A 72,089-nucleotide genomic window follows, 5' to 3' on the forward strand; every position below is an offset into this window, starting at 1 on the left:
TTTCTTGCTAAAGTGTTACAGTCCTACTTTCACATAAGATGGCTATCACCAAGCAGAAAGCAAGATGCAGGTAGTGTAAAACTAAAGACATGTGACTTTCAATGAAATAAAAAGAGAAGTCTACAATTAAAAGTTCCACCAAGACAGGGGAGTGGGCTCCCACAGTTAGGTAGCCCAGAGTAAGAGAAAGAATACCACACTATGAATTTTAAAACTTGGATAAATAAGGGGTCTTACTCTACCTCTCTATATGACCTCAGCCAAATCTCTTCCCTCCTCTGACCCTCAGTTTACCCTTCTGTAGCAAAGGGCTGATATCAAATGTTTCTAAGCACATTTCAGCCCTGACAGCCTGAGCTGTTAGAAAAAAAAAGGAAGCCCAGAAATGACTGGGTGAGACAGAGTCCTCCCTGGGACATCTGGAAAAGCCCAAGGAAGACAGCAGAGCTAGTCTGTGGAGACAAACCATCTGGAGCCAGCAGGGGCCTGAATCTTATCATCTGATTGTGGTTGCCAGGCCACCAATTCCCATCCTGAGGTCTGAGCTCACCCATCCCCGAGATCACTCCTAAGACCAAAGCTGAACTCAGAAGTATCAACAATATTCTGGACTTGCATTATTCTATTACCTGAGATGAGAAGGCTGCTACCCAGCAGGTCAAGCTGTTTATCCAGAGTCAAACAGCCTGACCTTGAATTCAGATAGAACTTAAAGAAAACATCTTCACTAAATGGCAGAGTTCGCAATGGACTTTAAACTCAACTCTCATCCAGTGCTTCTTTGGTTCAATTAGATGGGCTCCAATTCCTCTAGGACAGTAATTCTTAACCAGGGCTGACTTTGTCCCCACAGGGCAATGTCTGAAGGCATTTTCAGTTGTCACAATAGGAGTGGAGGGAGTTCTACTGGCATCTAATGGGTAGAAACCAGGGATGATACTATGCATCCTACAATGCACATATCAAGTCCCCACAACAAAGAATTATCTGGTCCAAAATGTCAGTGGTGTCAAGTGTGGAAAATCCTGCTCTAAAGCATACCAAAAGCTCATCTTTTTTTTCAAGTTACCTCAACAGAGAGTCTTGTTAATAAATTCTTTAACATCCCAGCTAAGAATGAATCATAGGTCCTATAGCTCCTGGTTCTTGAACCTCCCCATCTGACATTCAGATCACACAAAAGGAACACAGCTTTCTTGTCAGGTGCAAAGACGTTTTGGTTTGGTTTTGTTTTCTATTTTTCTTTTTCAACTTTTATTTTAGAATCAGAGGGTACATGTGCAGGTTTGTTACAAAGGTATATTGCATGATACTAAGGGTTTTTTTGTTTTTTTTAAATCTTATTTTTGGAAGTCACTTTTTTTAATTTATTTTTTATTTTTTATTATATGTTAAGTTCTAGGGTACGTGTGCACAATGTGCAGGTTTGTTACACATGTATACATGTGCCATGTTGATGTACTGCACCCATTAACTCGTCATTTACATTAGGCATATCTCCTAATGCTATCCCTCCCACCTCCCCCCACTCCACAACAGGCCCCAGTGTGTGATGTTCCCCTTCCTGTGTCCAAGTGCTCTCATTGTTCAATTCCCACCTATGAGTGAGAACATGTGGTGTTTGGTTTTCTGTTCTTGCGGTAGTTTGCTGAGAATGATGGTTTCCAGCTGCATCCATGTCCCCACAAAGGACATGAACTTATCCTTTTTTATGGCTGCATAGTATTCCATGGTGTATATGTGCCACATTTTCTTAATCCAGTCTGTCATTGATGGACATTTGGGTTGGTTCCAAGTCTTTGCTATTGTGAGTAGTGCCGCAATAAACATACGTGTGCATGTGTCTTTATAGCAGCATGATTTATAATCCTTTGGGCATATATCCAGTAACGGGATGGCTGGGTCAAATGGTATTTCTAGTTCTAGATCCTTGAGGAATTGCCACACTGTCTTCCACAGTGTCTTCCACAGTCCCACCAACAGTGTAAAAGTGTTCCTATTTCTCCACATCCTCTCCAGCACACTGTTGTTTCCTGACTTTTTAATGATCGCCATTCTAACTGGTATGAGATGATATCTCATTGTGGTTTTGATTTGCATTTCTCTGGTGGCTAGTGATGTCGAGCATTTTTTCATGTGTCTGTTGGCTGCATAAATGTCTTCTTTTGAGAAGTGTTTGTTCATATCCTTTGCCCACTTTTTGATGGGGTTGTTTTTCTCTTGTAAATTTGTTTGAGTTCTTTGTAAGTTCTGGATATTAACCCTTTGTCAGATGAGTAGATTGCAAAAATTTTTTCCCATTCTGTAGGTTGCCTGTTCATTCTGATGGTAGTTTCTTTTGCTGTGCAGAAGCTCTTTAGTTTAATTAGATCCCATTTGTCAATTTTGGCTTTTACTACCATTGCCTTTGGTGTTTTAGACATGAAGTCCTTGCCCATGCCTATGTCCTGAATGGCATTGCCTAGGTTTTCTTCTAGGGTTTTTATGGCTTTAGGTCTAACATTTAAGTCTCTAATCCATCTTGAATTAATTTTTGTATAAGGTATAAGGAAGGGATCCAGTTTCAGCTTTCTACTTATGGCTAGCCAGTTTTCCCAGCACCATTTATTAAATAGGGAATCTTTCCCCATTTCTTGTTTTCATCAGGTTTGTCAAAGATCAGATGGTTCTAGATGTGTGGTATTATTTTTGAGGGCTCTGTTCTGTTCCATTGGTCTATATCTCTGTTTCGGTACCAGTACCATGCTGTTTTGGTTACTGTAGCCTTGTAGTACAGTTTGAAGTCAGGTAGCATGATGCCTCCAGCTTTGTTCTTTTGGCTTAGGATTGTCTTGGCAATGCAGGCTCTTTTTTTGTTCCATATGAACTTTAAAGTAGTTTTTTCCAATTCTGTGAAGAAAGTCATTGGTAGATTAATGGGGATAGCATAGTGTTGGAAGTTCTGGCCAGGGCAATCAGGCATGAGAAAGAAATAAAGGGTATTCAATTAGGAAAAGAGGAAGTCAAATTGTCCCTGTTTGCAGATGACATGATTGTATATTTAGAAAACCCCATCGTCTCAGCCCAAAATCTCCTTAAGCTGATAAGCAACTTCAGCAAAGTCTCAGAATAAAAATCAATGTGCAAAAGTCACTAGCATTCTTATACACCAATAACAGACAAACAGAGAGCCAAATCATGAGTGAACTCCCATTCACAATTGCTTCAAAGAGAGTAAAATACCCAGAAATCCAACTTACAAGAGATGTGAAGGACCTCTTCAAGGAGAACTACAAACCACTGCTCAATGAAATAAAAGAGGACACAAACAAATGGAAGAACATTCCATGCTCATGGATAGGAAGAATCAATATCGTGAAAATGGCCATACTGCCCAAGGTAATTTATAGATTCGATGCTAAGGTTTGAGGTATAACTAAATCCATCACCCAGGAAGTGAGCATAGTGCCTAATAAGTGGTTATTCAGCCCCTGCTTCCCTTCTCTCTCCCCTTTAGCAGTCCCCAGTGTCTATTGTTCTCATCTTTCTGTTCCTGTGTACAAGTTTAGCTCCCACTTGTAAGTGAGAACATGTGATGTTTGATTTTCTGTTTCTCCATTAGTTTTTTTTTTAATTTCTCTTAATGTCAGAGATAAGGTTGCCTTGAGTCACACTTCCACAAATAGGATAATTTACCTGTTGAATTTCTAGAGATTTCAAAATGGGATGAGGGGTTGCTGAGCCAGTTTCAAAACTGGTCACAACTGCTTGTTTGTCAGAGTCCATAGCTTCCTGCCTTGATTTCTTCCCACCTCCTTATGCTACTCTTTAAGTCATGCAACACCACCTATCATCCATTTGTGCTACCAACAATGATCATAGCAATGCCTATTCTGGGGTCTGGGGATTGTAGAAAAAGACATACTTGCTTCTCTCAAAAAAAAAAAAATCTCAGTCTGGTGGGGGATACAGACACATCAATGGATGGTTATTGGCACACAAGAGTAACTACCTTAGTGGGGAAGCCCTAAGTAGATACAGTCACACGCCACATAAGGACATTTTGGTCAATGACAGACCACATGTATGATGGTGGTCCCATAATATTATAATGGAGCTGAAAAATTTCTATCACCTAGTGACATCATAGCCATCATAACGTTGTAGCACAATGCATTACTTACATGTTTATGATGATGCTGGTGTAAACAAACCTACTGTGCTGCTAGTCATATAGCACATGCAATTATGTGCAGTACATCATACTTGATAATGATAAGAAATGACTATGTTATTAGATTATGTATTTACTATACTATACTTTTTATCATTATTCTTCACATGTACTCCCTCTTCTGAATTTAAGTTAACTGCAAAACAGCCTCAGGAAGTTTTCCAGAAGAAAGCATTAGTATCATAGGAGATGACAGCTCCATGCATGGTATTGTCTCCATAGACTTTCCAATGGGACAGCACGTGGAAGTGAAAAAACAGTGATATTGATAATTCTGACGCTGTGTAGACCTAGGCTGATGTGTGTATTTGTGTCTTTATTTTTAACAAAAATGTTTAAAAAATAAGAAATTTTTTAAATATTTTAAAATAGATAAAAGCTTATAGAATAAAGATATAAACAAATAAAATATTTTCATACAACTGTACAATGTGTGTTTCAAGCTAGGTGTTACAAAAGAGTCAAAAATTTAAAAACTAAAGTTAATAAGTTATAATATAATATAATGACTGAGTTAAAAAGTTAAAGTTCATAAAGTTAAAAAGTTACTGTTCACTAAGGTTATTATTGAAGAAAGAAAATGTTTATGTCAATTTAGTGTAGCCTAAATGTAGAGTGTTTATAAAGTACAGGAGTGTACAGTAATGTCCTAGGCCTTCACATTCACTCACCACTCACACATTGACTCACTCGGAGCAACTTCCATTTCTGCAAACTCCATTCATAGTAAGTGCCCTATACAGCTTTTCCATTTTTTAAATCTTTTATACCACATTTTTACTGGACATTTTCTATGTTTAGATAGATAAAACTTCCCACTGTGTTCTAAGTATTCAGTACAGTAGCATGCTGTACAGGGATACAGCCTAGGAGCAGTAGGCTCTACAGTATAGCCTGGGTGTGCCGTAGCTGTGCCATCTGGGTTTGTGTTAAGTACACTCTATGATGTTCACACAACAACAAAATTGCCTAATAACACATTTCTCAGAATGTATTTCTGTCATTAAGGACGCATGACTGTACTTGACCCATGGTGAGGGATCAGAGAAGGCTCCCAAGGGGAAGTGAACTCTAAGCTGAAGCTTAAAAGAGTCATCTAAGCCAAAGCAAAAGTAGCAGAGAAGAGCTCTAGGCTGGACAAAAGTATATTCCGATGGCTAAAGAGAAGAGAGAGCATGGTGCCTTTGAGAAACTGTGAATGGTCCCCTAGGACTGAAACAGAAAATTAAGGGGAGAGAGGCTGAAGAGGAGAGTGAAGAGAAGACAAACCAGAATGAGAGGGATTTTACGTGCCAGGTAAGGAGATAAGCTTTATCTCGGGACAAGGAGGCAGAGACCTGGTCAGATTTCCAGAGGAGAAGGATTGTTCTGGCGGCACGGTTAGTATAGATGGTGAGGGCACTGCCAGGATAGATGGTGAGGGCAAGACGGGAGGCAGGGAGACTAGTTGGAAGGCACTTTCAGCAGTCCAGGTGAGGAGTATGGCAGCCTGGCCCAGGGAAAAGGCCGCAGGGATGAGACACGCAGACAAATGCCAGTGGGGCTGACGGCTAAGTATGGTGGACAGTGCCTGGCTATGGAAGTGAGGTGTTGGGAGAAGTCAAGTATGACTCCCAGAGTCCTGCCTTGGGACCACTCTGGTGGTCACTGAGAAAGCCACAGGGGAGTTGCACATTGGGGGCAATGTGCCTATTTCAGTTCTGGTTATATTGAGTATGAACTTTCCAGCAGCCCACTGTCTATGCTGGTACAGGGCTCGGAAGAAAGGCCTCAACACCCAAGGGATAGTGGTACCAAGATGGGGGTGATACACTGTGTCATGAGGTCTTCATCTACCCCAGGAGAGCTGACACCAAATGTGGGATGGTGGGGAAGGAACAAAAGCAACGTTCACAGAGCTCTCCATTGTTGTCAAGCATATAGTTTAGCTGGAGAAGAGCCTGATATGTCCGGTGTCCTACACCTTATTCTATCCTCCAACAGTCTGCATGGCTGGTATTACCCCCAATTTAACAATGGCCGAAATGGGGGTCAGCGTGGAGACAGTGATAAGCTCATCAGCATTGAGTTGAGATTCCAAGTCAGGTCCACATGGTCCCGAATCCTGTGCTTTTACTACATCAAACATTTTGCCTTGGTCTTCAAAAGACCACCCCTGTATTTCAAAATTTTCAGAATGGTGAAGCTCACAGGCTCTGAAGTCAGGAAAACACAGATACGAATCCCAGCTTTGTGATTTATCAGCAGCTCATCACCCTCATTTGCAAAGCAAAAGATAATTACTGACTTCACAAGGATGTCATGAGGATTGATTAAGATTAGGACATGGAAATCGCTTAGCACAGTAGCTGGAATAAAGAAGTACTCCGTAAAGGTGTTCAGCATTGCTATGTTTAAGTACTCTTAAATCATGGTTTTCAACCAAGGCCATTTGGCCCTCAGGGAATATTTGGCAATCTCTTGCCAAATTTGTGGTTGTCACAACTCAGGAGAAGGTTGCTACTGACTTCTAGTAGGCAGAGGCAGGGATGCTGCTAAATGTCCTACAGTGCACAGATCAACAAAGAATTACTTGGTCTGAAATGCCAGTCGTGCCAAGATTAGATGAGAGGCACATATTTTTTTCCCCTTTATTGACACAGGGCCTCACTGTGTTGCCTGACATGGTCTCAAACTGCTGGCCTCAAGCAATCCTCCTGCCTCAGCCTCCCAAGTAGCTGGGATTACAGGCACATGCCACTGTACCCAGAGATAGATTAGGAATGATCTAATCTAATTTATTCATTTTACAGAGGAGAAAATGGAAACCCAGAAAGGAAAAGTGGCTTGTGTCTCAAGGAACGTTTGGATGGAGAGGAAGAAGACCCTGAAAATTGCAAGCTGGCTGTCTGGAACCTTATCAGTAAGGATGTTTCTGAATCCTTCTTGCTCTTTGTTCAGGGAGAGTTGCTGGGGCAACTATTTTCTAACCACTTTCAAGGGGGAAGAGGCCAGTCAGCGGTGCCCTGGGTGAGGGCATCCTGGCCCAATCCTCCTGGTGGTCATACCCCAATCCAGCCACGTCTGACCCAATGAAGGGCAGTAATCAGGAATGTGAATTGCAGAATGTACCCAGGACTTTATGAGCATCATGTCACTTTTTCTTCATAAGTAGTTCTGTCATCCTGTTGTAGTCCATGAGGACTCTGAGGCCTAAGGAGGCTCCATGGTTTGCCTGGGGTTACACAACAGACGGACACGTGGAAACCAATGTGCTCCAGAGTTCACATTCACTCCCACCTCTTGAGACTGTCCAGTGAGACCCCAACCTGGGCCTCCAAAACCCTCATTTCCTCTACGCTTATAGGACCTGAGCAGGCTTCATCTGAACACAGGGTTTCAGTCACTAAGGTCCCACTTAGCCATGATCATCAAAACGCACATTTCACTGGAATAGCCCACTCCCCGGCTACACAAAAACCATGCATCTGGGTGGATTCTCAGCCCTCTTGTTTTTCTGGAGACCAGAGACAGGGGTGTGAACAGCCTGAAGTCACATAGCAAGTACATGATGAGTCTCCTGACTCCTTGTCTGTTTCGTATTTGGAAACAGAAAAACAAAACTAAAAATACCAACTCTGAATTATGCCTTTTCAAGAGTGGAGAGGGGGCTGACCTTCTGACAGTTTCCTTCTGATACAAAGACATTTGCATGAAGTGATTCCCCAAAAGATCTTGGAGAAAATACCTTAGTTTCTCATCTCCTCCCTTGCTCAGCTAAAGCAAATGAGACTCTGGATTGTTAAAATAGCAACTTAAAATGGGTAAGTAAAACTACAGAATGCAAAAAGCAAAGCTGTTTGAAGATCCCAACCCCAAAATGTTTCAATTCTGTACATCTTTAAGCCAGAACTCAAAGCTCCACTTTCCTTTTTAAAAAAGGAAAGAGGCACACAGCGGTTCCCTGATTTCTCTTTCACAGCAGCCGTTTTTACTTCGTTCATTAGTTTATAGCTTATCTTATCCCAAAGGTGTTTTGACAGTAGTGGGGAGCAGGCAGGAGAAGAATCAAAGTAATGGGCAAATGTCAGATAATAAGAAAAGCCAGGAAACATTAGTAAACAGCAAGGAACAGTTGTTATAATGAGCTGCCTAGTAGCCAAATCAATGAGGAAAATCAATCCATTAGCAGGCTTACACTGCCCATATGAGAAATAATACATATCTGATGATCAGAAGAAAAATTTTCTTTGACATGATGCGAAAAAATAAAACTTTATTGTTTAATACACTGAGTGAGATTTGGGGGTTTGTCTATTGCAGCAACTAGCATTAATTACCCTGACAAATCCCCACTGCTTTACCTCCCCCAACCTCCCACAGATACTCAGTGTCTGTTGAATGAAGAAATGAGCACCAACTCCGCACCAGGCTCTCTGGTTTCCAGGTGACATCCTATAATCTTCCTATTAGGTTGGGATGTTGTGCCTTTTATTCCCTAGACAAAGGAATAAATGCCTTGGTCATGTAGATATTTTAGACTGGATAATTCATTGTCATGGGGGGACTGTCCCCTGCATTGTAGAATGTTTCATGGCAATTCTGCCTTCAGCCCACTAGCTGTCAATATCACCACCGCCTTTGGTTGTAACAACCAAAAATGCCCTCTGCTATTAACAAAAGTTCCTACAGCCAAAAGTACCCCCAGTTGAGAGTCACTGCCCTAGGCCTATGATTTGTAAGTACATTTTCTACATCATTCTCTGCCAACAACCCCTATACCCCACTACACACACTACAAATCCAAGATACAAAGATGGAACAGGATGGGACAGTCACAGGAAACACACCTGCTGGAAAGAATGGGACACACACAGGAGTCACAGGTTCAGAGCTGCTCTGAAATCCTGCTGGGCAGATGTTCTGAAGGCTCCAGCTCTGAGTGAGGGGCTGTGAATCTTCTGTCAGGGAAGCTCAGCCTTGTCCATTGTTCTCATGACCACTGGATCCACTCTTTGGTTGGGGGCTGGGGGAGGGTTCTCCTTCCCACAACACTCCTTGGAGTTTAAATAGTTTCCTTAATCCACTTTCTGTTCATGGGAGGCTGGCATCCCAGGGATTGCTTTAACTCTCAAAGATTGTGCAGCCCAGACTTGAGGCTTCTTTGGTGTTGCATTTCACTCAATAACTTAAGAGGCTTCTGATGTCTTTGCCAGTGAACACAGGCAAAGTTCTTTTTAAGATATACTTCCTAAATCTGCCTTTTCCTTTTCTTTTTCATCACCTTGTTTCTCTCTCTCTTCACCTAATAGCAGCTACCTTGAGGCTACATGGAAAAATCAATGACAAGACCACACTTCTAATTTGATCTTTGACCTGAGTCATTTCCCACACAGGAGATTTTACTGGGCCTTTGCCACGTAAATCCTTTTTAAATTCCATCTCATATTGTGTGGAACCTAGAAATAGTCTGCTGTTTCAACTCCAAGGTCCCATCTTTCTGGGCTCTATTATTCTGAATTTCTGCTTGCAACTCACCTAACAATTTCTTGAGCTCATGTAATACTCCTAATACCTTGCCAAATAGAGCTATGCTACCATCACCCTATTTTCCTACTTGTTACCCTGAAGTGATGAGTTCAATGAGCACTCTTTGCCCTTCTAGTCATCACAGGTGACAACTTTCCAAAACCTTGCCCCTGCGTAACCTGATCTCCATCTTTCCAGTCTACGGTTCAGTTTCCAATCACCTGTCTCTTGACCACTAAGCTAAAATCATTTCTATTATCCATTTTCTATTATCCTTTTTTAATGAAGCACCCTCACTACCAGTACATTTCTACCAGTATCAATTTCTGCATTAGACTAATTGGCACTAGCTGCTAAAACAGACAAATCCTGAAAATTTCAGTGAATTAATAAAATAAATAAAATAAAATAAATGTTTATTACTCACTCATTCAAAATCCAATGAAAGTAGGGAAGACCTTTCTCGTCTTGGAGCTACAGAGGAGAAAATTGCTTCTAGAACTTAAGCAATAAAGGACGAGATTGTTTAAAAGGCTTTGAGGGATAAAGGCCCACTTAACCTGGGTAAAGAGATCAGATTAAAGGTGTGCTTCCTCTCTCTTCATGACCTTGGCAAACTCAGTGGACAGGTATTGCATATGGTGTAGCTCTAAGACAGAGGAGGACCATTCATGAGTATGGTCACCTGGTGTCCCATGAGCATCACCTCCCTCCAAGTGGCTTGTTCTGTACTGCCTCCCAAATATCAAGAGAAACATCAAGAAGCTTGGAAGCCTCCATGAACAGGGGAGTAGCTTCTATAGAGAGCTAGAAACTGTGGGATGGGAGAAGCCAATTGTAGTAGACTATTATTGTTCACAAATATTTGCTATCCCTTCCTAAGAACAAATTTCCCTTCCCCACCTCATTGGCATAGGCTATGGCCAATGCCACATAAGTGAAGGTGATATGTTTCGCTTCTGGTAGAAACTTTCAGAAACAGGATATGAAGACTCGTGTTCTCTTTTTCTTCAATCACCATGCTCAGCAATGTTTTAGATAGAGTCTACTTGATCAACCTGAGTCCTGGGGTGAATATGGGTTGGAGCAGAGTAAAGTTGTTTTAGCCTGTGTTGAATACATAGTGTGAGCAGGAAATTAACCTTTGCTTCTAAGAGCTCCTGAGATCTTGGATTTGTTTGTTACTACAGCATAACCTAGCTTGTTCTGACTAATAACACCAGTGAAGGAAATGCAGGAGATTGACCCAAAGAAGAAAGAACATAGTCGGGAACAAGGTTGTTGTCATCAACAACCTGAAGAGCCAAGAGAAAAATCAACACTAGATTTGCTCATGTGTCACTCCCAAACTGTGGAAATCACAGGGACATAGCTCAGTTTAAGGAATGATGATCTGGAAGAGTAATGAGCAACTGGTGATTGGAGTTAATTGCAGAGGAGCAAGCAGCAGTCTGAGATAAGAGAATGGGAGATGGCTCCAAGGCCTCTCTCTTCCAGTGCTAAGATGCTGTCATTACATGAAAAATCTGTATTAAAGGTAGCCTTTGGCCCAGAAGTTTCCATATGTCAGTGAGTACTATGGTCTGAAGGTCTGTGCACCCCATCAAAGAAAAAAAAAGATATCTTGAGGCTTAATCCCAAATGCAATAGTATTAAAGGGTGGGGAGAGGTGATTAGGTCATGAGGGCAGAACCTTTGGGATTAGTGTTTTTATAAAAGAGGCCTGAGGGAGTTGGTTTTTCCCTTCCTCCGTGTAAGGATGCAGCAAGAAGGCACCATATTTGAAACAGAGAGCGAGCCTTCACCAGACACTGAATCTGTTGGTGCCTTGATCTTGGACTTCCCAGCCTCCAGAACTAAGACCAATAAATTTCTATTATTTATAAATTACCCAGTTTATGGTATTTTGCTATAGCAACCATAACAGACTAAGACAGTGAGAAAGGCACAGAGACTTAGGACCATGCAGTATCTCAGCTAAGCCGAAGAACCCATCCTCCTGGGGAGGCCCCAAGGCCCAGGATGCAGTACTTCTCAGGAAGTTTCACTGTGTTTTCTCCATTAAACACAGCTATGCATTGGGCATTTGTGTCATTGGCCTGCTTCCTCTTTCTGTCTCTGTCCTTTTCTCCCTGTCCCTGATTCTCTCTGTCCTGGTTTCCTTTTGTCCCTGGACCTCCGGCCTGTTATCCTCCTCTGTGTCTCTGGGTTACTGTATTTGTATTTCTTTTGCCTTTGTGTATTCCTGCCTCCATCTCGGTCTGTCTTTCTGTTTCTGTGCGCCTTTTCAACTCTTTCCCAACCCTCCCTCTCTCTCTCCCTTATACAAGTTGCCTCCAACAATAAATCACTCAAACACTTTTTTATGAAAAATGTACCCCTAGGAAATTGGTCCTTGAGCTTTTCTCTCTCACCATAGCTAGTACTAAAACCATTTACTTGTTCAACTGCATCTTCAGTTTCTGACTTGTTGTCTTTTTATTTTTTTAATCACTTTCTTTTCATCGCTCTAATGAAATTTCTCCCCTAACCAGGCAGGCATTACTCATCTCCCCCCCAGTGACTGAAACCTTGTGCTCAACCTCTCCACTCTAAATTCTAAAATTGTTGTCTCTGGCCCTGCTTCCAGAGCAGCACTTTTCCTTCCATTGACCCTGAGCTCTGTGTCCAGTTCCAGAAACATTCCCCAGCAAGGCCATGCCAAGGGTGTGAGCTTCCTCGGAAATGAAGGAAGAGAATGTTCCTGAACACAGATGCCTGAATAGGGTACTTTATCCACTCCAGCCCTAAGGACCCTGCTAGCCCTCTTCTAAAGCCATATCTCCTGCTTTTTGCCCACATTCGCCCTTGGGCCTATCTCATGGCTCCTGCTCAAAACCCAGTAGGCGTCTTCTCTCTGACCCCTACTGCCCATACCTTCCAGAAAGAACAGAGCACAGTCCTAGCAACTAGGAACCTGGGCTCAGCTTCAGCACCAGCCCTGCCACTCGTGTCACCCTTCTGAGTCTGTTTCAAAATTGAAGTAATAGTGCCTACCTGTCAAGGTTGTATGAGAATCAGCAAAGGTCATATACAAAAAGGTCCTGATATAGAACTGGAATAAAGGTGGTGATGCTGAAACATTTATTCCCGTTCTACCACAGCACCATCATGGCCCCACGCCCCTCCTCATCTTCAGGGCTGACCTGTAGCTAGGAGGCACAGGAGTGGCAATGCTGACTGTTTACAGCCACAATCTACTCTGGTGGGTCAGCAGGGATGCAGTTCTAGTTATTACTTTGAATATCCCCATACCACCATCACCACCAATCCCAAAACTCCCTCATCTCCACGTTCACTTTCCCTATCATCTCCATCCATAAAATACACTCAAAGCCCAAGCAAAACCACCCCTTCCTCACTCTAAATTCCCCTTGGAACCCTCCTAACCAGTGATCATCTGTCCACACCGTGAATTTCACTCACCAGGCATCAGCTACAAAGTGTAATGTACAGTGTCCCCTCAAAACACTTATTTAGAACCTACACTGTACCCTGGACTTGAGAGACTTGGCAATGAAAAAGACATAGTCTCTATCCTTGAGATGCTCACAGGCTAGTGGGTGGCAGCCACAGGTAAATAAATCATGACAATGCACTGTGATAAGAATAGTCATGGAGATGTGGGCTGCAGACACATTCAAAAGAGGGAGCTCTAACTTTGCCTGGGGCTGCCACTGTAAATGCAGTCTATAGCTAATGCCTTTGCTCCTTAATAGCAAGATCCACTCAACACAGCTCAGCACTAAAAGCTAGTACCGTCCTCGTGAGAAGTATGGCTACAACCATGGAAAAATAATAACAATTTCCAACTTCAGATCTAGGTTGCATCTGTATCTCCAGGTTCTGAAAGAGTCTGGGCCACAGAGTCGGTATCCAAGGAATGAGAGATGGTCCACACTCTCAGCCAGGCCTCACAATTTAGCAGCATTCTTAGTTAAAACTGAATAATAATCTCAAGGCCAGAGAAGGAAGTAAGGGTCCAATGAAATAGTCTGGTTGGCCAAGACTCTTTGGGCTCCACCTGGCTGGCTCAGAATTGCAGACGCTCTGTCACTACCAGGTGCATCTCTCTACCTCGGCGCTGGCTGTTCTCTATTCCTGAATCTCTACCAATCCTCTCTCCACATGGACACCACTCTCTCAACCAGAGCTTGTCACCTACCCAGAGACAGGTCTACTCCTACATTCTAACTGGAACCAAATGGCCATGAAATACAAAGTCGTAACTCCAGGCTCTTTCAAGGAAGTGCTTTTTAGCTTTAAGAGTGGGGCCAGGGACCGGGCGCGGTGGCTCACGCCTGTAATCCCAGCACTTTGGGAGGCCGAGGCGGGCGGATCACAAGGTCAGGAGATCGAGACCATCTTGGCTAACACGGTGAAACCCTGTCTCTGCTAAAAATACAAAAAATTAGCCGGGCGCGTTGGCAGGCGCCTGTAGTCCCAGCTACTCGGGAGGCTGAGACAGGAGAATAGTGTGAACCCGGGATACAGAGCTTGCAGTGAGCCGAGATCGTGCCACTGCACTCCAGCCTGGTTGATGAGCAAGACTCCATCTCAAAAAAAAAAAAAAAAAAAAAACAAGAGCGGGGCCAGGTTCTGCAAGATCTCATGTGTCCGGCAACATCACCTGCCTGGACCAGCGCCAAGAACGAAGAAAAATAATTTAAAAATATTTCTCTGTGAAGCCAAAATAGACACTGTGAAATCTGTGCACTAAAGTTTGTTAGGACTGCAAACAGTATCCACTGACTCCCATTTCTTTTCTATTTTTGGATCTCAGATACACAAAATTGGAATCATCATCATTCTCAAATTATGTCACATTGTCATCAAGGTTCATACCTAGACTTATTTTTATTAAGTCAGTTAGTTAATTAGTTGCAATGCTATAAGTACCTAATAACTCATGACATAAAATGAAAGTTAGGACCTGGATGGGGCATCAGATGACCCCATAAGAAACCCCTTGCCAACCCACCCTCTGATCCCCCTGCTTAGGGTATCCATCACCCAGATTCCTGTATTCATCAGTGCTTTGCTCTCCATTTCAATGAGTGGTATGTACATACGTCCATATGTGTGTGTGTGTGTGTACCACAAATGCACACTTCTTATTTTTAACTTTACGTAAGTTTTGTTGTAGATAATCTTTGGAAATTTACATCTTCAATTAATATTGTTGTGTTAAGATTCATCCTCATTGAAGCATGTTGCTGTTGATCCTTTATCTGGATGGCTGAACAATGCCCTATTGTGTGGCTCACCACAGTTTATTTGCTGCCTCCCTGATGATAGGTATCTGGTGTGCATCCAGGTTTGTGCCACTGTGATGATGGTGCTACATTAAGCTCCTTGCTCCTCATACGTATCTCCTGTTGGACATATGTGAGGGCTTCTTTCAGGTATATGCCTATAAGTGAAATAGTTGGCTTTCACCCTCTTGAGAATTTTGATTAATCCAAAGGGAAGCTAGATTTAAGCAAAGCAGGAAGAAAGAAAATGATTAAGAAGAAAGGAAAAGAAGAAAGATTTCTGAAAGCCTGATTTTCAGGGCAAATTCCACATAGGAATAACATTGCTCTTTGTGATTCAATAAGTGCAGAAGACTCAATTGTCTTCTATTTCTTTAGTTTTCTAAAGTTAAAATGTTACTTTTATAATCATAAAAAATAAACTGCTTTAAAGTTTAAACTATATTTTAGAAAGGTTTCTATTCAAAATGGTTGCACTTTTTCTGTGGCCACTTAGAAGACAGTGAGTTAGCCACTGAAATTTTCCATTTCATCAAATAGCTCTTTTCCCAAGAGAACCAGAGAGGGGAGGTCTTGCCAACCATCAATGCCAGTACAGGAAAGTAGGGCTATGCCCAAATAAGCACCCTTGCAGAAAGGCTGTGGATATTGCTCAAGTCCAAAAAATATCTAGAAGTAATTGCTGAAAAATGAGCTTTTTTTATTAACTCGAGCAACAGAGAAAACTCTGTTTTCAGAGAAACAGAGAAAATATCTGCTGACCCAACCCAGCCGCCCTTGCTAATCCCTCATTTGCACATCATGAGGAAATTGTTATGGCACATTCTGAAAAATATATTACTTAGCAAACAAGGATGTAAGCAAGGATGTGCAGAAATGGGTGGAAGGAACAACCAACAAGCAAAGAGAAGACACAGGGAAGCACGAGACCCTGAAAACGTTCATGGTAGAAGCATCCTTAGCAATCAAAAAGCTCCCTCTCCCCATTTAACACATGGAGAGAAGAAGGCCTGAAAAGTAGAAAAAATTTAGAGTCATCTTGTTTAAACAAGAGTAGAAGCTGTAAAAGACATCAACTCCAATCACTTTTCCAATAATCAAATTTCCTCTAAAATTTTCTCAGTAAGTGGCCATCCAGGTCCTGTCCTTACCCTTGAAATGGAGAGCTCCCACCTCTGGAAACAACATGATTTATCTTTGGACATTATTGACAAAGTCTTTAAATTGAGCTAAAGTGTGCCTTTCAGTAACTTCTACTTATTGCCTAGTTCAACCCCCTGAATGCTATACAGAATGGTAACAATAATAACAGCAACAATAATAATAATAATACCAATCCATAAACAAAATCCAAAAATCTCTAAAAACTGAAAGCATTTGGCAGCAAAAGCTGACCTGAGAGGGCATGTGTTGTTGGGAATCATTACCTGTCTCATTCAGTATGAGCATGTTGGGCTGCAAAATTATTTCTGTAGTTGATTACTAGGTGTTGTTTCAGACCCCATCAAAAGTGTTATGAAATATAAGGTATGTGTAATGGATTATTCAGGAGAACCATATATAACTATTACTATTGCAGGTCAAAAATGACCAGATATATGCAATTTCAGACGGTTCAACTGAATGCTTTTTGAAACCTGGCTCCAAGGACTTGAGATACAGGATTTGAGGGCCTGCAACCATATGGAGAACCTCCGCTTTGAGTATTAACTGTGTGGTAGGTGCTGTGTCAAGCATGACTCTCAAATTAGTATCTCCACGCCAGCCTCTGCCTGGAAGCCCCACATAACCATCCATCTACCTATTAATTGCCTCCACTTGGTCATCTAAAAGTCCCCTTAGACTTTGTTTATCTCAATCTCCGCTCTCAAGCATCTAGCCATAACCTGCCCTGCCTCCATTAAAGACGTCTTTACACACTCCATGCTCAAACCAAAAACCGTCGACTCAGACTTTTCTCTTCTCTTTCTCTCTCACTCCACATCTAGCATAATATGAAATTATGTCTGCTCGAGTTTAAAACATTAATCTATCCAGGATCCACTATTTCTTGTGACCCTCAGAGTCATCACCTCATCCAGGCCACCATCCTGCCTCTCCTGGATGATTGCAGTGGTCTCCAAATGGGTCTCCCAGACTCCACACTTCCTGCTTCAGACTGTTCTCAACACAGCAGACAGGATGATCTTTTCAAAGTAAAATGAGAGCCTGCCACCTCTCCGCCCGTCACCTTCCAAAGAACCCCTACTCCACTCACCACCACCCCTCTTCCCGTCAAACTCAGTGAAGAAGAAGCCAAGTCCTACCCGGACCCAGGAGGATATACACGGTGAGCCTCCTCCATCACTCTGACCTTGTGCCCCGCCCCCGCCACTCACCCTCACCCACTGCCCCAGCTGACCTGGCCACCTTGCTGCTCCATAAATACACCATGTACACTGGCTTCAACGCCAGGCTGTCTTCCTCCTGACACATCCATGGCCTCCCCCACCCTATTCAAGTCTTCACTCAAATATCTCCTCTCAATGAGGTCTATTCTGACAACTCTATTTTAAATTGCAATGAAGATCATTTTCTATCTTTTTTCTTTTTTTTCTAAAACACTTAAGGCTATCTAATATACTATAAATTAACTTATTTGTTTTAATTACTGGTTATCTCCCCCACCAGAATATAAGCTTCATGAAAGCAGGGGGTTTTGTCTGTTCTCTTCACTGCTTTATCTACAGTACCTAGAACAGTATCTTGTACATACTCAAGTGCAGTAACTCATCATTTATCTGTCAGTGATTTACCTTTTGCCTTTGAATCCAATGAGATTCAAGAAGGAAACAAGAAGTACCTCGTGGCAGCCAAAATAGATCTCTGTGTTATCAAAGAGGATATACAGATGGCGAATCAGTATGTGAAAAGATGTTTAACATGATTAGCCATTAGGGGAATGCAAATTAAAACCACAGTGAGATATGACCACACCCTTATCAGAATGGCTAAAGCAAAATATAGTAAAGGCACCAAATGCTGGAGGGAGGATACAGAGAGGATGCCGGATCTTTCACACATTACTTGTGGTAAGTAAAATGATACAACCACTCTGGTTGTAGGTAACTGCCATACAGTTACCTACAAAATTAATTGTAGGTAATTGCCATATTTAAGCAACTGCTTAAATTTTATAGGTAACTGCCATGGTATGTTTTTATCATGGCAGTTAATTTTACCATGGCAAATCAAACATGTGTTTACCATACAGCCAACAATTTCACTTTGGGCATTTATACCAGAAAAAGTGAAAACATGTTCACACAAAATAATCTGTACACAAATATTTGCAACAGCATTATTCATAATAACTCAAAACTGGAAATAACCCAAATGTCCTTCATTGGGTGAATGGTTAAACAAACTGCTGTGTATCCATACCATAGAATGCTACTCAGTCATCAAAAGAAAGGTTAAGTTACAATAGCAAAGATTTAGGTTAATCTCAAAGATATTTCTTAATAGATTTGTTCAACCCAGAATGAGTAACCATGGGACATGAAAATCATCCTTCACTAGAATTCTTTGAAAATACATTAGATGCTTATTTTAGTAGGTGGTAATGAGTCTATTGCATAACAATTAGGAGCAATAGTCATGGGGAAGGGATATGACTTAATACCTGCTCTCCCAGACCTGATGGGGAGACAGAAGAAATGGTCAAACATGGTCTAGTAGGACGTATTCAATGATAGGGAAGAAAGGGAAGCAATAGGAACATAGAATATGAGCATCTTACCCAATCTTGGAGGCAGGCAGATACAAGAATGGTTTCTCCACACAGTTAAGGAACAGAAGCATAGAAAAGAAAGGTTAAGTTACAAGAACAGAGATTTAGGTTAGTCTCAAAGACTTTTTTTTTTGTTTGTTTTTTTCTTTCAAAGACATTTTTTAATAGATTTGTTAAACCAAGAATGAGTAGCCATGGGACATGAAAATCATCCTTTGCTAGAATTAGCATAGGAGCATAGTGATATGAAGGAAGAGGACTGGACACTTGCATTTTGCAACAGTACAGCTAGTCAATAGTGTATCCAGGGAACTGCAGCTTGGGAAAGTAGTAAAAGTTGAGGCTGGACACTGGGGAGGGGTGGCAGTGAGCAGGGACCAAGCCATGAAAGGCCTTTCCAAGTAGCCTGAAGAGTCCAGGCTGTGATATAACCAGAAGTAGCAACAGGATGGAGGCTCTAGTCAAACTGGTTTCTACCATACATCACAGGCCATTCCTTAAACTTTCCTATTTCTAGAACCTATCTTTTCCCAGGGTCCTCTACTCTCCTCTGAGATCAACCCTCCCTGAGCTCTAAGGCCGAGTTCCAACACCACCTCTTTCTCCAGGAAGCCCCCTCAACCCTCTCACTGCAGGGTATTACTCCCTCCTGATTAAGAGGGTGCAGGTATTTATGAACATACATGATCCAGCAGCACCTACAGTGAAGTGTGATGGTGAAGAAGCCAGCAGCCAGCCTGCCTAAGTCCCCATCCTGGCTCTACCACTTGCCCTCTATGCTTTATTTCCTTATGTGTAAAATGAGAATGATAGCTTTATTGTCACAAAAGTTATCTCAGGATCAAATAATTTTATGGATATATTTAACTCAGAGCAGTGATTGGCACAAAGTAAGCACTTAATAAATATAACCTTTTATTACATGTTGTGGCCCCCACACCCAACTGCAGGCAAAGCACTTCACATGATTAATTAACTTTAGACTAATCAGGGAGTAGCAGTTAATGTTCTACTCTCACAGACAGTCACCTCCATCTGTGACCTCGTACTCTGATTAAACAACGGTCAGTTCAGGCTGGAAATACACTTTCCTTTCATAGGCAGTCATGTGCTAGAGGTTACAACTCCAAGGAGTGATTTGGAACTAGGTCATCTTCCTAGCTCCTCTGTCTTCATCCTTGGATGACCTAGGACAAGTGCCTTCACCTTTTAGAACTTTGCTATACCCATCTGTACACTGAGAATGAGTTTCTAGGAGGTTCAAAATGACAGAGGGCTAGGCAGCACTTTGCAAAGAGCTGATGCAAATGTGATTTCCATTTCCCAGCCTGCAAACCACACACCTCCCATCCCTCACTTTCACTTCCAGAAGCACACTCCCCAGACTGGCACAGCTGGTAAGCCTTCAGTGCAGGGAACAGGTATATTTTAATTTGCCCCACCCACTGACTTGATGAATTCTTTCTCTTCTCCTTCAGGGACTTTCCTAACTTCCTTCTGTAAACGAAGGAAGGAGCACATGATCATACTGTATATAAACATGCTTGGGAAAGCTTTCTTCTTCTCCTTCTTCTTTTTTTTTTTCCTTAAACCAAACTTGGTTTCTGTTGTAGGCGGTACATTCTCTAGCAGGGTAGGGCCACAGTGTGCTCTTGAAGAGGGGAGGGGAAAGGCAAAGGGAAGGAGGAGACTGAGTGATGAAGTCATCCACTGTGAGAGCTGGTCTTCTATTTAATGGGGGCTCTCTCTGCCCAAGAGTCAGAGGTGCCTCCAGGAGCAGCAAGAGCATGGCCGAGGATCTGGGACTGAGCTTTGGGGAGACAGCCAGTGTGGAAATGCTGCCAGAGCACGGCAGCTGCAGGCCCAAGGCCAGGAGCAGCAGCGCATGCTGGGCTCTCACCTGCTGCCTGGTGTTGCTCCCCTTCCTTGCAGGACTCACCACCTACCTGCTTGTCAGCCAGCTCCGGGCCCAAGGAGAGGCCTGTGTGCAGCTCCAGGTAAGCCACATGCCACTCTGACCTTGGGGGAGATCAGTGGACTCTCTGCAGGGAGCGGCCACTATTTCAGCTCTGGACAGAGGACAGAGTTTCTTGGTGTATCACATTTCTTGTTTCTACATGCAGGGGAAATGTAGAGTGGGAGGGGTGGAGAGGTTCAATCTGGTGTTTGTTCTCAGTATTTCTAGGGAATGAATAGTTCCTTCTTTTAATATGGGAATAACCTTAAGCCTCATATTTTTTAGATAATTATAATCATAATATACTGGTATTTTGGGAACATTCTTTTTATTTAAGAAAAAAACTTTTAAAATTACATAACTAACACATGTTCATTGAAAAAAAGTTAGAAAATACAGATAAGGAGAGGAAGAAAGTTATCATTACCCGTAATTCTTATAACTGACCACTGTTAACAGTTTGGGATATATAATTCTGTACAGAATTCTATGTAAGATGTAAAATGGAATTTTTTAATGAGATAGATTATTCTGAGTCTCCTAATATATTACGATTTTATTTATATGCTAATGAATTCACAACAGCATGATGCTATAGATACACATTCCTATATGTGGATGCTATAATTTCTTATCCACTCTTTTTCTTGGGTTTAGAACTTTTTCTCTTTTTAGAGCTTAAGAAAGAACCTCCTTCCTTATTATCTATCTCTAAGGTCTTGCTGGGGCCTGGGAGAAGCCTAGTCAGAAAAAGAATATACGGTCTAGGGAGAACAACGGTAGGGGCAGGGATAGGTGTCAAGAAGAAAGCATAATTCTTGGCTAGGAACATCAAAGATGTACCTCAAAACCTAAGGAATGTGTCTTTCCATTAATATCCTTTTTAAAAATGCTCCTTCATAATCTATGATGGCTGATTTCATTTCACTTCAAAGTATTAAATTGCAAAGGGAAAAAAATTGGGTTTTCAATGGGTGTAACTGGAAACCTCGTCTCTAAGCAATCCTGGCCAGCTCCAAAGCATAGACACCATGAGTAAGCCATGGAAAATCTGTAATTCTCGCTGCCCCATCAGGGTCAACAAACAGACTGATTCAGGCAGCAGCGTTCATAGCCAGATGCCATTGCTTGTAAAATGTAGAAATACGCAGACAACCCGGAAATGCTGTTTATGATAAAGGAGAACCGCAGGTCATGGGAGGTCAGACTTTGACCCCTTGACCACCAAGGGGCCAGTTTCTGCTAGAAGTCAAGCCGCAGCACCCAGTTGGTGCTCTGGGACTCTGTCCCTCTTTAGCCAGGAGGAGACAGTTGTCCTCGAATGAGACACTGAGTGGCCTCCAGAAACCTGCACTGGGGTCTGAAGGAAGCCCAGAGGCATGACAGGTTCCCATCGCCACCAAGATGATGTCTGAGAGCCCTTGGTCAGCAGAAGGCAAGGAATACTTTTGTCTATCTAGAAAACCAGCAAGCAGAACATCACAGTCCAAGGAGGATCCATGACTTGCCCAGCCAGAAGGTGAGATGAAGACATGCGCTGTTACGAGACAGGAAGCTCAGTGAAGAAAGGCATGGGGTCTTTTTTACTCACTGCTACCTTGCCAAATCTATCACTGTGCCTGTCCAATTGCAGATGCTCAAGAAATGAATAAGGCTGACACCATCCATTCCATTATCATTAAACTCATCTTCCTGGAGAGCAGATGTGTGGAGATGATTGCAGCTCTGGGTTGCCCAGGCTCTGTAACTTCTTAGTGTGTCAGAAGAAAAGGAGAGGGAAATGGTGGTGAGGCTGGGCTCATGTAGCAATCAGGGTCCTGAAAAGAAACAGCTGGCTCACTCAAGAAAGTGTGTTTATAGAAGAATATTTAAAGAGTTTGAAGGGGTTTAAAGAAGGACCTCTTTGCTGAGATGCAGACAGATTGAAGGGAACTGAAAGGGCTGGAGCCTCCAGGACTAGCAACAGTGGGAAACCAGTGACCATGCCTTGGTGCGAAGGGCACATGGAGGGAGAAGTGTTAGAGAAACCCAGAGAGAACTAAAGCCTAACAGAAGGCCTGCCTGGAAGACCTAAGGGCTCTGGAGAGAAAGGCAGTCACTGCCAAAACAGCAGGGAGAGCGCAGAAGGAAGGAGGGAATGCTGACTACTCCCCCATCCCCCACCCTGCCTCCAATCCAATCCCATTGACCAGGCTCAGCAGGAAGCCAGGGCTCAAAGGTCCAGGGGCAGCTGAGCCAGGAGTCAGCTTCACAGGACAGAGCAGAGCCCGGGAAGGGCCGAGAGGGGATCTGGAGGGACTGATGGAGAAGAAATGGCTCAGAGGAGATGGGAAAAGACTGGATTCAAGGAGGGAAAACCAGGGCACCAAGGAGAGCTTGGGTAAACATACAGTGAAATATGGCTCACTTCCGGCTATGAAAATAGGCATGTGGCTTCATTTCTTTGAGTCTTTTTCCTTTTCTCCAAAGGGGGTATTAATATCAATACTCTGACAACACCAATAAGGCATGTGCAGGAGGAGCATTGTGTATGTTGGAAATGTGGGGAGAGCTACATGCACATGGCAGCTGTGACATGATCATCACTCTACCCCAGGCACCAGGCAACTACTGAGAAAATATGATGTTGGCCTCAGGAAGTAGGTTATTTCAACAGAGAGGCACTATGGAATTCCAGATGTTCTCCTGGCCCAGCCACAGGGATAGGGGTGGTTCAGGAAAAGCTTTCTGGAGGAGGGAAGGAAGGCACCTGGGCTAGATGCTGTGGCTGAGGTCCAGATCACAGACCCCATTATGGATAAAAACCAGTCAGATGATCGCAGGTCTTTGGAGATAACAAGGCCTTTGAAGGTCAGCTAGCCTAAAGCGCCTAATTTTGCAGATAGGGACACTGAGGCCCAGGGGACTGAAGAGATTTGCCCAAGTCCGTACCTCTAGTCGGTGACAGAGCCATGATTTGAAACTGGACCATCTGACCTCCTTCCCTATGCATTCAGGCAGCCATGTTTGTGCTGTTCCAAGTGCCAGGTGGCCACACCATGGATCAAAGGAAGAAGGGGATCAGTAAAACCATGGAGAAAACTATTGCTACAACTATACCAGTTACTGAGCCTCACCCCTCTCCCAGTGAGGAACTTCACATGGCAAATCTTATGTCACCCATAGAGTCACCCATCTAGAACTCCTGGCCCAGCAGAGAGTAAGGCTACCTGTGTTTTTCCAAAGAGAGAATTAAGAATCAGAGAGCTAGCACAGCATGCATATGTTACAGAAATACAATTAAAAACAAAATCTGGCCGGGCACAGTGGCTCACGCCTGTAATCCCAGCACTTTGGGAGGCCGAGGCAGGTGGATCACGAGGTCAGGAGATCGAGACCATCCTGGCTAACATGGTGAAACCCTGTCTCTACTAAAAATACAAAAATTAGCCGGGCATGGTGGCAGGTGCCTGTAGTCCCAGCTACTCGGGAGGCTGAGACAGGAGAATCACTTGAACCCGGGAAGTGGAGGTTGCAGTGAGCTGAGAGCGTGCCAGTGCACTCCAGCCTGGGTGACAGAGCAAGACTCCATCTCAAAAACAAAAACAAAGTATTCTCCCAACCTAGAAATCCTATCCACAAAGGTAGTGGAGAAAGAAAACAGTTTTATTGTTGAATAAGCATTAAACCAGAATGTGATGCACATCACAGGCAATCTACCAAGAGATGGCGAAGACAGATATCTTACCCTCTTATGCAGTCAAGCAAATACAACCCATTACACACAAGTTAACTGAAAGAAAAAAAAAAGTGCATAACAGTGTATATAATATGGTACACTCATTTTATGAAAATATTTACTGATATGAACATGTTTGTAAATATATATTATATCTCAGGAAGAGCACAAAAGAAATTGGTAATTCTGCCAGCATCCAGGTAGAAAACTGGGCGGCTTGTCAACAAGGGAAGGAGGGAGTCTTTTATAAACCTAGCCTCTTTCATACAAAATGTGTACGCTACCTATACAAAAAAGTATAGAAATAATAAAACCTGTTAGGACCTTTAGATTTCTGCAGAATATTAGGCAAATGTATCTTGGAAGAGTTGAGGGTTGAAAGTTAAAACCCAGTTTGAATTCTGGCCTAGACACTTCTTAACCATGTTACTTTTAACCCTTTGGGGCCTCGGCTTCTTTATGTGTGAAATGGAGATAATTACAAATAAAGTATTTGCAGTGTCTGTCATGGAGTGAGGGATTAGTAAATGTTAACAGTTATTTTTATCATGATCAGGGAATTTCCCTGCTCAGGGAAATTACATCATAGAAGACAACTTCTTCACCTGCCCTGGAATTTGCCGTTGCCTGGCCAGAGAGTAGGTGTTGATGCTAGAGGGATTCTTGGTCCATGTTTATGAGCTGTCTCTGTGTTTCATTCCCCACCCAGGTCTTGCCTCCCAACCCCCACTAATTTCTCAATCCATTCTTTACCTGGCTGCACTTGACAGCCCTGTAGGCTGGGTATTCTTTGGGCCCTACAGTATCTTCCACTGCCCTCAGATTGGGTCCACAGGCCCTACTCTGGCCCAGGTCCCCTGAGACCAGGCTTCCATCCTCTCTGGACACAGTTCTGGCACATGGAGTCTGTGCAGGCAAAGCAGAATGCACCAAGGTGATTCAGCCCAAGCCCAGCAGTGGCACTCAGTACCGCACAATGAATCCTCAAGGATGCTACAGGAGGCATTCCTGCCCAGCGTTTAACCACTGCCCAACCTGTCCTTCCCTTTTCAGTCCTACTTCTAGCATCATCTGCACACTCTCCCCACATTCTCCTTGGTTTCCTCCAACCTCCACTTCCACACCTTCCTGAAAATCTCTACAATGCTCATGACTTTTATTCCCCGAACCATTCTTCCCCCTTGAGGCCTCCTGGTCTCCAATCAGACCAATAGGGTCCTATAGTGATGGCTTGGGCTTCAGAGCCACACAGACTTGAGGAAAAGCCATGGCTCCACCACATCACAGCTGCAACCTCTTAATAACTTATTATATAGCAGAAACCATGCTAAATTTTTTCATATTAAAGGTTTTGAGACAAGTACATGAGATCACACCTATAAAGCATCTAGCATAGTATCTGGTAGGTAAACATGTGCAATACTTGTTTGCTGTCAATACTACATGCATCATCTCAGTTAACAATGGAAATCGCACAATGAGGAAACTACTATTATTATCCACATTTTAGAGATGATGAAGCTGAGGTTTAGAAAGGCTAAACAATGTGCCCGGTGACACAGTTAAAGAATGTGACACTAAGATTTAAATCCACTCTATATATTTATCCTAATCACTATGTTGTCTGCCTCTGGGAATAAGTCCAACCAAGTATTCACCTCCTGGGATAGGCAGGAGGGTTTAACTATGAAAAGCACCTACCCCATAGTAAGTGCTCAATAAATGCCAGTCCTCTTCCTCCCCTGGGGGCACCTATCTGTACCTGGCACATAGAAAGCACTAAGTGTTTTCTGGATGGAGGGAGGGTTGGAAGGGCAGGCAACGTACTAAATCTCCCTGGGCCATAGACTCACTGTCTATAAAATGAGGAGATTAATACACTTTCTATATAGCACTAGGGTGAGAATTCTGCAAAATGTCCAGAAAGCTGCTGTCATAGAGTAGGTGCTCAGCAGACGTGATTCCCTCCCCATCCCCACTCCACCTGGGATGAGCCCTCTTATCTCACTCAAGTTGTTTCCTCTTTCGGAAGGATGTTGGATCGTGATAATCTCTTTCAGTCTTGTCTAGAGAAAACAAACAGATATTTGAGATAAAAGTACTTTATAAATTGCAGACCTCTTATTGCTCGATGAAGATTCCACTGCTGTAACCTCAGGAAGCATCAGCATACCTGGAAGATATTCACTCCAAAGATCAGGTTGTGGGCAAAAGGAAGGGAAAGCAGAGGCAGTGAAGGTGCACTGAGGAAGCGCAGAGGCAGGAAGGGCGAGCAAGCCTGGCTGTGAATCTCGGACATCCGGGCAGCTTGCAGCTGGTAACGGCAGAATCCATTCCATGTAAACATATTGCAGGTGGTAATGGCAGACATATTGAATATTGAATGTGAACATATTGCAGCTGGTAATGGCAGAATCCATTTAAAGTGAACATATTGCTGAGTGCCGGGGCGGCTTGGAGAGCTCCTGCATCCCCACCCAATGGAGCACACACTGCAGACCACACACTGGCTACAAGAGGTCATCTCCCAGCCTGACCCCTCCTTGTAGCTGACAGCAGCAACAAGCGCGGGATGTGAAGTGGGTCGGGCGTAAATTCCATTCCCTCAACACATTTGCGTTCTGAAAGGGCAGAAGTTCAAAAGCCTGAGGAAGCCTATGGAATGTCTGTCCTTGGTGAAAAGCAGATGCCTCCCAGAGCTCCTAAAGCATCCAAATCTACTCCTTGTGATAAAGCGATACAAGGGTGACTTCTTGTACAACTGAAGTCGTAAGACCAAAAGGAGGATGTGCAGAACCAACAATACAGCCTACAATTATACGCTGAGCCCAAAGAAAGAAGGAAAATGAACCTTATGTATGTGGCCTTTCTGAGCCATCACAATAGACCTGAGAGGAAAGAATTCTTGTCTGCTTTTATTGATGAGGAAACAGTTCCATTGAGGTCAAGTGACATGCCAAAATCAGACCACCAGGAAATCATGGAGCTGGGATTTCCAAATTTGCTCAGCTGTACACACCAGCATCGTTGCTTTGCACTGTGCTGAATGTTGCAAAAAGCCCTATCCAGGGCACCTTGGAGGATGATGAAATGAAAGGACCTCAGAACAAAACATTTCCGGGTTGGCATTATCTTTGTGCAAGTATAAACAGGGAGAAGCAAAAGGAAGAGACAAAGAGGCAAACTTCTGCATATTTCTCCTGGAAGGGCTGGGAGGATGTTTTGGGTCATAAAACATTTATGCCTTTGCAATTACAGCATTTACGACAGCAAGAGATGAATATCTCTCCCTGTTTGTGAATGGAGATAGAGAGTGACTATAGTACCTGAGAGGAAAGGCTACATGGATCATTAGTTAAAATACACTTAGGGGATTTTTCTGGGGAAATGCCAGGAAATCTCAAAGACTATCTTGCTTCAGGCTTGTTCATCTATTGTACATTCAGCTAATGTTTATGAAGCTCCTAATATGTGCCAGGGTCTGTACGTGTTCTAAAGGTTCAGATCCCAAGCCCTCCATGCACTCTTTGACCTTGGACAGTTCCTTGACCTCTTTTCATGCCATTCTAAGCCACGAAAAGGTGATGCTGACTCCTCCTTTAAAAGTAACTGGAGTATTAGATGAGGCAGACACATAAACGCCCAATACAGGACCTGGCACCTGGGAAGCATTCAACTAAACTTCAATCTCCTCTTTCTGCTTTCTTCTAGTCAATTTAAACAGTTAAAGTAATTCCAAAAATACCTATAGTAACAGACCATGGTTAGTTGGAGTCAGGGATTACCAGTGATTACCAGGGATTACAAAAAAAAAAAAAGCAAATGAGAGGAAAAGTTCCCTGACCTACAAGAACTAAGGAGGGTAAACGAAGGGAAGTACCAACTGTTTTTTGCTGGGCCTAACATATGCTGGTGGGAGCAAGCATCCCGTCTCCCTCTGAGATGCATGCCCATGGGCATACACATTTGCTCTTTCTGACTCTAGCTCCTGGCTAAGCCTTGCCACTTACAACAAATCTTTCTAGAGCCACAGCTATGCTCCACACAGAGCATGATGAAGACCTTTAGAGGCCCTAGTATTAAACGACAAACATTTTTAATAGGAACAAAAAGTTGTCTTTCCTAGATTTTTGGACTGTAAAACTCTGGCTTAAGTCACTGCATCCTCCCCCTCTCTCTGACTCTCTTTGTCTGCCTCTGTCTTCCTGATGCCTGACAATCTGTGCATTTTGCCAGTTGGATAATCTGGCAAAAGTGCCAGGCACTGTCTGAGGCACTAGGAATACAGGTCCCCACATGCAGGCAGATTGAATTTTCAGAGTGAGAAAAGTCCTAAGCACACAAATAAATAATAAAATTGGATCCTGGATCTCAGCCAGTGGTTTGAGAATATATGTATAGAGGAATAATCTCAGTATCAGACACTATGTCAATTCAATTGGAGGCTAATGTTGCCGTGACCAGCACCTCTCAGGAGCCAACATCTCTTTGGTGCCCCCAGAATAATGAGAAGTGATGGAGATGAGTCAGGGCTGGAACACAGAAGACATTGCATTGGCCTGGTGTTCCCAGGAACCAGCCTGAGAGCAGGCATTGGGACAACTGTAGTGCATAAACCTTTTCCCAAATAAGCTATTATTCCATCCTCTCAAATTTCTTCCTCATTCATTACTACTTCCTTTCACAATAATTTTCCTCCTGTGATAGACAGAGTTGTTACTAAGAGAAGCAGCAGTGGAAGGTTTAGATGTTGTTCTTGGAGAAAGAGTTTCAAATGACGTCCTTCTTGTGGACTCTTGGAATGTTGTAGTCTTCAACATCTGCCAACAGGCTCAGTCACCACCTCCAGATGTTTAGTGACACACTGGACCATACTTATCTATCCATATATGAAAATAAAATGTGTGCCCAAGTTATAGAAGTCCAGCAGAGCAAACAGGGAAATGTGTCCACAGCTCAGATACATGCTAATGACAATGGGATTCTGAGTCAAGAAGGAATGTTGTAAACTCTTAGCTGAGTGTCATCTTAGCCAAAGACAAGCAGGGTGTTCAAAATTTCTCAGCAGAGAATTAAATAAATCAAAAGAAGGCCAACCAGGACAGGTACCTTTCCTACACCAGCGGATGCAATCAAGGTCTCTCTGATTCTCTTTGAGAACTCCACCTTCAGTTTTCTGCCTTGTCAAAGGATCAATTCCTTCAGCTCTGTCAATATCAAGGAAGACAATAGGCTACAGAATAAGTTCATTTCTGGGCTGCTTCTCCACTCCCTCAAGACCATCCAAGTTATTGATTCTGGATAAGTGATCACAGCAATTGGGTTTAGGTTTTCAAAGACTGCTGTACTCATGACCCTGTGCTAAATGCACATAATGTGTTCACTTCCCAGCAGAAAGTCTTGATGTTTTCCAACTACCCCCATGTCCTGTTGAGCCTCCTTACACGTCGTATCCATACATATGACACCACATCACAGATGCAGGGTATTGAGGTATTTGCTATTGTGCAAGCTGTTGGCCTTGTCTGGAATGGTCATTACCTCTTTTATCATCTGGCTAATACCTGCAAGACCTGTAAGATTCTGTTCAGGGGCAATTTCTTCTGATTCTCCCATTTCTGGGCCAGGTCTCTGTGTCCCAGAGTCTTTATTGAATGAATACTCATTCAATAAAGTAACTACACTTACTCTGTTTCTTCAGATACCTTGAATCAATTCACACTGGTTGCCTCTCATGGCTTGGAACACAGGAGGCTTAGAGAGAAGTAAATAATGGATAGCAATACTGGGATGATAAGTTAGGACTTTGAATGCCAAGACAAAATGAGATCAGACTGGGTCTGAAGGGCCATGAGGAGTCATTGAAGGTTTATGAGCAGCATAGTATCTAGACAAAGTGATGCTTTAGAAAAAGCCCTCTGAAGGCCGGCCAGGAAATAGATCAAGGAAAAGGAGAAAACAGAAGTACAAAGACCCTGCCAGGGCTGATGAAAGAATCCAGAAGAGCAGCATGCCAAGGCCTGGAATTGAAACCCCATGAGAAACACTGCAAAATAGAAGTGACAGCCCTTAGTTTTGTGGAAGAAGATAAAAAGAAAATTCCAGGTCTGGTAATTGAGAGAAAGAAGTAATGGTGGCTTTAACAGAATTGAGAAGTGGATGGAAAGGGGCTGGAGAGACTATAAAGTCAGTTAGTCATTCAAAGACAAGATTTCTGCCCTCAGGGGGCTTCTAGTAGAGGTTAGGTAGCATGACCTGGGAGTGAACAAAGGCTGCATGTCCCGGCTCTAACAAGATCACTGATGTCGCAGACCTGCTCATAGACCTAGGTTCAGCAATGACACAATTAAATCCACATGATTACACAGGCAGATGGCAAGACATCCAAACACATGATGCCACGCCACAGACACATACACAGATGCTAAAACACGTCAATGTAGTCTCCCCACTGATGGAGTTGTATTCTCTCACACTCACACAGACACACAATTCCTCATTCATGAGACAATCCTCCCTCAGTATCCACGGGGATTGATTTCAAGACCCCAATGGATACCAAAATCTACAGATGCTCAAGTCCTTGATATAAAATGCATAGTATTTGCACATAACCTAGTCACATTCTCCTATGTACTTTAAATCATCTGTAGACTAATTATGATACCGAATACAGTGTAAATGCTATATAAATGGTTGCTATGCTATATTGTTTGTTACTTGCATTATTTTTCATGGCTGTAATTTTTTTCAAATATTTTTGATCCACAGTTGGTTGAATCTGCAGATATGGAAATCATAGAACCTGACTATACACTCACAATACACACATTTTGAGATGTAAAATAGATCAAGTGTCCATATAATAACAGAATCATTCTATTAGTGGAGATTGTCTAGCAACAAGAACCAAATCAGAAGATTGGGTTGAGTCAAAATCATATTAGAGAAGGCTTTTTTTAATATTATAAATTTTGCTTTATTTTTATTTTTATTGATACATAATATTTTATATATGTGTGGGGTCCATGTGATTTTTTTTTACATACGTAAAATGTGTAATGATCAAGTCAGGGTATTGAGGGGTATCCGTCACTTTGAGTATTTATCATTTCTATGTGTTGGGAACATTTCAAGTTCTCTCTTGTAGCTACTTTGAAATGTACAGTGTAATATATAGTTGCTAACTATTGTCACCATACTCTGCTATCAAACATTAGAACTTAAACTTTCTATCAAACTGTACATTCATACTCATTGTCTAACCTCACTTCATCCCGGTCTTCTCCCACTCACCCACCCTTCCCAGCCCCTAGTGTCTGTCATTCTACTCTTTACCCCCATGAGACCAACTCTTTTAGCTCCCACATATCAATGAGAACATGCAAAGTGTGTCTTTCTATGTCTGGTTTATTTCACTTAACATAATGACCTCCAGTTCTATCCATGTTGCTGCAAATAAGATGATTTCATTTTTTATGCCAAATGGTATTCCATTGTTTATATGTACCACATTTTCTTTATCCTTCCATCTATATCTTGATAGAGATGTGGATCAGATTGATTCCATATCTCTACTATTGTGAATAGTCCTTCAATAAGCATGTGAGTGCAAGTATCCCTTTGATATATTCATTCCTTTTCTTTTGAATACATACCCGTAGTGAGATTGCTAGATTGTATGGTAGTTCTATTTTTAGTTTTTTTGAGAAATTCCATACTATTTTCCACAGTGGCTGTACTAACTAATTTATATTCCCATCAACCATGTATAATAGTCCAATGCATGATATTATTTCTAAGCTAAGAGCATACTTTTGCTATTAAGCTTTATGCTCAGGTATGTGAGTGGTGGTTTCTTCATTATCCATGCATTCTTTGCACCGACTCATAGATTTTCTGATTTGCTCTTCACCTCAATCCTATGAGTAATTTAAGGCTAAGTGTGTTATTATTCCCACCTTAGAAATAAAGATACCAAAGCTCAGAGAGGAAAAGTCTTGCTCAAGGTCATATTGTTAATAAATGATAGAACAAGGATTTAAATTCAGATATGTCTGCCTCCAAGGCAATTACTCTTCCACCATCATGTAGTATCTGAAATAGCTCACAAACTAGGGTAGCAGTCATTTAAAAAGTCTTTATGTATTGCATAGAAACAAGGAAGAATTGTTGAGACTGATGAAAAGAATATAGTCATTATTTCCTTTTCTGTATCATTTTTAAGAAGAGTCCCAATTTTTAAATTATGGTAGAGAAAAGAAAATAAAGCAAGTGCCATTATTTGTTCAAATAACAGAAGCATAGACAAGGTGCTGAGTTCCCCTAGAATAGAACAGGAAAAGCTCTCAAAAAACGAACCTTAAAGTTGAGCTTCAGAGACAAGCCTAAAAGAAAAGAAGGTCATTGGAAGTGTCAGGGGAGGAAAGTGGACAGCAGAGAGGCAAGATTCCATCAACAAAAATATTTTCATTCTCATTTCCCTCATCACAGAGTACCCAGGCTGGGCAGCAGAAGCTTTGTAATCATACCTGTGCTATGGGCAGCTGTGTGAGTGTTGGGATCAAAAGGACCACAGTTGGTCTAAACTGTGCTTTCTTTCCCAATAGGCTCTAAAAGGACAGGAGTTAGCACCTTCACATCAGCAAGTTTGTAAGTATGCTCATCTTCAATGCCTTTCCTTGTGGGGAACAAGAACATTTCTAGTGGTTCTGTATGTAGGAAGTTCAGAGATTAGTCTTTAAGTATAAGTTGCTAAGCTGAGGGATGCAAATCCAGAGGAGAAGTGAGGCTCCGCTGCAGGCACGAATAAGGCAAAATGGCACCATGGCCAAGTGTGTGGCCTGTGGAGCTGATGGCCTGAACTCAAACCCCGACTCTGGAATCTACTAGCAGTGTGACTTTGGGCAAATAATTTCACCTGTCTCTGCCTGCATTTACTCACCTGTAACAATGGTGATACTAGATCCTACTCAACAGGGTTAATGTGAATTAAATCAGATAATTCCTATAAAGGGGTTAGAACAATGTCTAGCACATCAAAAGTATGCAATCAATTTTTGCTTTTTATCATCATCAGCAATACCATATTTATAACTGCAATTAGACCATGCCTAATCCAACATAATAGTTTCTGAGAACCAAAGGGAAATTCTAAGGTCTTCTCCAGAACTAATAGGCAAACAGAGGCCCAGAGAGGGAAAAGGATCCAGCAAGGTCATATAGCTAAAGAATAGTTCCCATCCACTCCTCGTCCCATTTCTTTTGGGTCATCTATTCAGTGAATATAGTTAAAGGGACCATGGAAGAAGGCAAAAAGCCAATTCACTCCCATGAAGGAAGTTTGAGGGAAGGCGCAGTGCATTGTGCTTTATTGAGCATTGGCCATGTGCAAAGTTCATGCTAAGCACCTCCATCTATACTGTGCCCATCTTAGATGAGATGAGAAAATAGCATCTCAGGCAGGCTAGATAAACTTGCCCAAACCCATGGGGCCAAGATTCATTTGTGTTCAAGACTCTTTCTTCTGAGTCTTCGTGTTCTTGTTGGTGCTTGCTGCAAGTGCCACATTCCAATGCAAAATCCTGCAAGGAGTGGCACTGGACCAAGCTGGAAGAGATCAAGGTTTCTCTCCTATCATAGGCACCATGCAACTCACAAAGGGCCATCTTCATTTCAGTCACTCTTTGTCTCATATGAAGCACATTTCTCCTTTTGTTACAGATGCACCTCTTAGAGCAGATGGAGATAAGCCAAGGGCACACCTGACAGGTAAGCCTCCCTGCTGTGTTTTACGGGAGACCATGGGCCAGAATCCTGAGATTTCTTTCAGCAGTTTAGCAAAATTCATTCTAGTGGCTTAAACTGAAAACTACATCCCTTGGTAAGAGACTCCTCCCCTCAATATTCCAGTGTGTGTGTGTGTGTATACATATGTGTGTGTGTACACACACACACACGTTTTCTTCATCCACTCGTCTGTTGATGAACACTTAGGTTGATTCCATATTTTTACTATTGTGAATAGTGCTGCAATAAGCATGTGAGTGCAGGTGTCTCAGTGGAGGGTTTTTTGGATGTCTTCTTCCCTGTGGGGGGTCCAAAGGCCCATGTCTCTTGGACATTTTCTTTCAGATTCTATCAGCCTTCTTTCTTTCTCTCCTGTCTCTCTCTTTCATTCATACACTGAGTCATTCAGAAATGGCTTCTCTCCAACTCAGAGCTGCAAGTAATTCTGGATCTGGTCACAGACAAAAAGTCCCCAGAGTTGCCAATTTATCTAGTTCATCTGTGCCCTATTCAAGATGATGTAACTAAATATTTACCTTCAGGGAGGTGTTTCCAAAGAATTTTCATCGGTGTATGGAAATCAAGAGAAATTCCATACTATCACCAGTTGGCCAACTTTCCAAGTCTAGTGTAGACATCTCATGCACCTCACACCTAGAGTTCCTATACCTCTGAGACTCCAGAGGAAAGAGCAAGACAGTACAGAAGGATATGTTAAAATCCATTGAAAACCTAGAAGGTTAAAAAGGAAGCATACCCTCCTGACCTATACGAAAATTGCAATCTGCAGGGGGATATCCTTGTGGCCCAAGACATTGGTGTTATCATTTGACTAAGAGGAAATTATTTGTGGTGAGCTCTGAGTGAGGATTAGGACCAGGGAGATGCCAAGTTTCTATCACTTACCTCATGCCTGTAAGACAAGTGTTTTGTTCCAACTGATGAATGGGGATAAAACAGTTCAGTCAATTACTCACAGGGCAAAGAATGGGAATTTGAAAGGTCTGGTGCCTGGCCTTGTCATAGGTAAACAAGAGAGGCATTCGTTAGTTTTATTGGAGTCATTTGGGAAAGGATAATTCTTGCAGCAAGCCATTTTCCTAAACACAGAAGAATAGGGGGATTCCTTAACCTTCACTGTTCTCCAGGATCATAGGTCTCAGGTAAAATTAAAAATTTTCAGGTCAGACCACTCAGTCTCAGAAAGGCAAAGTAATTTGCCACAGGTCACTAGTCCAAGATACTATTCTCTTTGAACAAATGTGTATGTCCAGTCACATATTCTTCATTCGTTCCTCCCCAAAGTAGTTTTTAGCTGTTAGGTATATTCGATCACTTTAGTCTTTTTTGAAAATGATATGAGACCCTTGTATAGCAAAGTCTACAGTTTCCAAATGAGCAAATTAATCCTCTCTCTTGTCTTTGCAGTTGTGAGACAAACTCCCACACAGCACTTAAAAAATCAGTTCCCAGCTCTGCACTGGGAACATGAACTAGGCCTGGCCTTCACCAAGAACCGAATGAACTATACCAACAAATTCCTGCTGATCCCAGAGTCGGGAGACTACTTCGTTTACTCCCAGGTCACATTCCGTGGGATGACCTCTGAGTGCAGTGAAATCAGACAAGCAGGCCGACCGAACAAGCCAGACTCCATCACTGTGGTCATCACCAAGGTAACAGACAGCTACCCTGAGCCAACCCAGCTCCTCATGGGGACCAAGTCTGTGTGTGAAGTAGGCAGCAACTGGTTCCAGCCCATCTACCTCGGAGCCATGTTCTCCTTGCAAGAAGGGGACAAGCTCATGGTGAACGTCAGTGACATCTCTTTGGTGGATTACACTAAAGAAGATAAAACCTTCTTTGGAGCCTTCTTACTATAGGAGGAGAGTGAATATTATTATGTGAAAGTCCTCTGCCACCGAATTCCTAATTTTCTTCGTTCAAATGTAATTACAACCAGGGGTTTTCTTGGGGCCGGGAGTAGGGGGCATTCCACAGGGACAATGGTTTAGCTATGAAATTTGGGGCCCAAAATTTCACACTTCGTGTGCCTTACTGATGAAAGTACTAACTGGAAAAAGGCTGAAGAGAGCAAATATATTATTATGGTGGGTTGGAGGATTGGTGAGTTTCTAAATATTAAGACACTGATCACTAAATGAATGGATGATCTACTCAGGTCAGGATTGAAAGAGAAATATTTCAACACCTTCCTGCTATACAATGGTCATCAGTGGTCCAGATATTGTTCAATTTGATCATAAATTTACTTCAATTCAGGAGCTTTGAAGGAAGTCCAAGGAAAGCTCTAGAAAACAGTATAAACCTTCAGAGGCAAAATCCTTCACCAATTTTTCCGCATACTTTCATGCCTTGCCTAAAAAAATTAACAGAGAGTTGGTATGTCTCATGAATGTTCTCACAGAAGGAGTTGGTTTTCATGTCATCTACAGCATATAAGAAAAGCTACCTTTCTTTTGATTATATACACAGATATCAAAATAAGCAAGGATGAGTTTTACATGTATATCAAAAATACAGCAGTTGCTTGTATTCAGCAGAGTTTTCTTGATCACCTATTATGTTCTGGGTGCTACCTTAACCCAGAAGACACTATGAAAAACAAGACAGACTTCACTCAAAACTTACATGAACACCACTAGATGCTTCCTGATCAAATATCAGTCAGCATACTCTAAAGAATAACTCCAAGTCTTGGCCAGGCATGGTGGCTCATGCCTGCAATCCCAACACTTTGGGAGGCCGAGGCGGGTGGGTCATCTAAGGCTGGGAGTTTGAGACCAGCCTGACCAACATGGAGAAACCCTGTCTCTACTAAAAATACAAAATTAGCCAGGCGTGGTAGCACATGCCTGTAATTCCAGCTACTCAGGAGGCGGAGACAGGAGAATTGTTTGAACTGGGGAGGCAGAGGTTATGGTGAGCCCAGATCACACCATTGCACTCCAACCTGGGTAACAAGAGCAAGACTCTTTCTAAAAAATAAAAAATAAAATAATAACTCCAAGTCTTTAGAAAATATCATCTGAAACTGTTACATCAGATTTCTGGCACTCTCCTGACTGTGGAAGATAGCCAACTGACTGTGGATAGCCAGCTGATTAGTTCCCTGAAGAAACCTGAAGGCAGACACCTAGTTAACTAGATCAACTATATACTGCCAACTCATTGGATGCTGGGAGGCAATGGACTTATTCCCTGGAGGAGAGGAAAAAACAAGTCAATCACCAAATCTGAAGACGTTAACCTAGATCTTTGAGGTTTGATTTGCAACTTTATATACAGAGTATTATGTGGGTATTTTTCCTTTAAAATATTCAAAGGGATTTACATAAGGGATTAGCCAATGAGCCTAGCCAAGACCTTCCCTGGAGGAGAGGCTGGACATTGCGGAGGTCCCTTCTGTGTTTCAGTGGGTTCATTCAGTGGGTTCATTCAGTGGGTTCTAGTCTGTATGAGTTTCCTATGCTAATACGTCAAGGGCAGGAGAGGCAACTCTGTTCTCTTAGCCTTTGTTGACTTGCCTGTAAAGCAAGAATCTGCCCATTTGTTTCCAAGGAGCAAATGAGCTCATGAGAATGAAACATGTTAACTTCATGCATTCTGCGCCATCTGAGCATTTTGGCATGATATGACCCTATTATAAATGCTTCCTGGCCGGGCGCGGTGGCTCAAGCCTGTAATCCCAGCACTTTGGGAGGCCGAGACGGGCGGATCGCGAGGTCAGGAGATCGAGACCATCCTGGCTAACACGGTGAAACCCCGTCTCTACTAAAAATACAAAAACTAGCCGGGCGAGATGGCGGGCGCCTGTAGTCCAGCTACTCGGGAGGCTGAGGCAGGAGAATGGCGTAACCCGGGAGGCGGAGCTTGCAGTGAGCTGAGATCCGGCCACTGCACTCCAGTCCGGGCGACAGAGCGAGACTCCGCCTCAAAAAAAAAAAATAAATAAATAAATGCTTCCTATTCTGGGAGACCTCACAGATGAGTCTGAGAGCAAATTTGGCACCAAAATCACTCTCACGCTGGTTTCCAGTAGACTGTAGAGGCAGAGATGCATTTGAGAGGCTCCTGAGCAGAGTGTCCAGTGTAGTAGGAGTACTTGATCAATATTTCTTGAGTTATAATTAAATAAAAATTAATTTCTGATTTCTCAGTTTGGAGGTTAAGGTTCTAAATATATTTTCTAACCTCTGCTAGGCTAACTTAAACCAGGCCTTTTTCTTGCCTTCAGTTTCTCAAAACAGTCAGCACAGACTCAGTGGGAGCACAGAGGAGTGTGGTCACCTCCACCTGGCTCACCAGAGTCTTCATAGAGGAAGTGAAGCCTGGAAGAAACTGGGGGGGCGCCCAGATGACCACAGGGAAAGGGCATCTCAGATGGAGGAATTACCCTTGACTTAAAGCAGAAAAGAAAGATTTCTCAGTAACTCCAAAACTTGTTTGATGAGAGAATATTCCCTCAACCAATTCCTAGGACAATATTTATTGGTAGATCAAGAATGTTTCCTCAATAACTCTAGTCTAGCTCCATGATCAGAACTAATACCCATTAAAAGCATAAAATGTTCTTTCTGAACCAGTCTTCATGGTGCATGAGAGCACCAAGCAGCTTGGGTATGCAGGAGGAGATTTGCACAGAAGAGTGGCCTGCTCAAACCTGCCCACTATTCTGTAGGTGATCTGGTGGATCTGGAAATTTATTCCAAGACAGGAATTTCCTAATATTCGAAGACAATTGAGGCTTTGGGAAATTTTCTACTGTGTATTTATTTGGCTCCTGTCGTAAGCTTGTTTTTTAAAGAATGTATCATAGCTCAAGTTTTTACTGCTGATTTTGTTAAATTCTGTACAGTACAGTATATTTTTTACAGAAAGGCACAGTCAGATGTTCCTAATATGGCTCATGTCAGAACTTCTGTTCCCAAGGCATTACCTCCATAGCAAAAATTAGTGCACTGTTTTCAAAAGTGAGGTGGAAAAATGCTTTTAAGATCATGTGATGTTCCCCTAAAAGGGGTTAATGGGGTGTATTCCGGGTTTGGGAGGGAGGAAGAAGCATGCTTTAGAAAATAGTAAATTTAGGGAGAAAATGCTTTGCTGGTTAAATGTCGCTCAAAAGGCAGAATTCAAATCAATTCCACAAACATTTGCTGAGTACCTACTGGCCCTGGGGACACAGAGATAAATTATTTAGTCTCAGACGCGCTCATTCTAACTTCCCAGCACTCTACTGTCTACAGATTCTTTAATTTACATTAGTTGTATCTGCTAATTAATTTGCTAACTTTAGGCACATGGATCTATTCTCATTATGAAAATGGATGCCATTTGATGAAGGCTGATGACTAACAAAATGATTTGTGTTTAAGTGGTTTTTAAAAAAATAGCTACTCAAGGATAGTTTTCCATAAATCAAGAAGGTAAAAAACAAAGTTACCCTTTTTTATTGTAGAACCCATTATTTAACTCACAGGTAGAGAGAGGTTATTATTTGCTATACTCAAGTTTGATCATCAACAACCTTAAAAATATTGGAACTTCATGGATGACCCAGAAATGCTTTGAAAATCTGTGTTCCTCAGCAAATACAGAGACCATGATCAAAATGCACAGAATCACTAACAGTTTGATGCTAGCATGGTTTCAGTCTATTCGGGAGAACAGAATTGCTTATGCTACTAAAATTTCTAATTTTATTTTTACTAAGGTACAGTAAGAAAAGGGAAAAGTGTACCTTTTCGCTTCCTGAAATATGTCAGGTTGAATCGATAACAGAGCACACCAGAACTCTTGGCTCCATTTCAGTCTAAACTATTCAGTTCTCATCACCCCAGAGGAAATTCTGCCTCTGTGCTAGTCAATAATCCCCCTGAATTACAAAAGTTTAACTAACTCACTGTGCACAAGGCATGGCCATTGCCAACATTCTCTTGCAATGTATTTTCCCCAGCCCTTACCCGATTCTGTTTCCATGATTGTGACACTGGGGATTAATTCTGCAGGACAGAACTGTTTATATTCTGTACCTTAAAAACACATGCAAAAGTCTCTTGCCTCAAGATTTCTGGCTTTCCTATGGCCCAGAGTCCTAGAAGTGTTTTAATATTTGTAGCAGAATTTTCAAGTGTACATCATTATCCTGCATATTAACATTTTTGCATCATATTGGCAGCTGGACCTACAGAGAATGTAGTAGACTGTTAACCTAGTAACCCTTGAATCCTTTTGCACCAGTAGTGAGAGAAGGTGGATCAGAGCCACCATATCCATGCCCTGTCACCCTCTAATAACCACATTTACAACTTCCCCAGCTCTGAAACACACTTGTCTCCACCCTTCCATCACCCCATTTTAAGATGAAAACACCATACCAGGCTGGATGAAGAAGTTACTCGCCCAGGACCACATGATGAATTAAGAGCTGATCTAGAACTAGGATGCTGTCTTCCTGAACCATAATCCTGGACTCTTCTAACCTCTCTACTCTTAGCAAATAGAGTTCATTTTAATGATCGGAAGGAAGACGGGAGAAGTATTTTCAAATACCTGTAGGACAACATGGAAGTGGGAGGAGACTTCTTCTGTATCTCCCCAGAGAAGAGAGCTGGGGCTACAGAGTTGCAGTGACAAGGTTGCCCTCTCTGGCTTGATCCCCAAAGGAACTTTCTACTCCAAAATAGAATTTTTCTAGGAAGCTATTTCCCAGTCACTGGAGATACTCAAACAAAGGGCTTGTCACAAGGATTTTTGTAGAAGCTATTCTTCACAGAGTTTAGGGGAGAGATTAAGCCAAAGGATCTCTGAGGTCTTTTTCAAATCTATGATTATGTGGCCTTTTTTTCATTGACTTCCATGTGTTCTAGTTGATCATTACAAACCTGGCAGGCCTTCTCAAGAGTTCAGTAATCCGCTATCATTTCCCACTTGTCAGAGAGTGTCCAACACAGAATACCCCTAAGATCTTGGCCAATAGAGAAATGTCATGGAATTTTAGAGATGACGGTATCTGCAGAGTTTATTCCAAGTTACATCATTTCAAGGATGAAGAAACCCAGGCTCAGAGGGAGCCATCACCTCCATGCCCTATCACCGTTGGTGGCCAGTGCCAGACAGTAGCTAGTTGGAGTGCTAAAAGTGGAATTTAGACCTCCTAACAATAAGCCCAGCAGTCTTTCAACTTCATTCATAAATCATTTTTATTTTGAGCATCTGTCACATGGCAGCACTTGCCCGAATACTGGAGAGCTGAGAGGGAACGTGACAGGCAAGTCCTACTCTCACAGTGTATACATTCAGGAGGAACAAGACACACAGTGTCAATAAATAAAGTAGCCGAACTTCATCAAATGATTTTATTCTTAAAGTCATTAAAGCACATAATGTTCCCCTTTTTTTGTTTCAGGGGTGTAAAGATTCAACAAGTGTAGGTGTTTATGTGGTTTTAGTGACAAACCCCATGTGCTTTCATTGATTTTATGTTTTATGTTAAAACATCAACCCCAAGGTAAAATGCATATTGTATGTTGTTGGATACATACTTAACTGGTATGCATCCCATGTCTTTGGGCACTAGTGTGTATGAATTCTAATCTCTGTAAATGAAATGTTGTATGTGTTAATATATTTAATAGATGTAACTTAATAAACTGGCATTGAAGACTGAAGAATTTTCACACTAATTGTCAATTCTTTTGTTAATGTGTTCCTTTGTTTTTCTTTCTAGATTAAGTCTAACAGTAACCTCTTGGGATTTAAAAAAATATATATGCATCTAATTCTCCATGTACTTGGCTGCAAAATGGCAACTGACTTTCATGGTTATAATAAACCTTAAAACAAACTTAATTTTAAGGTTATAATAAACCTTAAACTGAACACCACAGAGGGTGTCATTCTGGTCAGATGACGGAAAGGAAGGGAAGGAGAGAATCTACAGAGTTCCTTTTATGAATTATAAGACTTTGTAGTTAAGTAGCTTAAACTCACATTGAACAACCCTGTAAAAGAGAGACCAGAAAGACCCATGCCAGTATATGAAGGAGCTCGAATTTGGATCAAGGTCACTCCCTGACACTACACCTTCTGCCTCGCATCAAAACAGCAATCCACAGGAATCAAAAGGGTTCAACACATCCATCACTTTCTATTTTCCAGCACAGTAACTGGGGTTGCTGTTGGTGCTCAGTCAATGATACTAGATTGAACCATATTAAATTGCCATTTCTGAAGGTCAAAAGGGATCACATGCCAGAAATTTCATTTGTTTCCACCTGATAGTTGTATGTAGAATCAAACTTTAAGGGAGAGGGGGTAAGGCTTTCCTCTAAAACATCAGACTCAAAAATTTCCCTCCCGGTGGGGAACCAGAATGCATGTATTGATGGCCTTCTGAAATTCAGTTCTCACTCTACTCCTGAGGGTGATAAGAACAAAATATTTTTACACTTGGGGAGAGAAGTGAATTATTTTCCCTGAATTTATTAAAAACCAAGTATCTGCAAAAGTCATAGTACCAGTTCTCTAAAGGAAAAATATTGATAGTCATTTAATCTAGGTCACCAAAGGCAACCTTTTCAACTAATTCTCAAGTGGACCCTCTGTGCCTAAGAACTTTGGAGCAAAGAGACAAAACTACCCAATGGTTTCTCCTGATGTTTATCCAGTTGTCCACAGGGGATATCTAGTGTCCAACCAGACCCCAGTTAACATTCAGTCAGGACACACACGGGTGGCATCTGTTCCAATTTGCTAGATGTGATTCCGATTAATGGATGCTCATACCACACTGGTTGTTACTCTGACTACTATTCCTGTTTACATTGCTTCCACTCCCCCCTCCACAACATGCGCACATCATCATTATCTTCATCATAAGCCATAATAAAAACACCCAAGATGGGATTGAAAAAGATGCAATGGATCAGGAGTCCATTGTCCTGGGCTCCAGACCCGGGTCTGCCAAACTGGCAAATTCTAAGGCCTTGAACAACCATTTCAACAGGTTTCAGTATCCTTCTCTGAGAATCCAGAGGAGGGGTGGATGAAGTGAGCTAAACTCCCTTCCATTTGCAGGTCTCAATAATTCTGTGCTTGTATTGTTTGAGTTTCAAATAAGCTCCCTTTTTTCAGGTATGTGGTAGAAGACAAGAGGGTTTCAGCAAGAGAAAGCGAAATTCCCCCACGTACCTTAGACTGCAAAGCTCTCCAGTCAATATATGGGGACTTTTTACCTCTTCAGTGCAGGAAATAGAAAGGTAACTGGAACTGAGCTGTGAACTCCCAGGTCTGCCAATGTTGTCCCATTTTGACAGCACTTCATTCCTCCTCTCCCCACGTAGTCTCTCTGACCTTTGGTGGGGCTTGGTAGCCCACTTTCCATTCTGTATAGCCAAGGATGCCATCTCTCACAGGCTCATTTTGGACCTTATACCAGTCCTCAAACCAGCTAGTGTTTCCTGTGTTCTTAGGCCACGTCAGGCATTGAGCTCAACCCGTCACATAATTCATCTGATTTCACAATGCGATAAGATAAGCATGATCCTCTTGTTTTACAGATGAGGGAAATGAGGTCTGAGGGATTAAGTCCACTTTCCCAGGATGACTCAGTTAAACCAAGTTTCCAACTCAGTCAGGATAAAAGTGCCCTGCTTGCTGAATTCATTGCCAACAGAGAATAATAGCAGCAAACATTTGGGAGCATTTACAGTGCTGAACACTTCATATATATCATCTCATTTTATCCTCAATCAAGGGCAGAGTGTGGTGGCGCATGCCTATAATTCCAGCACTTTGGGAGGCCAAGGCGGGTGGATTACTTGAGGTCAGGTGCTCAAGACTTGCCTGGCCAACATGGCAAAACCCCATCTCTACTAAAAATACAAAAAGTAGCCGGGCATGGTAGCAGTGCCTGTAATCCCAGCTATTTGTGAAGCTGAGGCAAGAGAATTGCTTGAATCCAGAGGCAGAAGTTGTAGTGAGCCAAGATCGCACCACTGCACTGTAGCTGAGCTACAGAGTAACACTTTGTCCAAAAAAAAAAAAAGCAATCCTTAATCAAAGGTGGATTTCCTGGCTCCAAGTCAATAACCCACATCTACTACCAGAGGTGGCATTCCCAGGAATGAGCCATCAAATCTGCAAAGGATGACTGGGCCTTCTATTCAAAATAGTAACCATTGATTGGCTACTATTGATTGACCCCAAAGGGATCCAAGGATATCCTCTTTCTAGAACGCAGGTCCCGCTTGATCCCCCATCCCTAGTTCCTGTAATAGAAATATTGGTACCACCACGATCCTGTCAGCCTATCCTTGCCCAAGTGGGGGAGCCCCAGCTCTGGCCACAAGCAGACCAGCTCCAGCTACCAACCTCAGGATCCCGGGGTTCCCTTCTCCACTGGCCTCAGGATCCTCTGCAATGTTACCCTCCACAGAGTTTGGTCTCTGGTGCCCATTTTGCCTTTGTCTCTATTCTCCATTCTGCTTTTGTCAACCACAGAAAGATTTGAGCACCTACCCCAGGTCAAGCACTGTGCTAAGCACTTAGCAAATACAATTTCCTCTCCTCGTCACAGAACCCTGGAGAGCAGGTACTGTTATCATCATGGTGATTTTGCAGATGAGAAATCTGAGGCTCAGTGAAGCACAGTGACTTTCCCAAAGCCACACAGCCAGAATGATAAATGCGGATTTGAACCCATCGGTCAGTGTTACTCCCACCTCTCATCAACTGTCTTGGTCTGCTTCTCAGGTTTGCCCACATCTCTGCCTCTTAACCATTGTGTGGTCTTGAGTAAGTCATTTAACTTCTTTGGGCCTCAGCAAGGAATGCCACTTTTACTCTCAGCCCAAAATTTCTAGGATTCCAGCTAAACAGCGAACAGCTGAGCATTCCCAGGTAAGTCAGGTCTCAACTTTTAAGGGGCATCTTACCCAAAGCCTCTCCTCTTTAGTCTGTGCATCTACCCCAGGGAACCATGAAGCACCATCACCAAAGCTTTTCCCAGTAAGTTCTGCTGTGGCTGCTCCTGAGGAAAGATACTTAATGGGTTCCATGGTTATCTCATTACCTTTCAGCCCAACAGTCCGCAATTTTGACTGCACATTGATGGGAACAGTGATGAGGATAGAATAAAAAGCCCAGTATCTAGGTCATGCCCCAGGCTAATTAAAGCAGAATCCTTAATGATTGAAGACACACAATAGTTTTTTTAGAGATAGGGTCTCACTCCTCTCTCTGTTACCCAGGCTGGAGTACAGTGGTGCAGTCATTGCAACCTCCAACTATTAGGCTCAAGCAATCCTCCCTCCTCAGCCTCCTAAGTAGCTGGGACTACCCCGGGTGCACCACCATGCCTGGATAATTTTTGAATTCCTTGTAAAGACAGGGTCTCTCTATGTTGCTCATGCTGGTCTCAAACTCCTGGCCTCCAGCAATCCTCCCACCTCAGCCTCCCAAAGTGCTGAGATCACAAGCATGAGCCACCATGCATGGCAGACAATGATATATTTTCTTTAACCTCTCAGGTAATTCCAGTGTGCAGCCAGAATTGAGAATCACAGTTTTCAAAGCACTGGCACATGAGAGAAAGAGCAGGGCCCTGAAGCTAGATAGATGTCCATTATGTTTTCAGTTCTGCCACTTTTTAGCTATGAGATTTCAGAGAGCTGAGTTAATCTACCTGAGACTCAATTTCCTCATCTGCAAAATGGGAATGAAAGTAGTACATGTTGTGAGTCACATACCTGGCCAGTGACCATGTCAAGATGAGAACTCTAGTACCAATACAATATCAATATTTTTTGATATCTCATAAAAGTTCTCAGTGGACTTGATTCCTTTGTTGTTGATTTTTCCCCAATACACAGTTATGCCCGTTGAGTTTGACACTCTAGTTATGTTAATTACATAAACCACAATTCATCCATTGAATGAGAGCAGAATAAAGCTATTCCTACATGCCAAGGTTTAAGAATGCTTTAGACAATGCAATGTATTGTGTTTTGTAAATAAAGACATTAAAACGTTTATATACTGTGAACTGAAAGCTCATGGGTACCTGTCAATACTAGAAGGAAAGCTTCTCAAAAAATATGAAATGCTTTAAAAAAAAGAAAGTAGTACATGCCTCACCACACCCTTGTGAGGATAAAATGAAATGAAATCCGCAAAAGTACCTGGCCCCTCATCAGTGCTCAATATAGAGCAGTTGTTCTATTAGAAAATTACCTGAAAATGCTGCTGTCTCTATTTCTTCTCTTCTACATTTGAAGAAGCAACACCAAATTATAGAAATTATAAGATCATAATAAAAAGGCACATGAAGGGCTGGAGACTTGGTTATTCATTCATGCAACTGATACCAAACGAGTACCCTCAATGCCAGGTGCTGCACATGAAATAAACATAGCTACTAAACTCATAAAGTTTCCACGCTATTGAGTTGAAGTTGGAGGGGTATGGGAAGGTTTACAATAAAGGAATTACTGTGCAATAATATATTGTGATGAGTTATCTAAAGGGGAAAAAACAGGCTGTAAAGACAGAGAACAAAAACAGACCCAATTTCCAAGTCAGTGATTCAGTGAAGGCCTCTCCAAGGCCACTCTGCACAATGTGTTTGATTTAGTTAACATTTAGACTCATGACTCCATAGCACAATTACTGGCTGATAGCAATTGTGATTCATTCAGTGAATATTGCTAATTACTAGAGCCTTCATGGGCAAAGTACAAAGTGGCTGGGCACTGGCCAACTGCCAGCTGTTTCTGGGCCAAAGCAAACAAGTTGTGCCTTAGAATCCACTGGCACGGTTGATGACAATCCCACCAATCCCTAGAGCTCCACTCCAGACTCTCAGTGGAAAACTTTCCTCCTGCAGCCACTACAGGAAGATCCAACGTTGCCCTTGGCACTCCTTACTGTTTTTCAAGAATGACGCCCAACTAGACTTTGCTTTCGTGTGTGCCAGGAAGTTTTCCTGGGTTTTGCCGTGCACTAACAAACATAATCTGACATCATAAGGATAAGGAAAATTATCAGCACGTGTCCCTTCTTTCAAGAGCTCCCTGGGGAGGAAAGTACAGTCTGGATGCAAATACCCATTTTACAAAAAGATAAATCAAGGCTCAGAAAGGAAGCCGTCATAGTCATAGGAATAAAGGGACTGAGCCAGATCTGACCAAATCCAGTATCATGCTTCTAGTCCCATGATGCTGTCTTAGGGGTTCAGTCCATGGGCAAAAGGGTCAGAGAGACCCCACTCTGCGAGTCTAACAAAAATAAATCCCTGTGTTTACGGGCTTGATAAAGGCCGGAATTGAGGAGTGAGGTCTGAATGCTTTGGGATCTGCCCTGCCCTTCTCTCCAGGACACTGTCACACTCTGTCCATCTGCCCATGGGCACTTGTACTTCTGAGGCATCACCATCTCTCACCAAGTGTCCCAAGACAGAACCCTGGGTCATCTTAGGCTGGCCACTTTCCCCATCCCTCACATTTAATCACTCACTAAGGCCAACTCCTGAGTCTCAAATTAGACCCCTTCTTTCCTTCTTTATGTCAATGGCCTCCCCACTGGTCTCCCTGCACCAAGTGAAGCCCACTGTAGTCCATATGCTCTACAGTAACTAGAGTGGTCTTGCTATTACAAAAACAGGTCATAGAATTCTCCTTCTTTAAAGGCCAGGGTAGCTTCCTATCACCTTTAGAGGGAAATCCAAGTTCCCAGATTTGGCATTCAAAGCCCTTCCTGATCCAGTCCCTACCAACCTCTCTGCTTCATTTGGTTTCCCATGTCCCATCTGCCTGTGTTATAGATGCAGTGATGTGCTAATAAGTGGTGAACATCCAGCTCTCCAACGTAAAGCCCTGATTTGCACCATTTGTTTCTATCTGTATTGTAAATATGTCCACCATGACCAATTACAAGCAACCAATGTGTTGCCAGTGAGTTCAGAGGGGATGTATTTCAGCCATATGGATACAATAGACATTTACAACCGCAAGAGGATAAATAATCGTATAATGTAGTGATAATTAAGAAGTGATAAGTTAGGAGTATTCATTACCTTCATTGTAATATAATTTATATAAATGTAGGTTTATGTAATTTAATTGTATTATGGCTGTGTTTAATGACCAGCTCACAAAACTCCTGGTAATTTAATATTCCCTTCTTGTAAATTGGCACACATTGGCCCTAGCACCCCTGATTAAAGCACTCTGGGTAGAATGCCTGCCCTCCCCTACCCCGTGGTGAACTGCTAGTCATTTGTCAAGACTCTGCTCAGCTGTCCCTTCATCTGCGGAGCCGACCCTGAATGCCTCATGCAGGATCTCTCGCAGGCACCCTCCCCATCCCTTGTCTCAGGCTTGTTGTCTGATCGTCTGTCTTTCCCCCCATTTGATGGTGTCTTACTCACTTTTAGGAATTGGCATCAGCTGAACCCTACTAAATGTTTGTGGGACAAACTATTCAACATAGCTTCATATCTGGATTCCTTCCCTATATACATTTCTCTTCCAATTTCCAGTTTTCATTCAGTCCTACCTATTCGCAATGATGTCACCCAGACCAAAAACAGGCTCTATATGGGAAGTAGAAGCAGGTTGGGGAAAATGGAGGGGGAGGTTCCAACCCAAATCTGCAAAACGCATTTTAATCATTTATAGTTTTGAATAAATATAAATCCATATTCCACTCATATCTTCACCCCAGACCAACTTTCCCTAGTGAGGTAAAAGGAGAGGGACTCAGAACGGAAGGACCTAGACTTATCAAGTAGCTGCTTGTAGGGTGACAACTGGGACTGACCCACAGCTAAACTGGAAGAGAGAACCCTGGGCACCTTCCATGGAACAGGTTTAGGTGGCCACTTCTCATTTACTCAGTTTTTATTCAAGTCTCCCAATAATTTTATCAATCAGAAATAATTACCTCTGTTTTACAGCTAAATAGACTGAGGGTTGAAGATATGCTGTGACTCTTCCAAAGTCCCAAAGGTAATGAGCTGTGGAGCCAAGATTTAAACGAAGGTCTGGCTGACTGCAAAAACCACGTTGTTACCCACTATAATAAAACATACTATTCCTCTCTTCCCTGTCCTCTTTAAGAGAACGAAGAAAAAAAGAGAGAGAGAGAGAGAGAGGGAAGGAAAGGAAAGACAGAAAGAAAGAGAGAGAGGGAGACAGAAAGAAAAAAGAAAGAGAAAAAGAGAGAGAGAAAGAGAAGAGGAGGAGGAAAAAAGAAGGGAAGGAAAATTAAAAAAAAGGAATATTCATACCATTATTGAGAACCTCCCTTGAGGCAAGTACAACACTAGGTCCTTTACCCTTGTTAACTCATTTAGCTATTACTATGGTTTGGGTCTGTGTCCCCACCCAAATCTCATGTCTAATTGTAATTTCCAATATTGAGGGAGGGACCTAGTGGGAAGTGATTGGATCATGGGAGTGAATTTCTCTCTTGCGGTTCTCATGACGGTGAGTGAGATCTCACGAGATCTGGTTGTTTGAAAGTGTGTAGCACCTCCCCCTTTGCTCTCTGTCTCTCTCCTGCTCCACCATATGAAGATGTGTCAGCTTCCCCTTTGCCTTCCACCATGATTGTAAGTTTCCTGAGGCCTCCGTAGCCATGCTCCCTGTACAGCTTGTGGAACCATGAGCCAATTAAACCTCTTTTCTTTATAAATTACACAGTCTCTGATAGTTCTTTATAGCAGTGTGAGAAGAGACTAATACAACTATGTATAGAAGATAAGGATTATTATTCCCATTTTACACATAAAGAAACTGAGGTTCAGAGAGCTTGAGAAAATTGGCCAATGTTGTATATCTCATACACAATAGAACTTAGCTTTCAAAAGCCTTCTTCCTTCCAGGGTCCACATTTCTGACCTTGAGACAAGCTTCTAACCCCACTTCCCTCTGCAGCCACTTAAACTGTACACCACTTCCCCCTGCAGCCACTTAATTTATATTTAAGCCACTTAGGAAAGTAAGTTAAATAAAAATCAATATTTCAGCATCAACTTGAAAAAATGTAGACCAATAAATAGTTGCCCCAAGAGGACCTGGCTAATGAATAGAATGATTCAAGAAACCAGGGAAGTAGCTCAGCATTTTATCAGACAAATGATCTAAGCCATGTTCTGTGGCTTTGTTAAATGAAGAAGGAAGTTAAGAAGATAGTACTGAAAAATTCCAGACATTTCCGTGTGCTTCCCCCACAGTCCCCCAAAGTGAATCCCAAAAGGTTAAATGTGGTTTCATCACAAGCGTGGGTATCAATTTTATAAAGGAGGGAAAAAAAGTCATTTATGAGGAACTTAAGCCTTTTATCCATGAAGGTATATGTTGAGTGAACTGTGAGCCCCAATTCAGAACCACAGGGAAGAAAATGATGCCCTGTGTGATACAGCATAGAATAGCCCACACCAAGAGACCAGAGACCTGGGGGTCTACAACATTTTGTCTTGCCATGTGCCCTTATCCAGGTCAGTATAACAAAATTTTTGTGCATTCATTCAACTAACCCCAAGCACTTAGTTCTAGGAACTACTCTAAGTTCTGAGAAAAGCAAAGATGAAGAAAACATTGGAACTCCCAGTTCTAGCCAAGACAGAGCAATGGCTACAGGACTTGCCTGCTTATTATAACAACTATAAAACTGGACATTAGACAACAGATAACAGGTCTACAGTCTTTGAGAGAAGGAAAATATGTGAGATGTACTGCATGTTTACCTCAGTTTTCTGCCTGTAAAATTGCCAGTGACCCAGGAAAGTGAACCCAAAGAGACAGCATCGATCTTACAAGGTTGGGGAAATATGTAACAGGTTTTTGGGCTGTAGTAATTGCTAGAATTTATAGCAAAGAATAAAGGAAAGAAAGATGCTATGCAGAGAAGCTGCAGAAATCTTCATGTAGGTCCCTTTGGTTGAATGTTAAACTATGCAAGTGCGGAAGCCTCACAGAAAACAGCTGCAGGGGCCCAAGAGCTGAATGGGGATTACGGAGATCTCACACTATTAGGATAAGATGGAATTATGACAACCGAGCGTAGAAACAGATCACTGTAACCACAGGTGTTCATTGAGACTCTAGAAAGACCATGAGTAGGAGTAGGCTGTACTACACTACCTTAGTCTCATTTCAACAAGTCCTTAAACCAAGGACCAACCCCCCACCTAGGGGAAAGGGGTGGGAAACTCAATACTTTCCAAAGAAATGGAATGATGTTAATTACAAAGATTTTCTTTGTACTCCTAGATGTTGTTATGTCTCTCCAACTGAAGTAGTTGAGCATCTGGGGTCCAGAATAATCCCCCATATAGATTGGGGTCTCTTCCTAACTCTACAGCTAAGAAGCCACTAGTAGAAGAGTTTTCAGATCCTGAGATTCAGAATCAGGATGCTATGGAATGAGGTACTCTGGATTCCTTGCAGTTTGACCATCTTGGTATTTAGGCACCAGTGACTCTTTAGAAGCTACTGCAGCAGGCCCTTTTGACCGCAACTTCCAGCAGCAGCTCTTTCAGGGGACGAATGAACTAAAAATTCAGCAGTTAGCACAGTTCAGCAGCAACAATACATATTAGTTCCAGCTCAGCAATCACATATAGAAACTCTTCTAAGACTGAATGAAAGGAACTGAAACTAGATCCCATATTGCCATAAACAATCTGAAATGAGTCTGCTGTTGTCTCAGATGGTTTGTTGAGACTGTCCTTCTCATCCATGCTTTCGCCAATAGTTATTCAAAGTCAGCCAATTCATTGATGACCTCGTTAGTGTGACTTTCCCAGATCACTCTACATAGAGCTCCGCATCTCTTTTGTTTCTTTCATAGCCTCTTGCATTATTTTTTATTTCTTTTAATGTGTTTTAAGGTAGTAGTAACACATCTGCCTTCTCACTGCTGACTCCCAGCACCTGGCCCAGTGCCTTGCATATATCAGGTTGGAATATAAGTAATTGTAGTTTTGCCATTTTTTTTAAGTAATGGCAAAAACTGCAATTACTTTTGCACCAACCTAATAGTAGGCACATAATGAAAATGTGCTGAATGAAGGAATACTTAATTGAGAAATAGCCTACTGAAAGGAAGAAATTTAGATACCATACATCTTGAACTGTTTACATTGAAATGCTTTACAAATTTTAATTATAGTGAGTCTTTTAAAAATGTTAAGACTTTAAATTTGAAGTCAAAATTAAAGCATATAAATAAAATATTTCTACAAAAAAAGTTAATTCTATTCCTGAGACCTATTAAAGCTATGAAATACATTAAAAATACTGCAGCTTAAACCACATTACAAAACTATCTTTAAAGCCACAATATATCTACAGTTTTTCCTCCTTAATAGAGTTTTCTGATGCTGAATTTTCAGGACACATGAGTTTTTCATTTTGGCAACCTTAAGCATTTTAATTTTCATCTAATTCAATAACTCTAATTGTGTGATAGTTTTCAAAGAGTTAGATTGAGAGCATAGGGATATAATGTTTTAGAATGAAAGTAAACTTTAGTTTTAGTAATGCCTTGGAGAAAATGGAGAGAACCTGAAAGAGTATAACAGAAAGATACCAAAATAATGCAGTCAATATTTTTATTTCATCAAAATAAAATTGTGAAAATTTGTTTTCTATCTTCTTATATAAGAGTCTACCTAATATCTTCTATTTTGCCTCTTAGCCACAAAGCTTAAATACTTACTGTCTAGAGCTTTACCAAAAAATTGCTTGCCCACACCTGCTCTACACTGAAAATTACTGAGCAATGTTTGGAGAACTTAAAGAAGACCTTAAAAAGTGCAGACATTGGCCAGGTGCGGTGGCTCATGCCTGTAATCCCAGCACTTTGGGAGGCTGAGGCGGGTAGATCACGAGGTCAGGAGATCGAGACCATCCTGGCTAACACAGTGAAACCTGGTCTCTACTAAAAATACAAAAAATCAGCTGGGCATGGTGGCACTCACCTGTAGTCTCAGCTACTCAGGAGGCTGAGGCAGGAGAACCGCTTGAACCCGGGAGGCAGAGGTTGAAGTGAGCCGAGATGGCACCACTGCACTCCAGCCTGAGCGACAGAGCAAGACTTCATCTCCAAAAAAACAAAAGTGCAAACATTTACCACTTTTTGGATTACTAAACTCAGTATTGCTAAGATATCATTTCTCTCTATTAATGATTAATAAATAATTCATTACCATCTAAATCAAAACCCTAGTAGACTTTTTTTTTATAGAAATGATAGGTTGGCTCTAAACTGCATAAGAAATTGCAAAGGATTTAAAATAACCAACAAAATCTTGTGAAAGAAAAATATGGCTCCCTTCAAGACTTATGGTAAAGCTATAGTAATCAAGGCAGTTTCATATTGACACAAGGATAGATAATATTTCAGTGCAATAAAATAAAGACTCCAAGAATACTCCTTTATTTATGCCTCTCATTATTTTTGATAAAGGGTCAAATAATTCAAAGGGGAAAGTCTTTTCTATAATTGATGCAGGAACAACTAGATATGTTTTTGAAAAATATTAACTCACATCATGAATCAAAAAAATTATTTGAAATGGATTGTAGACCTAAAAACAAAAGCTAAAAGCAAAGGAGTATATCTTCTTAACCTTGAGGTAGACAGAGATCCTTTAGACAGGACACAGGAAACACTAACTATAAAAGAAAAAATAATAAATTAGACATCAGAATGCATAAAAAGAATACCTATAACTCAATCTTTAAAATTCGTAGTCCTTGGCCGGGCGAAGTGGCTCACGCCTGTAATCCCAGCACTTTGGGAGGCCAAGGTGGGTGGATCACCTGAGGTCAGAAGTTCAAGAACAACCTTGCCTCAAACTCTAATGCAATCCCTTCTCTATTAAAAAAAAATACAAAAATTAGCCAGGCGTGGTGGCTTATGCCTGTGGTCCCAGCTACTTGAGAGGCTGAGGCATGGGAATCACTTGAACCTGGGAGGTGAAGGTTGCAATGAGCCGAGATCACACCACTGCACTCCAGCCTGGGTAACAGAGTGAGATCCAGTCTCAAAAAAAAAAAAAAACAAAGTTATATAATCCAAAGCAAAAACGGACAAAGACTTGAACATACACATCACCAAGGATGATATGTAAATGGCACATTAAAAAGTGCTTAAGATCATTAGTCATCAGGATAATACAAATAAAACCACAATGAGAAACCACAGCACACCCACTAGAATGGCTAGTATTAAAAACATTGACAACAGCAAATGTTGTCCAAGACACTGAGCATTTTGAATTCTCACACGTTGCTGGAGGGAATGTAAAATGGTACAGCCACACCGGAGAACAGTTGGCAGCTTCTTGTAAAGTTTCCATGTATAACCACCCAGATCAAACAATTTCACTCCTAGGTAATACTCAAGAGAAGTTAAAATACATATCCCCAAAAGGGATATTTAGAGATTTATTCATAATATCCAAAATCTGGAACTAACCCAAATGTCCATCAACAAGAGTATGGATAAACACACTGCAGTATTGTATACAGTAGGTTACTACTCACCATGCAACCACATGTATGAATCTCAAAAACATCATGTTAAATGAAAAAGCAATATATAAAAGAAGGCATATATACTATTCATATGAAGTTGTAGAATAGGCCAAACTAATCTACAGTGATAAAAATCAGAATAATAGAAATCAAGACAATGTTATCCTCTGAGCAGGGACTGACAGGGAAGGCACATTAGGAAACTTTCTGGAATGAAGAAAATAGTCTATATCTCAATAGTGATATGGGTTACATCAATATACGTATTTATCAAAACTCATCAGACTGTGCACTTAAAATCTATGCATTTTACTGTATGTAAATTGCACATCAATTTTTAAAAAGAGGACAATCTTGACATTGTCATGAAGAGGCTCACACTCTAATCTGCAGATTTCTTCAGGATATAGATGGAACCCTTCCTTATCATTTCTTCGTTCCATCCATTTCGACTACAATTTCATTTCCTCCATAATAGTTGCAGTCCTACCCCTGCAGTGGCTTCCTAGACAGACTGCCAGTCTGTAGTCTGACCTCTCCAGTGAGGCCCTCACATGGCAGTCAATGATTGATTTGGAAGAGAAATATTCCAGTGTCACTCTCCATTGCCCTTAGGATAAATTCCATCTCCTCTCAGACATCGCCCGGCATGATCCAGCTCATATATACCTCTGCCTCACCTCCCACCATTCTCCCTTTGCAAACTGTATTGCAGTCCACTTAAGTCACTTAGCTCTGATTTTGCACATTGCTTCCCATTTTCAATGTTCAAACACACATACCCCTCTTCACTTAGCCAACTCCTCTTAATTCAGGACTCAGATGAGATGTCATTTATAGCATTTCCTGACATCCTCCTTCCCCTCCTCTGCCACCACCAGGTTGGAGGCCTGCTCTGAGCTTGTACAAGTACCTCCCTATCATTTTATGTAGCCATACTGTAGTCAAATTTTTAGTGTCTACATCTGTCACCCCCACTACACTGTGAGTCCCATAAGGGCAGGGAACATGTCATATTCTTTTTGTGTCTAGCTCAGCAGTGGCACATAGTGGGTGTTCAGTAAATCAGAAAATGGAATAGGCCAGAAACTCAAGAATGGCCACATTCTGATAACTAGGATCCAAGAGCTCAGCCTCCCAACAAGGCCCAGGTACAATGAGCACCAAGCCAAAGTGGGAGCTGGTGAATGACCTAACCAGTGAAGACTGACAGGACTCTCTATTGAAGTAGGAGCTGGAACTCATGCACCTTGGATTTCCTGAGAATGCCAGAATCTACCAACTCCAACACAGAAACCATTCTAAGCACTTGATTTCACAGATCTTTCCACAACCAAAGTCTCAGAAAAATGCAGATCCTTGAGGATTTTTCTCTGAAGAATAATATTCACCCCAGTCCATTAAAAAACAAGCAGTGGGCGTCTTTCCAAATGGAGCCCCACAGTGATTGCAAATCTTAGAGAAATTTCAACAGTGGATACACCTTGGGAGGTCGAGGACTGGAGTCAAACTACCACGGTTCTGTTCTTCACTCCTCTCCTTACCTGCTGAGTTTCTCTGGGCAAGCAACTGGTGATCTCTTAAATTCCACCAGCTGCAGGACCATGGGCAACCTCTCAGAGCCCCAGCCTCTTCATTAGTAAAATGAGAATGAGGATAATTATGCCTCCTCATTCAATTATTGTGTGCCTTAAATGAGACCCCACGTGTAAACAGCTTAGCTCACTCTAAGCTCTGAGTGTTATTATCTTTATCCCAGAATTCTATTTCCATGAGCTGAACACTATCTAATGTTTTCATGCCCTTCTCCATTTGTGTGAAGTATTCAAGAAGGAAAGTAAAAGTTCTCTTAGGAGGTATCAGCTCACAAATGATTTGAGTCAGCTTTTGTGGGCGAGCCTGTATTTTTTTTTCTTTTCTTTTCTGCTAATGTGAGCACATTTCTATCTTGTGTAGCCTGCCATGTGGACTCAAGGCCATCAAAGCAAGTTAATTTAAATTTTACTACAAGGGTGAAGCAAGAATTCTAGGGAGAGTGAGATAAGCTGCCAGGTGCTTCGCTAGCCAAAGATGCTGGTTTCGTGAAATCACTATTAACCCTCTGGCTCCTGGAACAAAGTGGGACCTCAGAAGTGGTATTGTTTCATTGTGTTGGCTCCCAGCCCTCCTCTTGTCTCATTCCAGCTGCACACCACACACATGCACATTCGTCCCCCCCACCCATGCACACATAGACATACACATATGACTCCTATACACACACAGACATATATACATTAACCTCATGAACACACACACATAATCACTCTAAACACATATTCGCTCTCAATTCACACATTCACCCCGTGCACACAGACACACACACATTCACGCTTCATGCACACAGCCACACACATTTCCTATTTACTCCATACACACACACACATTCTCACACACACACACACACACATTCACACACACTCCCATGCACACAAACACAGATACATTCACCTTCGATGCATGCACAGACATATACACATTCACCCCCATGTACACACAATCACTCTAAACACACACATTCACACACACATGCATTCGCCCCTCGTGAACACACACGTATATTCGCCCCTTGGGTTAGACTGTTTGGGCCGCTGTAGCAAATTAACGGATGGAACCCAAAGCTTAGAGAAGCGGAATGACTTGCCTGATTTACCCAGAGAGAAAGTGGAAGGAACAGGCTTTGAGGCCAGATCTGTCTGACCCAAAATCAGTGCTTTTTCTGAAATGCCAGTAAGAAGGGAAGTCATCAGAACTCTCTGGATCACCTTGTACATCTATTCACCTCTCCAGAAGCACTTTTATTGATGTGAATCAATGGTATGCTGAGGGTTTTAATTCCACAAACAAACCAAATTTCAGGCATCCACTCATTTATTCAAACAATTTTCTGGGTCCATATTGGGTGCCAGACACTATATTAGGTACCTGGGACCCAGCACGGGACAAGACAGACACGATCCCTGCTCTCTATAAGTTTATGGACATAAGCTACATGTCATATTCTTTCTGTGTCTAGCTCAGCTGTGGCACATAGTTGGTGTTCAGTAAATCAGAAGATGGAATGGGCCAGAAACTCAAGAAATCTCAGTCCATTTGGGATGCTATCACAGAACACCATTGCTTGGTTGGCTTATAAACAACAGAAATTTATTTTTCACAGCTCTAGAGTCTAGGAAGTCCAAGATCAAGGTTCTGGCAGATTTGGTTTCTAGTAAGGGCCCACTAACTTCCAGGTTCATTGATGACCATATTTGTGTTGTAACCTCACATGGTAAAAGGGACAAGGTAGATCTCTGGGGTCTCTTTTATAAGGACAATAATTCCAATCATGAGGGCTACATTCCATGACCTAATTTCCTTCTAATACCATTCTATTGGGGGTTAAGATTTCAACTTGCAAATCTACCAAGGATACAAACATTCAGTCTATAGCACACTCCATGCAGGCACACATGTTCACATACACATTCAGTGCCCTCATGCATGCACACACATACACATACACACACACATCTACCCCCATGCACATACACACATATCCAACCCCATGCATGTACACACATACACATACACAGACACATCTACCCCCATGCACATACACACATATCCAACCCCATGCATGCACACACATTCGCACACACACATCTACCCCCATGCACATACACACATATCCAACCCCATGCATGCACACACATTCACACACACATCCACTCACCCTCCCATGCAAACACACATATTCAACCCCCATGCATCCACACACATTCACACAATCTACTCCATGCACGCACACACACACACATTCCATCCCCATTCATGCACACACTTGTATATATCTGCACACTCACTACCCCAAAGTATGCACACTCACCCAAAGAAACTAAGACTCCCTTTGCTCTACCTCTCAGGGGACCAGTCCCACATACCATTGGCCTCACATTTAGAGAGGGAGCAGAATGGTCCTACTTTGCTAGTCCTATAACTTTTGCCCTTGCTTTGGGGGTTCAAAGAATGATATGGCATGTCAATAGAGTAGAGGAGCAAAACTAACTTGGAAACTTGATCTAGGAATCTTTGTCTTCAACCATATCAATTCTGATACAATAAAACCAGGAGCCCCTCTTCCCACAGAGCCCTTTGTACTCAGTTCCCAGAATATCTGGCACTCTCAGTCACTTGAAGCTCTCTCAAACACTCTTGGACAACTTAATGTCTTTACATGAAATATTCCAAAAATCTGGACAGCTCTTTCCCATCTTCAGTCCCCTCTCCTCCCTCAACCTTCTCTGGTTTACTCCTATTCATTGTTTAGGACTCAGGTGGAATGCCCCTTCTTCCAAGAAGTCTTCTCTGACCAGACATCCTAGCTGGGTTAGCGTCTCCCTCTTTGCTCCCTGGCAGGCCTTAGCTCACCTGCTTATCCACTCTGCCACTGTCATGTACACTGGCCTCTTCCACTGGACTGTGAGCTACTTGAGCCAGAGGCTATGCTTTCTTCATCTCTGTGCCCTCATGTTTCTCATGTAGCAGGAACCACCACACATTTGTGGAATGTGCATCTTCTGTTACTCATACAGGTAAACAAGAAGTGAGGAGCTACTGATGCAGAACCACTTTCCGCAAGTTATTTTCTGATATGTTTGGACAAAAACACAAGAAGCTCAAGGCTAGAAACCCTGAGACATTAAGGGCCATTGCCTAAAAGCAACCCTTTGGGTTAAAGCTTACATAGTTGAATCCCTTTTTGAAGCCTAGTGCTTATAATGTATTCAATAAATAGTTATTTAAAGAGTAGAGGAATGAATGAAGTGGATAACACTGTCAGGACATGAGGAGTTCTATAGAAAGCCCTGACCTATAGAAATAAGGAAAACAGGCTGGGCATGGTGGCTTATACCTGTAATCCCAACATTTTAGAAGGCCAAGGCAGGTGGATCATGAGGTCAGGAGTTCGAGTAAAACTCTATCTCTACTAAAGATACAAAAAATCAGCCAGGCATGGTGGTGAGCACCTGTAATCCCAGCTATTCGGGAGACTGAGGCAGAGAATTGCTTAAACCTGAGAGGCGGAGGTTGCAGTGATCCGAGATGGTGCCATTGCACTCCAGCCTGGGCAACAGGGCAAGACTCCACCAAAAAGAAGAAAGAAGGAAGGAAAGAGAGAGAGAGAGAGAAAGGGAGAGAGACAGAGAAGGGAGGGAGGGAGGGAGGAAGACAGGGCTCTACCAGTCTTCTTTGCACCACAGATTCACTGAACCTGGCATGCCCTGTCCCCTGTCAGAGTCTTAGCCTTCCTAGCTTTGCAATTACAGCAGTAGTTCTCAAATGGAGTTCCACAGAGCCCTGGGTGGCCATAGAGTATTTTCTCAGCATCTACAGGCAGGAGGGGATACTGCCCTCACTGCACATGGCATGCCCTGACACTGCCTCAGTTGAGACAAATCACTTTGATTTGCTTTATATTTTGACATTCTTTCTAATATTTGGTACAGGACATAATTACACTTCTGTGGAAATGGGAAGTCCTAAAACAAATAGATTAGATTCATTCATTCAGCAAATGCTTATTGAGCATTGTGCCTGTTCCAGGCACTAGGGACATTAGCAGCACAAAAGAGAGGCAAAATCCTGACCCTCATAGTGCTTAAGTCCTTGTTCAAGAAAACAAACAATTGAGAAAAAAATCAAAATAATTTCAGATAACGATACATCCATGAAGGAAAAAAGTTATGGTGATGTGATAAAGGATTCTGGGGGAGCGACATGGTTTGGATCCAGTGGTCAGGGAAGGTATTCTGAGAAGGTAACCTGATGAAGGGAAAGAGCCAGCCATGAAAAGATCAGGGGGATGAGCATTCCAAGGAGAGGGAATAAGCAGGACAAATGCTCTGCGAGGGGAAGAAGCTTAACATGTTCCAGGAACAACAGAGAGGTCACTGCAGCTGGATGTGGGAGCGAGAGGGGAGTGAATAGGGGAGAGCAGTGGATGAGGAATAGGGAGATGAACAGGGGGCCTCATAGGCTATGACAAGGACTTTGGAGTATAAGCCTGCAAGTCCCCATCTTCGGAGGTAACCTACAAGGAGCAAGAAGCCCAGCCTGGTAGGATAGGTCTTGAATTTTTCACATAAACTGGAGCAAAACTGGGACTCTAAGAGGCAATATTTCAGTCTTTACAGGAGATGAAATCTACAAGGTCTAGGGCTTGGAAATTCTAAAACCATACACTGATATAAATTCAGACCATCTGAAAAATGAGAGAGGCTGTTTTCTAATTGATTATGGCTAGGAATGTATGAGTTTATCTCAAATCCAAGACACAATGTGAAAATGATGGGTCTGTCTGTGCAGAAGAGGAAGGAACCAACCAGTCCTGTCTGACGCCCTATTTCTACAACAATTCTCTTCTCATCTTAAGGCCCAGCCATGCACTTTCTGGTCATATGACCTTAGACTTTATCTGTAGTCCAAATGGGATAATATACCTACCTTCCATGCTTCTTATAAGTATAAATATGGTCAGATACACAAAGCACTAGTCCAATGCCTAAGATATATAATCGGTTCTCAACAAAGAAATAGTACAGTAGTAGCATCCCATTTCTGGTATAATTTCCTAATTTAATCATTCTGTTGCATTTATTTAATTGTAAGCTTCATTCCCATCTAAGCAGGAATGTACATAATTAATAATGTATGGGCTTCATTTTCCAACTTGTAAACATCTACTGCAAAATAAGATCTAATTCAGTGGCACTCAATCATGGCTGAACACCAGAAATACCCGGAAAGGGGCCAGCATACCAATTTTCTACAACCTGATAAATCAGAATCGCTAGGGTCAGGCTTGGATCTAGGTATTACTTTAATCCTTTTTCTGTGATATAATTTAGGATGTCTGATTTAGTCCTGCTGCAGGGGAATAAGTTGATCCAGCAAGCAGAAAATGATTATATATGAATGATCCCATTCTCCTGCTTAAAACCTTCCAATGGCTTCCCACTGCAGTTAGCATCAAATCCCCATAGTGGGGATTTGATGTGGTCTGCCAGACTCTCACCTGCCTTTGGCGGCTATGCCAACCCTCCTCCTCCAGGAATTTTCAGGGACTTTGCACTTGCTATCTTCCTGCTTATGATGGTCCTCCCAGAATGTTGCATAGCTCACTCCTTCCCCTTAGTTGGTCTCAGCTCAAATTGTAGCCAAGCCTATGTTATAAAAATCTTTGTTCTTTTCTTCCTCCATGCATCTTGCTTGCACTTAGTCATTTTGGTAGAGGGTAGTCACTAACAATTCATAAACCTCATATATTGACCCCGAGTGCTACCCACAGATTAATGAACTTGGTTTTCTTTCAAAGAACAATGTCACTTAGTCATGCAGATCTCCTTGATGGTATCCAGAAGTTTGATCAGCCGAGGGATGCAAGCAGCTTTGATCATTGGGGATCTCGCTTTCCACATACCTACCTTACTCATAAGAACCCCCAGTTATGTTCAAAGACCAGTCAGATTTGAGAGTTTGCCTCTCCCATCCTCACACTTTGGCCAAATCAAATAAAGCTTTCTCTGCTCCTAAGCACTGATGTGTCAGTGTTTGGCTTACTATGCATCAGGTACTTGAACCTAGCTTTTAGGGTTCTACAACAAAATGTCCCCTTATTGGCGAGATTTTTCTCAACCCTAGCAAGCCTGATCCCCATCCTTTGTTCCTAGCACTTCCCAACTGCTACTTTGCCCATACACAGCATATACCACTCTCCAAAATCATGCTGGGTTTTTTTTTTTTTTTTATGTATATCTCTCCAGCCCCATTCCACTGGAATAATCTTGAGGGGGGAGACCTACCTATGTTGTTAATAGTATAACCAATGCATACTGTACACTGACTAGCACAAAATAAGCACTCCATAAATATTGACTGAATGAATAAACTGGGTACAGTAACCTCATAAAATGACATCAAGCCTATAGGTCCTTTCTATTCATCTGTTGCCACAGGAAAACTCCCCTCCTGAAATGCACTAGGGTATTTTAACAAGGGTTTGAAAATCCTAATTACTCAGTTCCCACACACTTAATGAAGCTGCTTTAAGTTTACTCAGTTAGGAAACTTTCTCTCTCAACCTTGCTAATTTAATAGGCTTAAGTTCCGAGAAGTTAGGATTTTTTTTTTAAAGCATTTGATAGCATTCTTTTTAGCCAAAACAGTTTGATTTCATTCTGGGGATCCGTATTTCTAATGATGTGTCACCAACTTTTGTAGTTATGGCACAAGGTGATAAATTCCCTGCTCCCAGAACTTCGAAGCAATAATTACACTGTGAGCCTCAGACTTTCTCCAAGACATATTGCACACGAATATTGCATAATGCAAATTCAGCAATTTGCTGAAGCACAGAAGACAATGAGGTATAGAGCTGTGATTTCAACATTTTAAGATGTTCAAGTGAATGTGAGATGTTCACGTGAATCTGAGATGTTTACATGAAAGTGAGATGTTTCTGTGAATGTGAGAGGTTTACATGAAAGTGAGATGTTTACGTGAATGTGAGAGGTTTACATGAAAGTGAGATGTTTACGTGAATGTGAGATGCTCTGAAAACGCACCAGTCAGTGGGCAAGATCTCAACTAACATGGCACACAAAAAGAGAGAACACAAAATCAGCAAGTCAGATCTCATGGGCGTCTGCTGATCGTTCTACCAGGGCAACAGATGTGACACTACTCCTGGAGGGTCTCACCCCACACTTCTTTTAAGAATGTGAGCTGAAGCTGATTCTGTCATTTAAAGGTATAGGTGTATGTTGTTTATACAATATTCCCAGCAAACAGAGGACAAAGTTGCTCAACTAAAGAAACAGCGGGCCAGGTGCAATGCTTCACATTTAATCCCAGTTCTTTGGAGGGCCAAGGCAGGGGGATTGCTTGAGGCCATGAGTTCAAGACCAGCCTGGGCAACACAGTGAGACCACCATCTTTGAAAAAAAAAAAAAAAAAATCAGAAAGAAAGAAACAGCAGCCCCACTGGATATAAAACTGGCTGTGCTGCCCATGGGTCTGCTCTTCAAAGCTAAGCCTTTCAAAGGGGTTTTCATGGGCTGCCTTTAAAAGCTCACCCTGGTTAGATGGGATTCTACCATATAAAAAAATAAATAAAGAAGGGCCAGGCACAGTGACTCAGGCCTGTAATCCCCGCATTTTGGGAGGCCAACGTGGGAGGATCACGAGGTCAGAATATTGACACCATCCTGGCCAACATGGTGAAATCCCGTCTCTACTAAAATACAAAAAAAAAAAATTAGCCGGGTGTAGTGGTACACACCTGTAGTCCCAGCTACTCAGGAGGCTGAGGCAGGGGAATCGAACCCTGGAGGCGGAGGTTGCAGTGAGCTGAGATCGTGCCACTGCACTCCAGCCTGGTGACAGAGTGAGACTCCCTCTCAAAAAAGAGAGAGAGAGGAAGAGAGAGAGAGAGAGAGGAAAGAGAGAGAGACAGAGAAGGGAGGGAGGGAGGGAGGGAGGAAGGAAGAAAGGGCGGGAGGGAGGGAGGGAGGGAGAAAGACAAACAGAAAGAAGGCCTTCTCTGGTGCAGAGATGTGGGATAAACTCTGAGAGTCTCCCTCACCCAATACAGCCTCCCTTGACTTTCTTCACCTGTCTAGAGACCGAGTTCAGGACCATTTGTAAAATGAGCATAAGGTGTGATACCTGCCCTGACTGCCACTAAGAGGCCTGCCTGAGCTCACATGACTAAAAAGCCCTCACTTGACAAAAGAGCTCAATAAAGGTGTGCAAACCTGTTGAGGTGGGGCATTAGGTGAATTTTGAAGCCTATGTTGAGACAAAAAAGAATAGGCACTTCGGTTGTGGAAACAGTGTGAAAAAGACAGGAACACAGGGAGATGAGTTGGCTATTTAGGGAAGATGAGTTTACTGGGGAGAGAGACTGGCATAGAACAGCAATAACCAGTGAGACCACAGTGGTAGGTGGAGCTGGGCTGTGGACCTCCTCAGGCTTTATTGCGAGGGCTGTAAGAGTCACTGTATATTGTTAGGCAAAATGGTGCTTCTAGGAGATCAATTTGCTCTAGTGTGCTTCCTCCCTGGTGACTCACTTGTGTTTTTCATTTATTGTAGCATTTTACTTCATTTATTGTAGCATTTTACTTACCCCTGTCTCAAAGAGGACAAAAAAGATGAGGAGATTAAAAAGAAGAGTTATTTCAATGAGCATTTGTTGAGTACCTGTTGCATGCCAGACATTATTTTGGAAGTTCTGGAGACATCATAGTGAGGAAGACAGATAAGGTCTTTGTTCTCATGAAGATAACATTCTACTGGGGGAAGCTGGTAACAAACCAAGTGCTACATGGAGAACATAGCTAGATAGAATTATATAACAATAGATAGATACCCACATGAATAGACCTCAAAAATATGTTTATTTTGTTGTGTTTAAAGCAAGTTATAGAACAATATGTATAGGATAATAACACTTCATTTTTTTCAAATACACAGAAAATAACATATATCATTTATGGGTAGTTACATATTTAGTAGAAGTATAAAAATAGACATAAAATTTGTGAATGTTATTACCTTTGGAAAGGAAGGAAGGGAGAAGGCTATAAAGTTTTACTTCTTTAAAAAAAAAAGCATGAAGTAAATATGACAAAATGTTATTTATTAATTTTGGAGAGTGTGTAAAATGTCTGCTGTGGAAAATAAAGCTGAGGGGAGGAAGTAAAAAACAAATTCAGTGATGGAATCAGGAGTGATTGGATGAGCAGAAAGGAATGAGTTGTTGATGATAAAAAGAGAGACAATTACAGGCACAGAGATTAAGTAGCACAGCAGCTTTAAAGTACGAATGAGCTTGAAGTGTTCAAGGAACCAACAGAAAGCTGGTGTGATCCAAGAAGAATGTGTGGGAGGGAATGCAGTAGGAGATGAGGTCAGAGAAGAAGACAGAGGCCAGATCATGGAGAGCTCTGGATAAGGAGAAATCGTTGAGTTTAAGCCAATTAGAATCCACTAAACATAAGCAAGGTAGTGACAAAATCTAAGCTATGTTTTCAAAGATCAATCTACCTGCAGTTTAGAGAACAGATTGGAGAGGCAAAAGAGGGGAGAAAAGGACACCAGTTGAAAGATTGTTTGGATGAACCAAGGCAAGAGAAAGTGGGGCTGTGATCTTTATATGTAGATTCAAGAGAAATTGATTATTTTAAACTATGTTTTTCAAGTCTGTTCCACATGATTTAATACTGGATTGATTGTGGGGATCGAGGAAAACAGATGAAGGTAACACAATTTTGGGGACTTTAGCATTTGGGTGGCTATTGTTGTCATTTACCAAGGTGAGGTCAACAGATAGAGGAATGGTCTTGGGTATAGGGAGAATCCAGAGCTGTACTTTCACTATGTACGTCGGGGGATGCCTATGCAATAGCCAGGTAGATGTGTCAGGCAGACAATGGGCTCTGTAAGTCTACAGTTCCAGGGAAAAGTCAACACCAGCCAATATGCTTGGGAGCCATCAGCACAAAGATATTTGTAAAGCAATGGGACTGATGAGGTCACCTAAGAGACTGTACAGACATAGATGGAGAAAGAGGCTCTTGACTACTCTGCGGCATTCCAAGACTTAGAGGTTGAATAAGAGAGAAGGCGAAGAAAAGTGAAAAGTGCCAGTCAACAAAGCAGGGAAAAATCCAGGAATGTGAGAAGTCAAAAAGCCAAGGAAAAGAGAGTGTTTCAAAATGTGATACTGCAGGGAGGCCACACAAGGTGAGAGCCAAGAAGCGACCACCAGATTTGACAACAAGATCATTGGCAGACAAACTTCAATGTGGTGGTCACTGCGTAACAAATCAACAAATGGTTAAGGCTTTAAAAGAACAGTTTATCATCTCTCATGATTCTGTGGGATAACAGATTGTTCCTCTGTTCTATCCAGTGTTGTATGGTGTCCTGGGATAGTTACAGTCATCTGGAATTGATCAGATTGGAATATCCAACAGGGTTCACTCAATGGCTGGAATTTGATGCTAGCTGTTGGCTGGTACCTCAGCTTGGGCTATGGACCAGATTGCTTACACTTGGGCTCTCCATGTGGCCTGGGATTCTTATAACATCTCAGTTCTAAAAGGCAGTGTCCTAAGAGAGACCATTCCATGACATCTAGGCAGAAGCTACAAGGATTTTTACGAGCTAGCCTCAGAAATCAGGAAGCACTGTTTCTACTATGTTCTATGATCAAAGTAAGCCCAGAATCAAGGGGAGGGGAAACAGACTTCATCTTTCAATATGAGATTGGCAAAGAATTTTCAGCCATCTTTAATATTTCACAGAATCATAGCCCAATGGAAGTGGGTTGAGAGGAGAACTTGTGGTAAGTGAGGAAGGGGAGAGAAAAACTTCAGACAACTCATAACTGCATGCACTCAAAGTCATGAGTGCTCAAACACACACACACACACACACACACACACACACACACATATACACCATGGCCCTCATTCTGCTAAGCTTAACTTCCAATTTACAAACCTATGAAAACTGAGAAATAGGAAATTAGATAGTCATAAAAAATAAAACAGTAAAAGTATCAGAAGAAAATATGGATAAATTATTGCACATACAAAAGTAGAGATCTATGGGTGTACAAAGGCATACAGAGTAGTATAATGAACACTGGAGACTCAGAAGTGGGGGTAGAAGGGGGGTTAGGCATTAGAAACTACATTTTAGGTACACTGTACACTACTTGGGTGACAGGTACACTAAAATCTCAGACTTCACCGCTATACAATTCATTCATGTAACCAAAAACCACTTATACTACAAAGACTATTGAAATAAAAATATTTTAATTAAAAAATTTTTAAAACTATCCCCAAAGAAGACTATTAAATGATAAAAAAAAAAAACAAAATAAAATAAAGGTGGAGCTCTTCGTAAAAACTGTGACAGTAGAGTCATAAAGTAAAAGACATTTTGACTAGATGAATATTTTTAATTCCCACAAATCAAAAATGAAGATTAAAAAAAGAAAAAACTAGGAAAATTATCAATAAAATTACTATTTAAAATATTATTTCAGATCAAGAAGGAAAAAGAAAACACTCCAGTGGAAAATGGGCAAAGGATATATAGACAAAAGAAGAAAACAAAATAGCCAATAAGCAGATAATGAAACTTTAAACTTCACTGGCAATCAAAGAATGCAATTCAAATGCTGAGACTCTATTTTCCAGAAATTTAAGTTGCAATTTTTTTGGTTGGTTGGTTGTTTTTGAGACGGGGTCTCACTCTGTCAGTCACACTGCAGTGCAGTAGCACAATCTTGGCTCACTGCAACCTCTGCCTCCTGGGTTCAAGTGAATCTCCTGCGTCAGCCACCCAAGTAGCTGGAACTACAGGCAGGTGCCACCACACCAAACTAATTTTTGTATTTTTAGTAGAGACGGGGATTCACCATGTTGGCCAGGCTGGTATCAAACTTCTGGCCTCAAGTGATCCATTCGTCTCAGCTTCCCAAGTTCAGGGATTATAGGCGTGAGCCACCTCGCCCGGCCAGTAATTGTTTTTAACTGAACACCCAAGGTGGGCTAGGCTCAGGGAAAATAGCACTCCCATATATTGCCACATAAAGTCTAAATGAAACTTGCCTATCAGGAGGAACATTCAGCAATAGTTATTAAAATTCCAGCTGTATAGTGTATGTTGTTCTATGAACAAAGCTTATTGGCATTTCCATGCCTTTACATGTTCCCTTCACTCTGTCTGGGGATCCTCACCACCCCCTTGGTGGGAAATTCCTATTTGTCACTCAAAACCCAACTTAGCTGTTAACTCCTCCAGGAGACCCTCCTTAAACCCGCTGCCCTCCAAGATAGGAGCAATCCTACCCTCTCTTTTCCTATTTCTGTGCTTTCTGAAGTCTGTGTGGCTGTCACGCTGTGATATAATTTTCCACCTTTTAGCTGGGCAATCTTTAGCAAGTCACTTAAATGACTCTCAATTTCATCTGAAAATGAAGATAATAGTACCGATTTTGCAGGACTGTTGGAAGGATTCAGAAACGCTCAGCTTGGTATATAAACCACAAATGACTATTTTTCAAATTCCTGGCAAATTCACGCTCAGTCCAGCCTTCTTTTGCTTCTGGGTAATGTGCTCCCTTAAATATGGTTCTGTGCATTTTTGCTACTTCCCAGTCAGCTTAAATATAAAACAGTCTCATTTCTATCATTATAGCTTAGTCCAATCTCTTTTTGAATTCCCATCTCATAAAAGTTCTCCTCTCCCTGATCCCTCTGCCCAGGTTGTGCTTGGGTCTCAGCTGCTTAGGGCAGAGGGCACTACATGTGGTGCACTCTTGGCCCATTGGCCCATTGTTCTTCTCTGGCCACCCTCCTCTGGTGTTGGAATGGGAAGGAAGGAGAAGGCAATTTGTGTTTGTCTTCACCTGACTATTGCTGGAGGATGTGGCTGTTCTCTTCATTGCTCATAACTCCTATTCCCTTATGTGAGCAAACCCACAGGGTTCTTCTGGGGGTGATGTTGAGTTCCCTTCTTGTCGGATATCTCTGCTTCTTAGTCTCCCTCTTGAAAGGACTGGCTGTTTCACTCGAGCCCTGGTGCTCAGATGCAGGTCCTTTTGTAGAGGCAGTTTATGGTTCTCTGAAGGGCTCACTGGGGATTGCCCTCTACCCGGTCCCCTGGTGTGGCAGATCCAGCTGAGGCTTGACCTCTTCCTCTTCTCTCAACCCTCCCCTCTGCAGGTGGTCCATCATATAGCCTCTGCCTGCAAAAGTCCCTTCTTCCAATTGTGGTCCACTTAGAGGAATCAACGAGAAAGTTTAAGCCCCAGGCACCTTCCTGGGGCCCACTAAACCTACGGGAGACTCCCTATCAGTTCCCTGAGAGCCCAGCCTGCCCACACTTCCTCTCTCACTTCCACCTGCTCTCACCTACCCTTTCCCACAACCAGCACCACCAGCTTCAGGGTTTCTGGTTCTCCCCAGGTCATGGGATTCAAAAGCCTTCAGAAGTAAGATAATTGGCCCTCTTCAATGTGTTGAAGAGGGTGAAGGAACAAGAGTTTGACTTTGGCAATTTTTTTAGGAAGGAGAAGGACAAGTCAAACACCCTCCTCAGAGGAGGAGAAGAGAAAGGAGAGTTGACAGTCCACAAACTCAGTGTTCCCTCCAAAAATTCCCCCTGCTGACTCCTGTGCCCTTCTTCCCTTCTGACTGATAAGACCAACAACCTTGTTCAGCCTCTGGATCCTGGGGACCCATGGAAGTCATTCACATAGAACTAGACCTTCTTTAATTGAGATTTAGAAGAATTTAGTAACAATAGGGTGCCATTTCTGCTACAATCCCGGTACTACATGGTAGCCTCCAGTGACATGAAAACAGGCTGTTTTAGACCAATCTGTTTGATCCAGAGACAGAGAACAGGTACCTAGCATAGTGCTAGTGTTTGGGGAGTTAATAAATTATAGTTATTGACCTTGTCTTGGCTGGGAAGCCTTTCAGAAAAGGGACTCTATATGGTTAAATCGCTTCAATTTAATCCCACAATTATCAGCTAAAGACCTTATGTGCCCTAGATCTATGGATAGTACTAGCCTTAAGGAGCTTGTGTCTAGTTGGGAAACGGACAAAGAACCAGATGATTACAGGCAACGAAGGAGGTGAAGGGGTATCCCAAGGAAAGTTTGTCCCAAGGCAAGAAGGAACAACTGAGTTACTCCTCCAAGACTGAATAAGAGTTAGCTTAGCAAAAAAGAGCCTGTTTTAAGTAAGGAGAGAGCCCAGGCAAAGGTCCGGAGGTACAAGACAGGGTGGGAAACTGGAAGGGCTTGAGTACAACTGAGAGAAGAGCACTGGGGGTGAGAAGGGAAGATGAGGGGCACAAACAGAGAGAGGACATTGGAGCAGTAGAGGGTGCCAAGGAACAAGGTGAACCGTAGGCCACGTTAATGATTCCAGACCTTCTCTAGAGGGTCGCAGGGAGTTGTGCACATGCTTGAAACAGAGGAAGAATTGGTAGGATTTCTAATTCGAGAAGGCTAGTCTGGCCACACTCAGGAGAAGAAATTGGTTGGGAGAGACGTTGGAGTTAGGAAGGCCTGTTGGAGACTATTGCTGTCCTCCAGGGAAGAGGTAACACTGGCCTGGAGTAAAGTGTTGGCAGAGGGATGGAGAGGTGAATGAGGGCCAGAGATATTAAGGAGCTATATATAGCAGCCTTTGGCAATTGATAAAATGCAGGAGTTGAAAGAAGAAAGTACAAGGATGATGCCCAGATTTCTGGTTTGAGTAATTGAATGCATGGTAGTGTTGCTCTCAAAGCTAAATGACCCTAGAGGAAGGTCAAGTCTGGTTCAGGATATAGGATGGTGGTGCATTTAATATCATATGTTATTTATGTGCTGTTTGCAACAAGCCTTGTGAAATAGATAGCATGCCTCCCATCATTTAAATGGAGTCTCTAACAGTCTGTGAGGTGAAGAGTCATAAAGTTAAGAAGTAGAGCTAGGAGAGAACCCCTCCTGACTATACATTTCCTAAAAACAAGGGAACACCAGGAGGCCAAATTCCCAAAATCAACACGGGTCTGATCATCAATAATATCACCCTGGAAGCTCCAACTTCCTGTTTAGGAGAACAAAGGAAGAAAATCCAAGCGATCTCACCCCTAGTCATTTCTGTTCATCTCAAATTCCCCACCAGAGTTGGAGCCTGGACTTCCTTTATCTCCACTGCACAAATTGCCAGCCCTTCACCCGTGGTTAAAATGGTTCCTGTATGGAGCAAGGTCAAATCTGACAAAAGGTAGCATTTCCTCTTATGGCAGAATTGTCCCCACCTACTCCCTGGCCTCACCTCACACACCCATAGCTCCTCAGCTGCTGTGGTCTTGGTGTCATAGCAGGGCCCACTGCTCTTGCTTCTTCTGGCAATCATGCAAAAAGGAAGTAACATATCACCATAATTATTCTGCCTAGAACAAATCACTTCTGTCTGCTCAGAGCCGAGGCTAATATATGCTATCTGATGTCTGTTGCTTCTGGACTTTTGGAGCCTACAGGTTTCAACCTTCTCCCCATCTCAGCAAATGCAATCAACCACCAGATTTGTATCAAACACCTGCGCTATGTCTGTCATCAGATCTTGCTCAGTGGAAAGCTCAGTGATGAATTCATATTAT

The 72,089-nt window shown here is 42.2% G+C and overlaps 1 protein-coding gene across 1 annotated transcript; it reads left to right on the forward strand.

Annotated features, from left to right (window-relative positions):
• Nucleotides 1–20,405: 20,405 nt before the first annotated feature.
• On the forward strand, nucleotides 20,406–37,924 carry TNFSF15 (TNF superfamily member 15). Its single transcript, XM_033237670.1, has 4 exons — nucleotides 20,406–20,784; nucleotides 33,072–33,114; nucleotides 34,186–34,233; nucleotides 35,680–37,924. Exons 1-4 carry the CDS (start codon nucleotides 20,485–20,487, stop codon nucleotides 36,132–36,134), a joined length of 846 nt encoding a protein of 281 aa, XP_033093561.1. The 5' UTR covers nucleotides 20,406–20,484; the 3' UTR covers nucleotides 36,135–37,924.
• Nucleotides 37,925–72,089: the final 34,165 nt, after the last annotated feature.

The sequence above is a fragment of the Trachypithecus francoisi genome, unplaced genomic scaffold (assembly GCF_009764315.1).
Source record: "Trachypithecus francoisi isolate TF-2019V2 unplaced genomic scaffold, Tfra_2.0 Lachesis_group16, whole genome shotgun sequence".
NCBI lineage: Eukaryota > Metazoa > Chordata > Mammalia > Primates > Cercopithecidae > Trachypithecus > Trachypithecus francoisi.

What these genes read in the sequence shown, in the direction of transcription:
- TNFSF15 (XM_033237670.1), top strand. Translation starts at nt 20,485, where the DNA reads ATGAAGTCATCCACTGTGAGAGCTGGTCTTCTATTTAATGGGGGCTCT. An exon ending in AGGCCTGTGTGCAGCTCCAG is followed by an intron (nt 20,785 to 33,071) that starts GTAAGCCACATG and finishes CTTTCCCAATAG; the next exon opens with GCTCTAAAAGGACAGGAGTT. An exon ending in ACCTTCACATCAGCAAGTTT is followed by an intron (nt 33,115 to 34,185) that starts GTAAGTATGCTC and finishes CTTTTGTTACAG; the next exon opens with ATGCACCTCTTAGAGCAGAT.